This window comes from Drosophila willistoni, unplaced genomic scaffold (genome assembly GCF_018902025.1).
Source record: "Drosophila willistoni isolate 14030-0811.24 unplaced genomic scaffold, UCI_dwil_1.1 Seg192, whole genome shotgun sequence".
Lineage (NCBI taxonomy): Eukaryota > Metazoa > Arthropoda > Insecta > Diptera > Drosophilidae > Drosophila > Drosophila willistoni.
Window position 1 is genome coordinate 109,281 of NW_025814156.1, and position 58,938 is coordinate 168,218.

Sequence of the window (58,938 nt, forward strand, 5' to 3'; positions counted from 1 at the left end):
CCGTACAAGGTAGTATCAGTCCAGAAACACGGAAGATATAAGGTTGAAAGGATAGGAGATACGGAAGGGCCCACTACAACATCCACTGTGGCCGAGTTCATGAAACCTTGGGGATCTTCATTCGAGTCGAATGAAACGTCAGGAGGGCCGAATGTAGGAACCGGTGATGAGGTACCGATAGACAACAAAAGAACCAGAAGCGGTCATCGTTTCTGAAGCCAGTTCGTGGGGCTAGGCCGGCATAACCTAATAATAAATGACGGTCACACTGGACTTGGAAGTTTGCAACGAAAGCGAGCACACGCTTCGGGACAGACCTGGAGCCAATTTCTTTTCTTTTTTATATCAAAGCCATAATATTCAATTGTCAAACTAACCGCCAATAAAAACCCGTAAAATAAATACCACACAAAGATATGGGCCACGCCCATTAATTATAGCATAAACACACTCAAACCCAAACAGAATCTTGGGCAAAAAACTTAATTGCATTTGACTTAACCAATAAATATTGTAAATTTGTTCTTAAAGAATTGGTTTTTTTTATCATTCAACATCTGTCAAAGCAACACAAATGACATTAAAATTAAAATGAAAAAGTTAAAAAAAAAATTGTTGAGAATGAAACGTTTAATGATTTATGATTATATGATTTATTTAACTATTTGCAACCAAAATATATTTAAAATGTAAATTTGTTGTACTAGAAATAACTCTCCTCTTTTCTATATAAAAGTCCGCAGAAAAAGCTTTAGTAGTCATTTTAAGCAGTCTAAAAACAATTAATTTTCAGAAAAATCTTCTAAAGTTGAAGGCAGGGAATTTAGTTTTTAAGTATTCAAATAAACAAGTAAAGGAAAAACATGGATTAAAATAACAGTTGTAGATATTTTACATAATTTAAAAGCTTACACACAGATATTTGATTAAACTTTTATAATTAATAATAAATAAATATAAATATTTCTCTTTTAAAGATCATTTTTAGTATTATCTGCCTTCTATGGTATTGCTTCACATATAGCCCCGGATCAGGTTTCGATCTTGAGTTTAACTTTTTAAATTTCGATTATATTTTTATTAAGTTACTTTGAAAATTTAATGTAATTAAATGTTTAAAATTTTAAACAATGTGGTCAAAAGTACAGTTTTCAAATTAAAGAAATATAGAAAAAAAATAGAAAAAAATTTAAAAGCGAAACCCTTGCTATGGGCAAACGAGTTAAAATTCATATGGAAGAACTCTCAGTTGCATAACCAATTGGCACAAGTTATCTAAAACTGTTCTCTTTAGCTTTTCGTAATGGATTTTACATTTAGATTTCTCGTTTCTTTACTCATCATTGGGAAATGGTTTTGTTTTTCAAATGTTTGTAAATAAACATTTATTTATACACATTTTTATTACGTTGATTGTGATGGATAAAGTTTATGGGAGTGTAATTAGTTAACAAGTTGCATAAGCACTTCAAACTTGAGCGATTTAAGTATCCATAGAACCAGATCCACTGAAGTAAAGACTCATAAGACAGCCATAGTATTCTCTGGTCCTTCTATTCTCATTTTCGTACTTGTGCACTGAGGCCACTCAGTCGGCTTTAACCACGTGTAGTTGTTTGTTGTTCTTGTTGTGTATGTGTGCAGCTAATGATGTATTCATTTACCAACAAGCCAACCACTCCACGGAAAGAAAAAAATCATTCAAGCTTTCTTGACTTAGCTGGAATTGGAGCTAAAAATCAAAGTTACACATGCTGTTAATACCCTTTTGGTCTTTTAGATGCCAAAGGATCATAACTTAAAAGTTATTGTACATAATTTTGTTTGCCAAGGAGTAAAAGAGCAGGATATATTATATATTTTATCTTTCCACTTTGATTCTATCACTCAATCAAGTTTCATTGTTCTTTCAAGAATATTCGCACGAAAATTCGCCGATTTATATTCACGCTGCACCAATTCTCGCCCCATCGGTAAACAAAGGACTGAAGGGATCTTGAGGGATCAAGAAAAGATAAAAACCCGGAAATAGAAGATAATGCGGCAACCGTGAAATTTATGCTTTATACCGCATAAATTGACTGAGACACTTGTGACGGGCGTTGTTTTTTGGGGTTTCTTGGAATGTAGGGCGTTAAGCGAGACGAAGGCCAAGAGGAGACTTCCTTTTTATTTCGCTTGGCCTGTGCTTGCTATCCCTTGCTGCTGCTTCTGCTTTGTGGGCCGTCGATTTTGTTTGAGAAATTAAAATGCCTCAACTAGACCGCCCATATTAATTACAAATTGTTGGCTTCGTTTGCTTCCGTTTTTTTTCTTTTAAACCAAACACCTAATAAATCAAAGAGGACTCCTGAGAGAGCCCCTAGAGTATGCTTGTTAAATGCTCGTAATAAATTAGCTTCCGCCCCCTGGTCAAAAAACTCTACTGCCTGGCTTCTTCTTCGCCCTTCCAATTGACTTGATTATTGGCTTAGCTCTTGGTCTGGCCATTTTACAATAGCCAAACGAATCGAACTCAATCGAAGGCTGTTGGGATGTAGAACAAGACCAGACTCATTCATTTTGCCAAGTCTGTGAATTTGCTTGCACTTTTCTCTTTCTCTACCCCCTCTGACAACTATATAGAATATAAACGTGGCTCATTTAATAAAAATAGGTGATTAATTGTTTGCTTAAATCTTGACTATGCATCATCTGTTCCAGAGTGCTAATAAGCATTTTCATTAGCAATTATTTCAGTTCGTTAAAATCATTAAAAGATGTTAAGTAAAAGGAATCAAACTTTTTTTCTTTCCTTTTTTCCTTTCGATGATAATGATAATTGTAGACAGTAACTGAAACTGTTGCAATAGTAGGCAGCGAAAATATTGATCCTCTATGGTTCTATCGATTATTTGATTAGAATTAAATAAATTATATTGGAACATACAAATTTGTTCTTCTTTAAAAAATCTGTTTAACCTGAACAAGCTGATTAGAGGAACAAACAACTGAAGAATCAGCTGCTATACAGTGCACTTCAAATCTGAATCATCAGTGGTCAAATCTGAATTATTCACATAATGATTCAATTTTTGGGGGATATATTTAAAATTTTATTGATTTGCTTTGCTCATAAATTGTATTCCACTTTAAGATTTTGTTGGGCTGCAAATACTGCAAAAACTCGTCAAATATAGAGACAGAAATTTTTATGAGTTACGCGCGTAAATGTTGCATAATTGTTTTATGTACACTCTCGCGTTGTGCTCATACTCCGCCATATCTTTGCTCACTTTATTATTATTTTTTAAGCATCTTTGACACTTTGGAGCTAAAAACTTCTTACCATCTAGCAGTGAAAAGTGCAAAGTCAACGCCTTAAACATTTATGTGCAAGTGTGTGTGTGTTATGTGCGGGTGTAGTTGGTTGAAAGGATATATTTTATTTTAATTCCTTTATTTATAACATAAAAACAATAACATAAGAATATACAATGTTTTCTATCGGACTGCAGGCATAATACGAAACAATTTTTGCGGGACGTCCCAGGGGGAATTGCTTCGCAAAAACGTGTTGCTAGCATACTTATCCGTTTCTTGCGCGTCCTCTTGTCTGAGGACTTGACAGACCACACCCGCAAAGCCGCATACTGCGTCCCAGATCGCCGATTTGGCCAGCATAGCTGTGACCAAGTTGTCAGGTGTAAGGGCAGTGTTGATCAGGTCTGCCACCCTTTGTCGCTCGTTGTTGAACCTGACGCATTCAAACAAGATATGTCTTGCGTCTTCGACTGTGCTGCTGCCGCAGACCAAGCAAAAGGGTACATGCTCATTCCCAAACCGGTGCAGATATGATCTGCAGCATCCGTGACCTGAAAGCAGTTGTGTGAGTTGGAAGGAAACTTGCCCATGTTTTCTCTCCGTCCACTCCGTTACGTTTGGGATGAGGAGATGCGTCCACCTTCCCTTGCTAGAGGCATCCCAGCGTCTTTGCCAAGTCACAAGACTCCGATTACTCGCCTCAGAGCTGGCTTCTTTTTTGGGTGTGCCGCGGCTGACAGCTACGGCGATCGCCTTGGCTTTATCGGCAAGTAGGACGATTGGGATCATACCCGCAATTACCAACGCAGCGTCCTCCGAAACGGTCCTGAAAGCGCTGCACACTCGAAGTGCGCATAGACGATATGTGGCTTTAATGCCTTTGCTGTATGACGGGACGTGAATAGCTTGCGACCATACTTGCGCTGAATACAATATCACTGACTTTAGCACACTCGCTAGCAGCAGCCTGCGCTCCTGTTTCGGGCCTCTGGTATTTAACATGATTCGGGGCAAGGCCTGCCCAGTACTCGCCGCCTTGGTATGTACGTGTTTCAGATGTTCCCGAAAGCATAGACGAGTGTCTATCCATACGCCCAGGTAACGTAAAACCCGCTTTGAGGCAATCGCAGATCTTTCTTCTAGTATCCTAGCAACTTCCACTGTCTTCCTACTACTAATAAGCACCGCCTCCGTTTTTAACACTGCCAGTGAGAGACCGACTGAGTGAAGCCAGTTCGTAATTTTTTCAATCGCGCAGGATGCAAACGCTTCAGTCGTCGCAAGATCCTTGGCTACGATCACTAACGCCACGTCATCTGCGTATCCGATGGTTTCGCATCGTTGTGGTAGAGGGATCCTCAGAATGCCGTCGTACATTATGTTCCACAGTAGCGGGCCCAATACGGACCCTTGTGGAACTCCGGCAGAAATGTGGTGACTGTCGCAGCCCTCATCTGTGATGAATCGCAGCACTCTCCCATCAAAATAACTCCGTATGATGGCTTGCAGGTATACCGGCGCTTCCAGCCTACACACCGACCCCAGGATGCAGCCCCAGTCCGCTGTGTTGAAGGCGTTCTTAACGTCTATTGTGACGACCAGGCAGTATTTTTTAGAGCCGCCCTTCCACCGGGAGCCCTCGATTGCATTTGCAACAATATTAACTACTTTGCTGATTGCATCTATCGTCGACCTTGCCTTCCGAAAGCCGAATTGGTTTTCCGAGAGGCCATTGCTCCTGCTGATTAGATCGTTTAACCTAGTGTTGATTAGTCCTTCCAGGACTTTGCCGACTGTGTCTATTAGACAAATCGGCCTGTAGGAGGATGCTATGTCAGGTGGCTGCCCCGGATTTGGCAGCAATACCAGTTTTTGAACTTTCCACTGCGATGAAAAAACTCCCTCCAATAAGCATTTTTTAAAGGTTTCAACAAATGCTTCTGGGCGTAGCGTCATAGCCAGTTTGACTGCACGATTCGGGAATAAATCCGGGCATCTGTGGCCAGTTTACGTCCAGCCGCTTCCTTGCCCTTTGGTAACGCCTTCTTGCGGTTAGGCAAGCCCTTCGTAGATCTCCAATTTCATCATTCCACCAGAAGACTGGTTGGTGATGTTTATTGAATGGTCTGGAGCGGGCCATACTCGCATCGCAGGCTGATGCCAGCATGCCACATAGCTGGTCTGCCATGCCTTGAGCAGATCCCGCAGCCAGCGTCGCATCGTAAATTGCAGCTGTAAATGCCTGGGTGTTAAGCGTGTCAGCTTTATATGGTAATTCTACTGCCTGGGTATGCGTCTGTTGTGGTCGAGCTGCCTGTCCAAGGGAAAAAATGATGGCCTCATGGTCGCTGGCTGTGTAGTTGTCATCCAGCCGCCATGCAGCAATTCTCGCCAAGCTGTTGAACGTGTTGCGAGAGCCGCAGTTTAGAAGTGCGACGTCTAATGAGGCTAGCGACTCTAGAACGGCGCGCCCGCGAGCATTTGTTATGCTGCTGCCCCATTCTTGGGCCCACGCATTGAAGTCTCCAGCTATTACGAACGGGCTGTGCGCTCTCGCGTCCGCCGCTAGTTCGTCCAGCGATTCGCAGAAGTCCAGATAGTCTAGACTAGGCGGGAAATAGCAGCAGTAGATCCACTTGCCGTTTATTAAGGCTCTGACAAAATACCCGCCTGCTAGCCTCGAACGCAGTTGTACATTAGGACTGCCACATGCCCAAAGCACGGCCTTGCCGGAATTACTGCATATCCAATTCTCAGCAGACATCCTACGAAAAAGCTCACTTCTGATTGCCACGTCAGACCTCGTTTCGCGCACATGGTTGAGCCTAACTCTGCATACTGAGTAGCCGATCTTTAGCTGCCCCGCTTTCAAAATTGTTTCTGCCACGTTTGCCGGAAGGCATAAAATTGCCTTTTGTGATCCGCCATAGGAAGGACGCAAGCTTTTTATATCATCTTCTGTCACCTATAGACTTAGCTGCATCAATACTGCATGGCATATTTCTGCGTTGGTGGCCTCTTTATCCATTTCCAACACGTCCAATCTGACAAGATTTGCCAACGATTTAGCCTCGACTTGGCCTTCAAGAGTGTAACGTACAAAGCCTTAACGTAGCCGATGGGCATTTTTCATTTCTTAGAATCTAATGTTTCATTCTGTATTCTGAGAACAAAGTTAACTCACATTAAAAAAAAACCCAAAACCATTCCATAATATATATATAAGAAAATTTGCAATTTCATAAATGATCAACAAATTAATTCGTAATTACTAAAAAAAATATATAGCTCGAAACTTTAACGCATATCGATTTATATTCAAAGATAATTAAATCAATATCAAAAAAAATATTCTAAATACTCGGCATAGTTTCATGAACATTAACTTCTCTTTTTTTTTTTTTAAACTTCGACCCACTGTGCAAAAGCAACACGCAACGCTTACATATGCAGCGTATAAAAATTAACCGTTCAAATTTTTTTTCAACTCTTCACATACAAAATGTTTCAATAAAACAATTATGCATATTTATTCACTCTTGCCTTTTTTTCTTTTGATACTTTTCACTTTTCAGTTCATTCTCTTTTTTTCTTTTCTTTACGCATGATTTTATTTGAAACACATTAGAAGTATATAAAAATATATAGAGGGGCAAACGGAGTGTTGTTTTCGCTTTTGTCTTTGCATTGAATACTCTTGCTTAACGTCTCCGACTTCGCTTTATATTTTGGTAACAAAAAAATGTAGTAGAAAAAACTCACCCTTGTAGCGTCCGACGAAGGCCTTCGAGGAATTGCTGTAGAGGCTATAGATTTAATTTAATTTTTTTTGTATTAATTATGTTCACATTTTTTGTTTCGTTACCAAGTAAAGCAATTGCTCATGCTTTTTTTTTTAAATTTTTTTTTCTTTTATATTTTCAATTTCTTCTTCCTCTGTTATAGATTTTTTTTTTGACCTTTCAATTTTGCATTAGATTTCATTTTTCCATTTTTTTGTTTTTGCTCCTTTTTTTTCATTTTTAGTGTATGTTACCTCGCGACTTAAAAAAAATTTTGGTTTTGCACAATGTGGCTCGAAATGTTGCTATGCGTTTTTTTCTTTGTATACTTTTTTTTTTTCACTTGCTTCACTCCTTTTGCTTTTTTTTTTTTTTTTTCTTATTACCAATTATTACTTGTACACTAACTTATTCTAGCTTTCGATTATAATATATTACCTAGGTTTAAACAAAAGAAGAAGTTAAAAATTTTCGTTTTCACTATGGCTTTCTGGCTTAAACCCTTTTTTACTTGATTTTCACTTTTTAACTCGGATACAATTTATTCTTTGGGCTGCGTGTTTTCGCTGTTTTCACTTTTTACCGCTTGCCGCGTGTCGTATCGAAATTTGACTGATCAGATGGTCGCCAATGTAATTGTTTCGTCTCTTTGGTGAATAACTTCTTCGCTGCTTGCACTATCCAACATAAATGTCTTGGACTTCTGGCTTTGGAAATCATTGACACCAAAATTTGGGCTTTACGTTTGTCTAACAAAAAAATTATATACATATACATGATAAAATGTGAATGTCGTTAATGCGTTTTTTTTTCTTTTCTTTAGAGCTGTATAATTACGTTCTGCTTAATCAAAGCAATACATTTTAATTTCCTTTTTTCTTTTCCATCATGAACAAACATACCGAGACTTTGAAATTCTGCGTGCAAAATTTTATTTGCAAAAATGACCAAATTTTAATGATTCAAAGAAAAATTAGCACTTACTCAAGAAGTATATCTTGAAATAGAGAACACCAACATCAATGGTTTCTTTTTTATTTCCGATTCAAGCCCATGAAGGATGGCTTGTATTTATTCGGATTAAAAATTTACTTGGGTTATTTTAACCACAAAAGAAAAATGACATATTAATTTTTTTCTCACTTCCTGCAAAGGACTGTTCCGCTCGGTTGCCAATTTGAAAAGAATTTATCAAGATAGTTCGCCTATGCTCTATGCCTAGCTTTGATCTTCGTTTAGACCCGAAGTCAATTGTCAAAGTGACATTATCCGCTATTGGCATAATGGGAAAAAGAAATGTACCACTGTGGTGAACTTTTATTCTGCAATCAAGCAGTGCATTCGCGGGTCTTTTAAATGCTGCCTTCCTTTCTTTTTTTACTTTTTTTTTTTTTTCTTTTGAGCTGCAAGTTTTACTCAAGGCACCTCCACAACCACAGACGAATTCCAGAGTTTTCTCGGGGAATTAGTCTGAAAACCTCATTGTTTAATATCCTTGGCATGATATGTTCCTTGTAATTTTCCTTGCACGTCTTCTAAAACATAATAACAATTCCCTAAACATTCCCTGACTCTAGATTTCACCCATTGAGGATTGAATTTCGCATTCGTATTTTTCTGAAAATTTCTCTGGCTGAAGTTTCTTCTGAATACTTCTTGCCCTATCCTAAAATGAATTTGCCGAGTGCGCAAGTTATACTGCTTGGCGTTTTTATCTGCTGCTGATGCAATTTGCTGTTTTATTTCTTTTCTCAACAACTGCAATTGATCGTCTTTCCTAAGGGGATTAAGTGATTCATCTAATAAATTGAACTTACTTAGTAGACTATAATGAGACCCATGTGTAATCATATCAAAGCCAAAAACTGCAAGATATGGAGAACAATTAATGCTCACATGATGACCATTCCGCAGAGCACAACTAATAGCTGGAATATGTTCATCCCACTCTCTATGATCATCGTTAAGATAAGCTCTAATCGCTGCTATGATTGATCGATTCACCCGTTCTGAGGCGTTGGCTTGAGGTGAATACAACGCTGTATATACATGCTTAATACCAAGCTTCGTTAGCCACGCGTTAAATTCGACCGCTTTGAATTGGGCTCCGTTATCGGTCACTAGGATTTCCGGAATACCAAACATAAAGAAAATATGATCCTGAAGAAACTCCTGTATTAAACGAGATGTCAACTTCTTCAACGGACAAAGCCAATGAAATTTGGAAAAGTGATCCAAAACTATTACCAACCCAAAATGCCCTCGCTTACTGCGTGGATATGGACCGAGCAGGTCTATGTATAACCTTTGAAAAGGACGCATTGAAACTGCTGGCTTTCCCAACGGCGGTTTTAAAATGTAATTCGGGGCTTTGGTAGACTTGCAAATATCACAGTTACGTACATAATCTCTCACTTGTGACACCATGCCTGGCCAATAAAAAAATCTCCTTATTAATTCTAGGGTCTTAGCCATTCCTCCATGTGCTGATATAACACTATTATGAGCACTGCCTATGACTTCAGTCGTCAAACCAGATGGAATCCACAGTTTCCATCTCGATTCTTGATTTTCTAAATTTCTATCATCATGTTCAGTTCGTATATAGACTAAACCATCTTCTACTCGTATATCTGGATACTCTCCCAGACTTGTAACTTTGCAATTTCATGGCCCATCTAGCCAACCGTCCCTTCAAATTAGGTTGCTTCATCAGCCACAAAAGGCTCGCATGATCCGTAATCAATTCAAACTGCTGCATCTCAATATAGCATCTAAACCTGTCGATTGCTTATAATGCTTGTGAGGAACATTATATACACAAGAATAATGTCCCACACAACAAACAAGCTACAACAAACAAGATACAAAGCCACAATACATAAGATACAACAAACAGCCATATACAAACGCAGCAATCGGATGTAAATGATCAAATAAACAAGGCCAGCCGAACATTGCCGATCGAACCCCACGCAACCGCTGGCGATTTTCGTACAAGCGGGAAGATGCGTGGGAGACATAATGCGATAAGTTCGGTCATATAAGAGCCAATGAAAGAGGCCGGTCGAACATGGCCGATCGAACCCCACGCAACCGCTGGCGATTTCGTACAAGCGGGAAGATGCGTGGGAAACATAATGAGTATTAGTGGCTGTATAAGAGTAAATGAAACCGGGCTTGAGGGCATAATTGCTTCAAAAATAGGGCATTGGCCTCATTAGATAAATTAAGAGCATGGAGAGGCAAATGTAAATGCATGCATTAGCGTACATACACGCACGTCACACGTACACTATGCGTGAGTGACGGCATGGGAGAATACCGGTGGCCAATGGGCCGCGCGATGCCTACGTCACGCTCATGAGAGCGAAAGCAGTTAGAATGCGAGCGCCAAAAGAATTTCGGGAGCGAGAGAAAACAAAAGTGATGGCCAAGCAAGCCCGAAAGACGGGTGCGGGGGGCGCTTGGTACCGAAACGAAACCAAGTGAGGGCTAAGCTTGTGAAGCTTGGGAGTAGGGGGGAAAGCAAAGATGCGAGAAGCAATGATGGTTTATGGATGTGTGGGGGGAATATGCAAGCCGAAGGGGGAGGGATGAGGCCATGTGGAAGCCCTCTATCTGATGGATGCAAGATGCATATGAAAGTGTATTTGCATGGGGATTTAAATAATACAATATATTAAATTAATCAGGCTATTTATGTTCAAATGATAATTTTAGTTAATACAATTATTATATATATATGTAAATATCAATATTGAGCAAATATGGGTGAAATTGGGTATGACGAGTGGATCAAAGAGAGCGACGGGCGACGGCAGCGCTGGCAGAGAAAGCAGAGAGAGTCAACGGGATATGAAGGGCGGCCAATAGAAAGGCGACGCCAATGCGTGAAAGTGATGGAAGCACGTAGATACAAGGGAGCTAGACAAGGACAAGGAAATAAATGGGCGCTCAGCCACAAAGAAAGTGGACACATGCGCAAAGGATTTACGGGACTTTCACCACGCATAGCAACAAGTGAATGCGTGGGTGAAATCAGAGGGCTGATGGAAATGTACCAGCTGTATAGCGGTACTACACCAAGATATTCCTGAGGCCGTGGGAATTGCCTATATAAAGGCAACGCCCATCAAGCAGCATCATCAAGTCATCAAGACGTGATCAAGCAACAAGTAATTAAGGCCTTACGAGTAACCTTAAGAAACTTAGCAAGGAAACACAAGGAGCAAAAAACTAAGAACTATACAGGCCTTACGAGTAACCTGTACAGTTCCACTTGATAGCAACAAGTCCTTAAGTAAGGATAATAAACACCGTACCCAAGCTAGAGTAAATTTGAGAAAAGCCAAGCAATCTCCAGGAGTACCCAAGGTCAGTGGAAGGCACGAGGATATATCCTACTGCCGAAATTCCAGGATCTATATATCCTGACGAGTACCAATTTCTGAGTAACATCCTGCTTCGTTATAACAGCTACGGGATTCATCCCAGAGCTTTAAAGCAAAAGCATACTCAACGAACTCAGCGAAAAGGGTGCAGAGGTGTGTAGCTCAAATCAAGTACACTATACGGATCGAGACAGTAACCAGCAACGGCTATAGGAGCAAGAGGAAGACGAGAAGGGTCGACGAGGGATTCGAAGTGACCAACGCTGCCCAAGCCCAGAACTACCATCGAGAAACCGTCATATCCAACCGAGCCCACCAACGATTTGAATAAACATACAATTAAGCATTAACAACTGAAATCAAACGTGTTTTAATTTCACCGGGGCACAAAATAAATTTGTTTTGCCGAACCTAGCCCAAGAGATATCGTAAATATCCCGAAGGACAAAAAAGGATCGTTACAACTGGCGCCCAATGTGCTATACTGGTGAAATTTTAACAAAACAAAAGTTTGAAAATTGTAAAGAAAACATCAAAATGGGGAAAGGATGGATTTACCACATGAAGAAAAAGGATCTGTTACAGACAGGCCAAAGGATTGGGATCGAGATGACCGGCACAGTGGAGGAAATGAGGAAACAGCTAGGCGAGTGGGTAGAAAGGAATGAAACGGACCCAGACTGGAAGGAGGAAATAAATAGATTGGAGACAAAATACTCGAAAAATCTGAAAATGAAAACAATAGCAAGCACATCAAAAACATGCGAAAATGGCGTAGACAAGGAGGCCGATGAATTCCAGAAAATAAACATCGCCACACTAGCAATTCCTCCATATTTACCACCAAGATGGGGAAGCGAAGGAGCCCTAGACAGCGCAGAAACAAAGAGGGACATAAGGAGACAAACAATAGACCCCAAGAAAACGGCAACACATACAACAAACAGGACCACCGAATACGCCAAAGTGGCAAAACAAGTGAGAGAGTGGACATTCAGATTCGATGGCAATTCCAGACCGCTAGAGTTTATAGAACAGATCGAGTGGTCAGCAGACATGTATGGCATCGAGCTGGACATGATCCCGAGAGCAATGCCAGAACTCTTGAAAGACAGAGCACTCAAATGGTACGTCGCAAACAATAAGCAGTGGCGAACATGGAAGGAATTCGTGGAGGGCTTCAAGAAATACTTCCTGCCAAGAGGATTCTTCAACAAATTGGCGGATCAAGTGAAAAATCGCAAACAAAACAGAAACGAGTATTTTAAGGACTATATGATCGACATGCAAACAATGATGAGACCCCTCAAAATACCAGAGTACGAACAATTGGAGGTTATATTAGAAAATTGCACTCCAGATTTGAAGATATTCGTTCGGCCGCACAGAGTCAGAAACCTAGATGAGCTGATGCAATTGGCGGAAGAACATGAGATGCTTGAACAAGAACGATCAGATTTCCATCGCCCAAACAATGCTCAAAGAACACACAACAACCAATCAAGCAACAGAGGAGAAAATAATTACGGGCCACCAGTCACACAGTGCCGAAGATGCCAAGACAACAGCATGGAGAACAATTCAAGACCAAGCTAAGAAATAAAAACATCCAAGATGGAAAAGTCTTGAACCCAAACCAGGCATGCCGCAGATGCGGAGCAGCCGGACACTGGGCAAGGGAGTGCAACAATCAGAGACTCATTTTCTGTTGGCAGTGTGGAAGGATTGGGAAGAGAACAAAAGAATGTTGTTGGAGTTCGGGAAACGAAAGGCGGTTCCAGCCTATCAGGGGCGAGCAGGGACCCAGCCAACAAGCTCCTCACCACTAATAGGCCAACTAATAGAGGAAGAGGATCAATTGTCGGCAATCATCGAAGTAGCAGGAGTCCAGATGAAAGCGACAATTGACTCCGGAGCCACGAGTAGTTTCATCAGCAAGCAGATGTTGGAAACAGTGAGGAATAAGGGAAAATGGGAGAACACACACAAACAGGTATACATGGCAGACGGAAAGGTGCGAGACATTGAAGAGCAATGGACAGGATACAAGAGATTTGGGGACAAGGAAATCCACATGCCATTCCTGGTCATGCCAGAAGGAATAGATGCGCTGATACTAGGGTGGAATTTCCAGCGGATTATGAACACAGAGATATCGTGTGGAGGCCACAAAGTGCTAATACCGACAGTCAAGCGAATAGAGGGCAGGCTGGTAGAAAGAATATCCATCATGGTCACTCAGAATAGTGATCAACAAGAAATACAAAATTTCCTAAATCAGGAGTTGAAGGAATTAGGGAAAGTTGAGGGACTGTCAAAGGTGGGGATACATCGCATAACAATGAAGGATGATATCCCAATAAAACAAAGGTACTACCCGAAAAATCCAAAAATACAGGGAGAAATCAACACAAAGGTCGATGAACTGGATGCATCGAACCATCACAAAGCCCGTATAGCTCTCCCATAGTGATGGTGAGAAAGAAACAGACGGGCAAATGGAGATTATGCGTAGATTTTAAACAGATTAACGCAAAATCTATAAAAGATGCATATCCAATGCCACGCATCGATTACATCTTAAACCAACTACGTGAAGCGAAATTTATAAGCAGCCTAGACCTGAAGGACGGCTATTGGCAAATTCCACTCGAAGAAAACAGCAGGCCAATGACAGCATTCACAGTCCCAGGGAAAGGTTTATTCCAATGGAAAGTGATGCCATTCGGGTTACACTCTGCATCAGCAACGTTCCAACGGGCACTGGACCAAGTCATCGGCCCAGAAATGATACCAAACGCGTTCGCCTATCAAGACGACATAGTGGTAGTAAGCAAAACAATCTCAGAACACATGGTCCACTTGCAAGAAGTGTTCAGTAGATTGAAAGAAGCAAACCTCAGAATAAATGCCGAAAAATGCCAATTTTTCAGAAAAGAGCTAAAGTTTCTAGGACACTTGGTAACAGAAAACGGTATTGCAACGGACCCAGACAAGGTGGCAGCAATAGCTCAACTGAAGCCGCCCACGTGCACAAAAGAATTACGGCAATATCTAGGGGTGGCCTCGTGGTACAGACGATTCGTACCAAATTTTGCTATGATAACACATCCGTTAAACGCGCTGCTCAAGAAAAAAACCAAATGGCATTGGAGCGAAGAGCATCAAGCAGCATTCGAATCAGTAAAAGGAAAACTCACGAGTGACCCAGTATTGGCATGCCCAGACTTCACAAAAACGTTCGTACTCCAGACAGATGCAAGCAACACAGGATTAGGGGCCATACTAGTACAAAACACCGAGGAGGGGGAAAGAGTGGTTTCATATCTGTCAAGAGAATTAAATCAAGCAGAGAAGAACTATTCGGCAACAGAAAAGGAATGCCTAGCAATAGTGTGGGCAGTACGCAAGCTGAGGCCATATCTCGAGGGATACCGATTTAAGGTGGTGACAGACCACATGGCGTTGAAGTGGTTAAATAGCATAGAGAGTCCCACGGGCCGCATAGCTCGATGGGCGCTGGAATTACAACAATATGATTTCGAAATAGCATATCGAAAGGGCAAACTAAACATTGTCGCGGATGCACTATCAAGACAACCGATGGAAGGGTGCAGAAGAATAGTAGACAATGGCGCCCGATTACGACAAGCAAACAAAGAATGTGAGTGGATTCAAGAAGTAATAAATAAAGTACAACAACAACCACAGAAATATCCAGATTACATAGTAGAAAACAGCCAGGTGTACAGGAATATTCCACATAGAGCAGGTCAAGAAGAAGTAATATCATGGAAATTGTGTGTGCCCAAGACGCTACGAAACCAAGTGATGGAAGAAAACCACACTTCCATAACGGCAGGGCATACAGGAAGCAGGCGAACGATTTCCAGAACTGCGGCAAGATATTATTGGCCAGGAATGCAACGAGATATCAGGAAATTCGTGGGAAAATGCACAACGTGTCAGCAATACAAACCCAACCAACAGCAAGCAGCAGGGAAAATGCTGACGCAAATACCTGATGAACCATGGGCCACTGTTTGTGCTGATTTCGTCGGACCACTACCACGGTCGAAACATGGAAACTCAATGTTACTGGTAATCATTGACCGATTTTCAAAATGGACAGAACTAATACCCTTGCGAAAGGCAACCGCGGAGAATCTAATCAAGGCCTTTAGGGAAAGAATTCTGTCGAGATTTGGAGTTCCTAAAGTGGTAATAACTGACAATGGGGTACAATTTACTAGCAGAACATTTAAGAAAATGCTAGAGGAATGGGGATGCCAACACCAATTTACAGCACCATACACACCACAAGAAAACCCAACCGAAAGGGCAAACAGAACAGTGAAAACGATGATTGCTCAGTTTACCGGGGAAAATCAACGGAATTGGGATGAGAGCTGGCCGGAAATAACACTGGCCGTAAATACCAGTCAATCAGAGTCAACTGGATTTACGCCAGCATATGTGATACAAGGACGCGAACCTAGAATGCCAGGCGCAATATACGATAGTGTCACGACAGGCACAGGAAAACAAAGCGTACCACCAGAGGCAAAGGCAAAACAAGTGCAAGAGCTTTTCGAGCTGATAAGACGTAATCTGGAGACGGCGGCACAGGATCAGGCACGTCACTATAACCTAAGGAGGAGAGAGTGGAGACCAACAATTGGAACCACAGTATGGGCAAAAGAACACCATCTTTCGAATGCGGCCGAAGGATTTGCAGCAAAATTGGCACCAAGATTTGGAGGCCCTTATGAAGTAACAGGATTTTTGTCTCCAGTTATATGTAAATTACGGCACAAAGAAACAGGAAAAACCAGGCAAGCACATATCAGCCAGATGAAAGAGCAAATAAGTGAACAGACAGATGTCAATAAAATAGATGAACAATGAGTATGGACGACTCTGATGACATGGCAGCGAGAAATCTGCACAGACCGGCCGGCTGGGCAGAAATCTCAAAAACATGACACAGAGCCAAAAATCTCAAAGTGCATCAAAATCGTACAAAATCACGTAACAAAAAAAAAAACGTAAAACAAAAGAATCACAAAGTGCATAAATAAGAACAAGCAGAACAGCAAAGTCACAAACCGCATACCGGAACAAGATAAATATATGCGGACATCATATACATACAGTCAGGCAAATATGCATGAGCAAATAGAAAATAGCAAAAAAAAAACAAGGATAAACAAAAAAAAACGATCACACAATCAAAGAGAGCCAAAACCTACACATGCGCACGATAGTACACATGTAATAGTATGAGTGCACAAAGAGAAAACAAAAGGAAAGAGAGGGGAACACACATACACATGCGCATAAGAGTGAGCATGTAATCGTGCAGCATCGGGACATACACACACATGCGCGCGTTAATACATTAATATTAGTGGAGCATTGCAGGGGCATTAGAATATTCGGCATCGATAGTTAAAATAGAGAATCCAAAGTTTTGAATAACGGTAAAAATTTGACAAATATCAAAGATGCGAGGTTTCCTGCATGCAGAAATCCTAAGCAAGAGTCACTCAAAGTTTAACACTCAGCGAGTAAAGCCAACAAAAAAAAAAAAAAACCCAATTAGAATGAATGCGTTTAACGTAAATTTTGACCGCGGGCCAATATGGAACGCGGTGACTGGCACCGGTCCGATGAGGAGTCCGACGACGATGAGCCGGATATGATAGATCCGGCAATCGCCGCCTCATCGGACGAGGAGAACGATGAGGACGTAGATGACAGCGGCTACGGATCTGAGGAGAGCGAAGCCGAGTCGGCGATAAACCAGGGCCACCAGGAGGAGGAGGCTGATGAGGAAATATGGAGGGAGCTAGACGAGGCGATACGCATGATGGACGACGAAGAGGCGAGAGATGCGAGCAGCGGCCGGAGTAGCCCAGAAGAGTATGCGCCGTGGGAGCAAAATGAGATCTATGAGCAACAGCAACAGCAGCAACAAATGCAACAGCAACAGCAACAGCAGCAACAATTGCAGCAACAGCAGCAACAATTGCAGCAACAGCAACAGCAACAGCAGCAACAAATGCAACTGCAACAACAACAGCAGCCACAATGGCAGCAACAGCAACAGCAGCTGCAGCTCGAATACCGAGAGTGCCCGTGGGTGTGGCCAAGACCTGCATTGAGTAGACAAATGTCTGCACCCACGGGGCACAATGACAGTGCTCGGCCCATATTGGCCAGGCAAAACTCATGACCAGTGCCATACGGGCATGAGAGATATGAGGCGGTGGAAGAGAGAGATTGGCCGGAGATGGTGGCGGATATCGTGGGCCAAATGGTGCGACAGGAAGGGCCGAGGAGAGTTAGAATAGTATGGGCGGGACAAAATAGGTATAGGATTAGAATAGCTCAGGGGGTAGTTCGAGTATATAGAGAAAGGAGAACATAATAAGTAGAATAAGTAGGCGTAATGAGAATATAATAAGTAGGATATTTAAATGTAAGTTAGGTATAAGAAAAGATGCGGAACGGGCCAAAAATAAAAAAAAACAACAATGAAAAGATGCCCTAATCCGCCAGCATTTAACGAAAAGATACTCAGTAATCGCCAACATTAGAAGATGCCAAATGGCCAATAAAAGATGCGAGCTGAGTCCAAAAGAAAAAAAACCCCAAAAACAAGCAAAATACATGCAAAATAAAAAAAAAAACTACAAAGGCAAAGCATAAAAATGCACAGAAAACAAACACAACAAACACATGCAGAAAACAAACAAGGTACAAGGGACAGGGGAGGGCAAATCCCTCCCGAAGAAGGGGGGGAGTGTGAGGAACATTATATACACAAGAATAATGTCCCACACAACAAACAAGCTACAACAAACAAGATACAAAGCCACAATACATAAGATACAACAAACAGCCATATACAAACGCAGCCAAGACACAAACTAAAATATAAGAGTGAAATCGGATGTAAATGATCAAATAAACAAGGCCAGCCGAACATTGCCGATCAAACCCCACGCAACCGCTGGCGATTTTCGTACAAGCGGGAAGATGCGTGGGAGACATAATGCGATAAGTTCGGTCGTATAAGAGCTAATGAAAGAGGCCGGTCGAACATGGCCGATCGAACCCCACGCAACCGCTGGCGATTTCGTACAAGCGGGAAGATGCGTGGGAAACATAATGAGTATTAGTGGCTGTATAAGAGTAAATGAAACCGGGCTTGAGGGCATAATTGCTTCAAAAATAGGGCATTGGCCTCATTAGATAAATTAAGAGCATGGAGAGGCAAATGTAAATGCATGCATTAGCGTACATACACGCACGTCACACGTACACTATGCGTGAGTGACGGCATGGGAGAATACCGGTGGCCAATGGGCCGCGCGATGCCTACGTCACGCTCATGAGAGCGAAAGCAGTTAGAATGCGAGCGCCAAAAGAATTTCGGGAGCGAGAGAAAACAAAAGTGAGGGCCAAGCAAGCCCGAAAGACGGGTGCGGGGGGCGCTTGGTACCGAAACGAAACCAAGTGAGGGCTATGCTTGTGAATCGGGGAGTAGGGGGGAAAGCAAAGATGCGAGAAGCAATGATGGTTTATGGATGTGTGGGGGGAATATGCAAGCCGAAGGGGAGGGATGAGGCCATGTGGAAGCCCTCTATCTGATGGATGCAAGATGCATATGAAAGTGTATTTGCATGGGGATTTAAATAATACAATATATTAAATTAATCAGGCTATTTATGTTCAAATGATAATTTTAGTTAATACAATTATTATATATATATGTAAATATCAATATTGAGCAAATATGGGTGAAATTGGGTATGACGAGTGGATCAAAGAGAGCGACGGGCGACGGCAGCGCTGGCAGAGAAAGCAGAGAGAGTCAACGGGATATGAAGGGCGGCCAATAGAAAGGCGACGCCAATGCGTGAAAGTGATGGAAGCACGTAGATACAAGGGAGCTAGACAAGGACAAGGAAATAAATGGGCGCTCAGCCACAAAAAAGTGGACACATGCGCAAAGGATTTACGGGACTTTCACCACGCATAGCAACAAGTGAATGCGTGGGTGAAAGCAGAGGGCTGATGGAAATGTACCAGCTGTATAGCGGTACTACACCAAGATATTCCTGAGGCCGTGGGAATTGCCTATATAAAGGCAACGCCCATCAAGCAGCATCATCAAGTCATCAAGACGTGATCAAGCAACAAGTAGTTAAGGCCTTACGAGTAACCTTAAGAAACTTAGCAAGGAAACACAAGGAGAAGCAGAAAACTAAGAACTATACAGGCCTTACGAGTAACCTGTACAGTTCCACTTGATAGCAACAAGTCCTTAAGTAAGGATAATAAACACCGTACCCAAGCTAGAGTAAATTTGAGAGAAGCCAAGCAATCTCCAGGAGTACCCAAGGTCAGTGGAAGGCACGAGGATATATCCTACTGCCGAAATTCCAGGAACTATATATCCTGACGAGTACCAATTTCTGAGGAACATCCTGCTTCGTGATAACAGCTACGGGATTCATCCCAGAGCTTTAAAGCAAAAGCATACTCAACGAACTCAGCGAAAAGGGTGCAGAGGTGTGTAGCTCAAATCAAGTACACTATACGGATCGAGACAGTAACCAGCAACGGCTATAGGAGCAAGAGGAAGACGAGAAGGGTCGACGAGGGATTCGAAGTGACTCACCAACGCTGCCCAAGCCCAGAACTACCATCGAGAAACCGTCATATCCAACCGAGCCCACCAACGATTTGAATAAACATACAATTAAGCATTAACAACTGAAATTAAACGTGTTTTAATTTCACCGGGGCACAAAATAAATTTGTTGTGCCGAACCTAGCCCAAGAGATATCGTAAATATCCCGAAGGACAAAAAAGGATCGTTACATGCTGCTAAACATTCCCGCTCCGTTACACTGTAGTTTCGTTGAGCTGAACTCAGTTTCTTGGACATAAATACAATTGGTTTTTCTTCTCCTTCATCAGACATTTGAACTAACGTAGCGCCTATGCCGACATCGCTCGCATCGCAATGCACATAGAACTTCCGTTCAAAGTTCGGGTTCTGCAAAACTGGAGCTGCAGTCAACGCAGACTTAAGCTTTTCAAAGGATTTCTGAGCTTGCTCGTTCCAGACAAATTTCTTTTTCGACGACAGAAGCTCGGTGACTGAAAAACTAATATCTGAAAAGTTAGGTATAAATCGTCTATACCATACGACTACTCCCATTAACGCTCTTACTTGTTTAACTGTTTTCGGAATTGGCCATGACTGAATCGCGTCTGTTTTTGATGTGTCAGTTGAAAGTCCTCCATTGCCTACTATATATCCTAAAAATGCAACTTTTGTGACACAAAATTTGCTCTTTGTTACATTTAAAGTCACATTCGCCATTTGAAATTGCTCAGCTAGCTTGGCTAACACAATAAGATGTTCGTCAAAGCTTTCTGATACTACACATAAATCGTCTAAGTATCCAAAAGTACAATATTTTAATTCAGGGGGTATTATTTCATCCATTAGTCTACACATTGTTTACGCGGCATTACACAAACCAAATGGCATAACCACAAAATGATACAATAGACGACCAGGTACTGTAAATGCTGTGATTGCTTTTGATTCCTCACTCAAACCTATTTGCCAAAAAGCATCCTTCAAATCTATCTTGGAGATGATGTTAGCTTTTGGTAGTCCTGCGAAAATTCCATTGATGCTGGGCAGTGGGTATGCGTCTTTCTTCGTAACCTCGTTAATACGTCGTGCATCTAAGCATAAACGAACTTTTCCAGAGTTAATCACCAAACGCATGGGCGAACTCCAAGGACTATTTGACTTCTCAATAACTCCTAGCTCTAACATTCTATCGATCTCCTGAAACATAACTTTTTCAACCGCCGGTGAAACTGGGTAAAATCGCTGTTTAATCGGGGTGGCATTGCCTACCTCTATATGATGTTGCAGAAGCTTTGTTCTTCCGAGGTAAGGCCTTTCAAAGTCTGGAAATAGAGTAATGATTCCGCCTAAACGTTTTTCTTCTTCTGCTGTCAGCGGAAACTTTTCCTCACCGTCTTTCTCTGGTAATCTAGGCACGTTGCTATTTGAAGTTTCAATCGAGGAAATTACACCCGGGGCCAATTTGAAAGCTTTCCAAAAATCTGTTCCTAATACTACCCTATGCTTAATCGAAGGGATTATAAAGAAATTAATGTCCTTCATCTGCTCCCTATATTTTACGTTCAGTTGTATGGATCCAATAACTGTTTGTGGCTGTCCATCAGCCGTTTTTACTGACGAATTAATTTTGCGAAATTTTGAATTGTGCGACCAGTCTATTTTAGCCAGGTCTGCTCCAATGCAACTAATATTTGCCCCTGTGTCTAATAAGCCTAATTCTAAAAATTGTAAAAATGAAATTGAAGCATAAAATCGGCCATCTACGGCTTCATTAATTACTGAACAAATTAACCTTCTTTTGGTATTTCGTACAGCTTTCCAAAAGTTACGCATACGCAAGGTTGAGCGCTTTGGTGCTCTCTTGACGCATGCGACATTACTATCATCAGAAAATATTCTTTCGCGGACTCTTGCATATTCTTTTATCCAGGGGTAGGCACAAAGAGAGCCAGCTCAAACTGTCAATGTATGCGTGCGCTTGCTTGTGTACGTAAGCTGCTTTACACTGCGCGAATCGTATGTGAAGAAACGAATAAAAAATTAAACTGCAAGTGAAAAAGAATAATTCCGACCTAATTGTTGTTCAGAAACTCAACTATTTCCTTTACTTCTATATTGTTTGGATAACTTTTTATACGAAGGAGATCTTCTAAATAGCTATCAGTAAGACTATTTCGAATTGAATCTTTAATTAATTTCATTGTCGAAAATGTGGATTCGCTTATATTGTAATATACTTTTTACCCTATTGGGACAAAATATAAATAATGGCAAAATATTTTTAAAGTTGCAAGGGTATACAAACTTTGACGCGGTCGAAGTTTGCCCCATCCCTCTGGTTTATAGATGAATTTAATTCGAAACGTAATATTTTAGATCGTGCAATATTGATTATTGGGAAGTTTTGTTTATCCCTGTTTACGTATTCCCGTTCCAGCCTTAACCAAGTCAAAAGAGTGCCGATACAAAGTAGATATTAAACAAGGACATGGATACTTTTGGCATAATAAACTTTGATGACAAAATTCACCAATCAACGTTTCGTTAGTAAAGCAACAATATTTTTCTATTACGACAAACTATCGTTGCCAGTCAGAATAATCGGCAGACAAATGAGACTGCCGCAATTGTAACCTTTTTTTTAACATTTCAAAATATATATTGCATAAAATAAAAATATAAAAGCGTGTTCTAATCGCAAAACTCAAATTTGATAATCCAAAAACAAAATTTGAGGCTGTTGCATCTTTCCTTGATGATGTCCACACTCTCTGCATCCATCCAGATCTCAAGCTGTTCATTTGGACAAATATCTGTCACTATGGGGGCTGCATCTTTGCGGCTCACCACGGCCCACTTCTCCGTCGTAATATCAGCATTCTGCTGTTCCAGAAGCTCGAAAATTGCTTGGAAACACTTCTCGACCTTTGGCCATGTAACTCTGGCCGGTGTCAGGTGTAGGAAGTCTATGAGACTGGTGGCCTGATATGTCTCCATGGAGCATACGTTGCCCGCCACCCAGTCCATCGTATCCTCATTGGCCGCTGCAATGTACAGCCGCCCATTGTACTCAGTGTCTGGAGTCACCTCATTGAAATCCAAACAGCGAACATTTCTGAAATCCTTAAAAATTCCAAAGAACTCTTCCAACAGGTCGCAAAAGTTTTTCTCACATTTTGAGGAAGATATAACCACGACAAACGGCCTGTTCTCTGGGAGAATGTTAACGTACGGGGGCCGCTGACCATTTATAACATCAGGTTCCATTTCGATTACATGTTTAACCGGGCGTGGTCGGGACTTTATTCCGCAGCCTCCCATATCGCATGCCTCCTGCATATCTCCATACGAGTAGTTTTCTAGACTCTCCTCACTGGATTCGAGAACATATTTGATCCTATTTTCAAAAGACGGAATATTCAGTCACTGAATTTTGATTTTCTATTCCTAATACTTACCGTTTAGTCTCTATGGTTATTTCATGTCCTTGGGCTTTTCGTTTAATACCTCGCTTGCAATCAATAGTGGATGGCTAGACGGATCCGCCACTAGATGCCGAGGATAGCTCAATGACGGAAGATTCACTATCTTCGATACTTGAGTCTGACACCGAATTATCGACTAATGGATCGGCGAAATCCTCGCCCCAAGGGAAAATAGTATCAAGCCCACAAAATTGTTGCCTTCATAGCAAGACACAACCGGCTTAATTTGTTTGTTTTTGCCTAGACCAGCAACTTCTATTAAAAGATCTGAATCGGCACACGTTACATCAGATGCAGAAATCTCCAATGTTTCCGGCTCAATATTGAGAAGGCTCTGAAGCTCAGCCTTTAGCTCGTATACGGTAGCTGAGATTGGGAGCTTCGTAACCAATGGCTGGAAAAGAACACTTGGTCACGATTATGAAAAGTTATATCCTCACGTTTACTAACCTTTCCGGATTGCATGATCAATTGAACAGTCAACATGTTTTCACTTTTGTTTTTCTCTTTTTTGATTTTCAGAAGTAAACTTTTTGTTTTATTTTTGATGTTGACTGTATGAGTTCACGAATTAGAATGATTCAAGTACTGTACCCCTTGACCAGGTCGAATTTTACAAACATCCCAGGCCTTCTTGGATCTCAAAAATGTGTGAATTGCTTCCGTCCAGCTGAGAGTACTAGATATTTTCGAAAATAAACTTAGCAGTATGAAATTGCCAAATCTTTCTGTCTCTTTTTAATCAGTGAATTATTAGCAATTTTCGTTAAAATAGTTGAAAAACTAAGAGATTATTGAATAGAACCCAAGTAAATTCGTTACTTTCTACGCAAATGTCATAAAAATTTGTTATTTCTCAGTTTAATATAACCATTAATGACTGTGCCGAATCAAACTAAGATCGGGCGACTATATCATATAGCTCCCATAGGAACAATCGGTGGTAAACAGTGACTTTGATCAATATCTTCGTTATTTCCTATGCTAAGATTTTAGGCCGTTCTTTCGCAAACTTTACCCTTTTTAGATAAAACGTTTTTCCATTTTGATGGCTATAGGTAAGGAAAGAGTTACCAAAAAAGTTGCAAGGGTATACAAACTTTGACGCGGTCGAAGTTTGCCCCATCCCTCTGGTTTATAGATGAATTTAATTCGAAACGTAATATTTTAGATCGTGCAATATTGATTATTGGGAAGTTTTGTTTATCCCTGTTTACGTATTCCTGTTCCAGCCTTAACCAAGTCAAAAGAGTGCCGATACAAAGTAGATGTGAAACAAGGACATGGATACTTTTGGCATAATAAACTTTGATGACAAAATTCACCAATCAACGTTTCGTTAGTAAAGCAACAATATTTTTCTATTACGACAAACTATCGTTGCCAGTCAGAATAATCGGCAGACAAATGAGACTGCCGCAATTGTAACCTTTTTTTTAACATTTCAAAATATATATTGCATAAAATAAAAATATAAAAGCGTGTTCTAATCGCAAAACTCAAATTTGATAATCCAAAAACAAAATTTGAGGCTGTTGCATCTTTCCTTGATGATGTCCACACTCTCTGCATCCATCCAGATCTCAAGCTGTTCATTTGGACAAATATCTGTCACTATGGGGGCTGCATCTTTGCGGCTCACCACGGCCCACTTCTCCGTCGTAATATCAGCATTCTGCTGTTCCAGAAGCTCGAAAATTGCTTGGAAACACTTCTCGACCTTTGGCCATGTAACTCTGGCCGGTGTCAGGTGTAGGAAGTCTATGAGACTGGTGGCCTGATATGTCTCCATGGAGCATACGTTGCCCGCCACCCAGTCCATCGTATCCTCATTGGCCGCTGCAATGTACAGCCGCCCATTGTACTCAGTGTCTGGAGTCACCTCATTGAAATCCAAACAGCGAACATTTCTGAAATCCTTAAAAATTCCAAAGAACTCTTTCAACAGGTCGCAAAAGTTTTTCTCACATTCTGAGGAAGATATAACCACGACAAACGGCCTGTTCTCTGGGAGAATGTTAACGTACGGGGGCCGCTGACCATTTATAACATCAGGTTCCATTTCGATTTCATGTTTAACCGGGCGTGGTCGGGACTTTATTCCGCAGCCTCCCATATCGCATGCCTCCTGCATATCTCCATACGAGTGGTTTTCTAGACTCTCCTCACTGGATTCGAGAACATATTTGATCCTATTTTCAAAAGACGGAATATTCAGCCACTGAATTTTGATTTTCTATTCCTAATACTTACCGTTTAGTCTCTATGGTTATTTCATGTCCTTGGGCTTTTCGTTTAATACCTCGCTTGCAATCAATAGTGGATGGCTGGACGGATCCGCCACTACATCCCGAGGATAGCTCAATGACGGAAGATTCACTATCTTCGATACTTGAGTCTGACACCGAATTATCGACTAATGGATCGGCGAAATCCTCGCCCCCAAGGGAAAATAGTATCAAGCCCACAAAATTGTTGCCTTCATAGCAAGACACAACCGGCTTAATTTGTTTGTTTTTGCCTAGACCAGCAACTTCTATTAAAAGATCTGAATCGGCACACGTTACATCAGATGCAGAAATCTCCAATGTTTCCGGCTCAATATTGAGAAGGCTCTGAAGCTCAGCCTTTAGCTCGTATATGGTAGCTGAGATTGGGAGGTTCGTAACCAATGGCTGGAAAAGAACACTTGGTCACGATTATGATTTCCGGATTGCATGATCAATTGAACAGTCAACATGTTTTCACTTTTGTTTTTCTCTTTTTGATTTTCAGAAGTAAACTTTTTGTTTTATTTTTGATGTTGACTGTATGAGTTCACGAATTAGAATGATTCAAGTACTGTACCCCCTTGACCAGGTCGAATTTTACAAACATCCCAGGCCTTCTTGGATCTCAAAAATGTGTGAATTGCTTCCGTCCAGCTGAGAGTACTAGATATTTTCGAAAATAAACTTAGCAGTATGAAATTGCCAAATCTTTCTGTCTCTTTTTAATCAGTGAATTATTAGCAATTTTCGTTAAAATAGTTGAAAAACTAAGAGATTATTGAATAGAACCCAAGTAAATTCGTTACTTTCTACGCAAATGTCATAAAAATTTGTTATTTCTCAGTTTAATATAACCATTAATGACTGTGCCGAATCAAACTAAGATCGGGCGACTATATCATATAGCTCCCATAGGAACAATCGGTGGTAAACAGTGACTTTGATCAATATCTTCGTTATTTCCTATGCTAAGATTTTAGGCCGTTCTTTCGCAAACTTTACCCTTTTTAGATAAAACGTTTTTCCATTTTGATGGCTATAGGTAAGGAAAGAGTTACCAAAAAAGTTGCAAGGGTATACAAACTTTGACGCGGTCGAAGTTTGCCCCATCCTCTGGTTTATAGATGAATTTAATTCGAAACGTAATATTTTAGATCGTGCAATATTGATTATTGGGAAGTTTTGTTTATCCCTGTTTACGTATTCCTGTTCCAGCCTTAACCAAGTCAAAAGAGTGCCGATACAAAGTAGATGTGAAACAAGGACATGGATACTTTTGGCATAATAAACTTTGATGACAAAATTCACCAATCAACGTTTCGTTAGTATAGCAACAATATTTTTCTATTACGACAAACTATCGTTGCCAGTCAGAATAATCGGCAGACAAATGAGACTGCCGCAATTGTAACCTTTTTTTTAACATTTCAAAATATATATTGCATAAAATAAAAATATAAAAGCGTGTTCTAATCGCAAAACTCAAATTTGATAATCCAAAAACAAAATTTGAGGCTGTTGCATCTTTCCTTGATGATGTCCACACTCTCTGCATCCATCCAGATCTCAAGCTGTTCATTTGGACAAATATCTGTCACTATGGGGGCTGCATCTTTGCGGCTCACCACGGCCCACTTCTCCGTCGTAATATCAGCATTCTGCTGTTCCAGAAGCTCGAAAATTGCTTGGAAACACTTCTCGACCTTTGGCCATGTAACTCTGGCCGGTGTCAGGTGTAGGAAGTCTATGAGACTGGTGGCCTAATATGTCTCCATGGAGCATACGTTGCCCGCCACCCAGTCCATCGTATCCTCATTGGCCGCTGCAATGTACAGCCGCCCATTGTACAGTGTCTGGAGTCACCTCATTGAAATCCAAACAGCGAACATTTCTGAAATCCTTAAAAATTCCAAAGAACTCTTCCAACAGGTCGCAAAAGTTTTTCTCACATTCTGAGGAAGATATAACCACGACAAACGGCCTGTTCTCTGGGAGAATGTTAACGTACGGGGGCCGCTGACCATTTATAACATCAGGTTCCATTTCGATTTCATGTTTAACCGGGCGTGGTCGGCACTTTATTCCGCAGCCTCCCATATCGCATGCCTCCTGCATATCTCCATACGAGTGGTTTTTAGACTCTCCTCACTGGATTCGAGAACATATTTGATCCTATTTTCAAAAGACGGAATATTCAGTCACTGAATTTTGATTTTCTATTCCTAATACTTACCGTTTAGTCTCTATGGTTATTTCATGTCCTTGGTCTTTTCGTTTAATACCTCGCTTGCAATCAATAGTGGATGGCTGGACGGATCCGCCACTAGATCCCGAGGATAGCTCAATGACGGAAGATTCACTATCTTCGATACTTGAGTCTGACACCGAATTATCGACTAATGGATCGGCGAAATCCTCGCCCCCAAGGGAAAATAGTATCAAGCCCACAAAATTGTTGCCTTCATAGCAAGACACAACCGGCTTAATTTGTTTGTTTTTGCCTAGACCAGCAACTTCTATTAAAAGATCTGAATCGGCACACGTTACATCAGATGCAGAAATCTCCAATGTTTCCGGCTCAATATTGAGAAGGCTCTGAAGCTCAGCCTTTAGCTCGTATACGGTAGCTGAGATTGGGAGCTTCGTAACCAATGGCTGGAAAAGAACACTTGGTCACGATTATGAAAAGTTATATCCTCACGTTTACTAACCTTTCCGGATTGCATGATCAATTGAACAGTCAACATGTTTTCACTTTTGTTTTTCTTTTTTTGATTTTCAGAAGTTAACTTTTTGTTTTATTTTTGATGTTGACTGTATGAGTTCACGAATTAGAATGATTCAAGTACTGTACCCCCTTGACCAGATCGAATTTTACAAACATCCCAGGCCTTCTTGGATCTCAAAAATGTGTGAATTGCTTCCGTCCAGCTGAGAGTACTAGATATTTTCGAAAATAAACTTAGCAGTATGAAATTGCCAAATCTTTCTGTCTCTTTTTAATCAGTGAATTATTAGCAATTTTCGTTAAAATAGTTGAAAAACTAAGAGATTATTGAATAGAACCCAAGTAAATTCGTTACTTTCTACGCAAATGTCATAAAAATTTGTTATTTCTCAGTTTAATATAACCATTAATGACTGTGCCGAATCAAACAAAGATCGGGCGACTATATCATATAGCTCCCATAGGAACAATCGGTGGTAAACAGTGACTTTGATCAATATCTTCGTTATTTCCTATGCTAAGATTTTAGGCCGTTCTTTCGCAAACTTTAGCTTTTTAGATAAAAAGTTTTTCCATTTTGATGGCTATAGGTAAGGAAAGAGTTACCAAAAAAGTTGCAAGGGTATACAAACTTTGACGCGGTCGAAGTTTGCCCCATCCCTCTGGTTTATAGATGAATTTAATTCGAAACGTAATATTTTAGATCGTGCAATATTGATTATTGGGAAGTTTTGTTTATCCCTGTTTACGTATTCCTTTTCCAGCCTTAACCAAGTCAAAAGAGTGCCGATACAAAGTAGATATGAAACAAGGACATGGATACTTTTGGCATAATAAACTTTGATGACAAAATTCACCAATCAACGTTTCGTTAGTAAAGCAACAATATTTTTCTATTACGACAAACTATCGTTGCCAGTCAGATTAATCGGCAGACAAATGAGACTGCCGCAATTGTAACCTTTTTTTTAACATTTCAAAATATATATTGCATAAAATAAAAATATAAAAGCGTGTTCTAATCGCAAAACTCAAATTTGATAATCCAAAAACAAAATTTGAGGCTGTTGCATCTTTCCTTGATGATGTCCACACTCTCTGCATCCATCCAGATCTCAAGCTGTTCATTTGGACAAATATCTGTCACTATGGGGGCTGCATCTTTGCGGCTCACCACGGCCCACTTCTCCGTCGTAATATCAGCATTCTGCTGTTCCAGAAGCTCGAAAATTGCTTGGAAACACTTCTCGACCTTTGGCCATGTAACTCTGGCCGGTGTCAGGTGTAGGAAGTCTATGAGACTGGTGGCCTGATATGTCTCCATGGAGCATACGTTGCCCGCCACCCAGTCCATCGTATCCTCATTGGCCGCTGCAATGTACAGCCGCCCATTGTACTCAGTGTCTGGAGTCACCTCATTGAAATCCAAACAGCGAACATTTCTGAAATCCTTAAAAATTCCAAAGAACTCTTCCAACAGGTCGCAAAAGTTTTTCTCACATTTGAGGAAGATATAACCACGACAAACGGCCTGTTCTCTGGGAGAATGTTAACGTACGGGGGCCGCTGACCATTTATAACATCAGGTTCCATTTCGATTACATGTTTAACCGGGCGTGGTCGGGACTTTATTCCGCAGCCTCCCATATCGCATGCCTCCTGCATATCTCCATACGAGTAGTTTTCTAGACTCTCCTCACTGGATTCGAGAACATATTTGATCCTATTTTCAAAAGACGGAATATTCAGTCACTGAATTTTGATTTTCTATTCCTAATACTTACCGTTTAGTCTCTATGGTTATTTCATGTCCTTGGGCTTTTCGTTTAATACCTCGCTTGCAATCAATAGTGGATGGCTGGACGGATCCGCCACTAGATCCCGAGGATAGCTCAATGACGGAAGATTCACTATCTTCGATACTTGAGTCTGACACCGAATTATCGACTAATGGATCGGCGAAATCCTCGCCCCCAAGGGAAAATAGTATCAAGCCCACAAAATTGTTGCCTTCATAGCAAGACACAACCGGCTTAATTTGTTTGTTTTTGCCTAGACCAACAACTTCTATTAAAAGATCTGAATCGGCACACGTTACATCAGATGCAGAAATCTCCAATGTTTCCGGCTCAATATTGAGAAGGCTCTGAAGCTCAGCCTTTAGCTCGTATACGGTAGCTGAGATTGGGAGCTTCGTAACCAATGGCTGGAAAAGAACACTTGGTCACGATTATGAAAAGTTATATCCTCACGTTTACTAACCTTTCCGGATTGCATGATCAATTGAACAGTCAACATGTTTTCACTTTTGTTTTTCTCTTTTTTGATTTTCAGAAGTAAACTTTTTGTTTTATTTTTGATGTTGACTGTATGAGTTCACGAATTAGAATGATTCAAGTACTGTACCCCCTTGACCAGGTCGAATTTTACAAACATCCCAGGCCTTCTTGGATCTCAAAAATGTGTGAATTGCTTCCGTCCAGCTGAGAGTACTAGATATTTTCGAAAATAAACTTAGCAGTATGAAATTGCCAAATCTTTCTGTCTCTTTTTAATCAGTGAATTATTAGCAATTTTCGTTAAAATAGTTGAAAAACTAAGAGATTATTGAATAGAACCCAAGTAAATTCGTTACTTTCTACGCAAATGTCATAAAAATTTGTTATTTCTCAGTTTAATATAACCATTAATGACTGTGCCGAATCAAACTAAGATCGGGCGACTATATCATATAGCTCCCATAGGAACAATCGGTGGTAAACAGTGACTTTGATCAATATCTTCGTTATTTCCTATGCTAAGATTTCAGGCCGTTCTTTCGCAAACTTTAGCCTTTTTAGATAAAACGTTTTTCCATTCTGATGGCTATAGGTAAGGAAAGAGTTACCAAAAAAGTTGCAAGGGTATACAAACTTTGACGCGGTCGAAGTTTGCCCCATCCCTCTGGTTTATAGATGAATTTAATTCGAAACGTAATATTTTAGATCGTGCAATATTGATTATTGGGAAGTTTTCTTTATCCCTGTTTACGTATTCCTGTTCCAGCCTTAACCAAGTCAAAAGAGTGCCGATACAAAGTAGATGTGAAACAAGGACATGGATACTTTTGGCATAATAAACTTTGATGACAAAATTCACCAATCAACGTTTCGTTAGTAAAGCAACAATATTTTTCTATTACGACAAACTATCGTTGCCAGTCAGAATAATCGGCAGACAAATGAGACTGCCGCAATTGTAACCTTTTTTTTAACATTTCAAAATATATATTGCATAAAATAAAAATATAAAAGCGTGTTCTAATCGCAAAACTCAAATTTGATAATCCAAAAACAAAATTTGAGGCTGTTGCATCTTTCCTTGATGATGTCCACACTCTCTGCATCCGTCCAGATCTCAAGCTGTTCATTTGGACAAATATCTGTCACTATGGGTGCTGCATCTTTGCGGCTCACCACGGCCCACTTCTCCGTCGTAATATCAGCATTCTGCTGTTCCAGAAGCTCGAAAATTGCTTGGAAACACTTCTCGACCTTTGGCCATGTAACTCTGGCCGGTGTCAGGTGTAGGAAGTCTATGAGACTGGTGGCCTGATATGTCTCCATGGAGCATACGTTGCCCGCCACCCAGTCCATCGTATCCTCATTGGCCGCTGCAATGTACAGCCGCCCATTGTACTCAGTGTCTGGAGTCACCTCATTGAAATCCAAACAGCGAACATTTCTGAAATCCTTAAAAATTCCAAAGAACTCTTCCAACAGGTCGCAAAAGTTTTTCTCACATTCTGAGGAAGATATAACCACGACAAACGGCCTGTTCTCTGGGAGAATGTTAACGTACGGGGGCCGCTGACCATTTATAACATCAGGTTCCATTTCGATTTCATGTTTAACCGGGCGTGGTCGGGACTTTATTCCGCAGCCTCCCATATCGCATGCCTCCTGCATATCTCCATACGGATGGTTTTCTAGACTCTCCTCACTGGATTCGAGAACATATTTGATCCTATTTTCAAAAGACGGAATATTCAGTCACTGAATTTTGATTTTCTATTCCTAATACTTACCGTTTAGTCTCTATGGTTATTTCATGTCCTTGGGCTTTTCGTTTAATACCTCGCTTGCAATCAATAGTGGATGGCTGGACGGATCCGCCACTAGATCCCGAGGATAGCTCAATGACGGAAGATTCACTATCTTCGATACTTGAGTCTGACACCGAATTATCGACTAATGGATCGGCGAAATCCTCGCCCCCAAGGGAAAATAGTATCAAGCCCACAAAATTGTTGCCTTCATAGCAAGACACAACCGGCTTAATTTGTTTGTTTTTGCCTAGACCAGCAACTTCTATTAAAAGATCTGAATCGGCACACGTTACATCAGATGCAGAAATCTCCAATGTTTCCGGCTCAATATTGAGAAGGCTCTGAAGCTCAGCCTTTAGCTCGTATACGGTAGCTGAGATTGGGAGCTTCGTAACCAATGGCTGGAAAAGAACACTTGGTCACGATTATGAAAAGTTATATCCTCACGTTTACTAACCTTTCCGGATTGCATGATCAATTGAACAGTCAACATGTTTTCACTTTTGTTTTTCTCTTTTTTGATTTTCAGAAGTAAACTTTTTGTTTTATTTTTGATGTTGACTGTATGAGTTCACGAATTAGAATGAATCAAGTACTGTACCCCCTTGACCAGGTCGAATTTTACAAACATCCCAGGCCTTCTTGGATCTCAAAAATGTGTGAATTGCTTCCGTCCAGCTGAGAGTACTAGATATTTTCGAAAATAAACTTAGCAGTATGAAATTGCCAAATCTTTCTGTCTCTTTTTAATCAGTGAATTATTAGCAATTTTCGTTAAAATAGTTGAAAAACTAAGAGATTATTGAATAGAACCCAAGTAAATTCGTTACTTTCTACGCAAATGTCATAAAAATTTGTTATTTCTCAGTTTAATATAACCATTAATGACTGTGCCGAATCAAACTAAGATCGGGCGACTATATCATATAGCTCCCATAGGAACAATCGGTGGTAAACAGTGACTTTGATCAATATCTTCGTTATTTCCTATGCTAAGATTTTAGGCCGTTCTTTCGCAAACTTTACCCTTTTTAGATAAAACGTCTTTCCATTTTAATGGCTATAGGTAAGGAAAGAGTTACCAAAAAAGTTGCAAGGGTATACAAACTTTGACGCGGTCGAAGTTTGCCCCATCCCTCTGGTTTATAGATGAATTTAATTCGAAACGTAATATTTTAGATCGTGCAATATTGATTATTGGGAAGTTTTGTTTATCCCTGTTTACGTATTCCCGTTCCAGCCTTAACCAAGTCAAAAGAGTGCCGATACAAAGTAGATATTAAACAAGGACATGGATACTTTTGGCATAATAAACTTTGATGACAAAATTCACCAATCAACGTTTCGTTAGTAAAGCAACAATATTTTTCTATTACGACAAACTATCGTTGCCAGTCAGAATAATCGGCAGACAAATGAGACTGCCGCAATTGTAACCTTTTTTTTAACATTTCAAAATATATATTGCATAAAATAAAAATATAAAAGCGTGTTCTAATCGCAAAACTCAAATTTGATAATCCAAAAACAAAATTTGAGGCTGTTGCATCTTTCCTTGATGATGTCCACACTCTCTGCATCCATCCAGATCTCAAGCTGTTCATTTGGACAAATATCTGTCACTATGGGGGCTGCATCTTTGCGGCTCACCACGGCCCACTTCTCCGTCGTAATATCAGCATTCTGCTGTTCCAGAAGCTCGAAAATTGCTTGGAAACACTTCTCGACCTTTGGCCATGTAACTCTGGCCGGTGTCAGGTGTAGGAAGTCTATGAGACTGGTGGCCTGATATGTCTCCATGGAGCATACGTTGCCCGCCACCCAGTCCATCGTATCCTCATTGGCCGCTGCAATGTACAGCCGCCCATTGTACTCAGTGTCTGGAGTCACCTCATTGAAATCCAAACAGCGAACAATTCTGAAATCCTTAAAAATTCCAAAGAACTCTTCCAACAGGTCGCAAAAGTTTTTCTCACATTTTGAGGAAGATATAACCACGACAAACGGCCTGTTCTCTGGGAGAATGTTAACGTACGGGGGCCGCTGACCATTTATAACATCAGGTTCCATTTCGATTACATGTTTAACCGGGCGTGGTCGGGACTTTATTCCGCAGCCTCCCATATCGCATGCCTCCTGCATATCTCCATACGAGTAGTTTTCTAGACTCTCCTCACTGGATTCGAGAACATATTTGATCCTATTTTCAAAAGACGGAATATTCAGTCACTGAATTTTGATTTTCTATTCCCAATACTTACCGTTTAGTCTCTATGGTTATTTCATGTCCTTGGGCTTTTCGTTTAATACCTCGCTTGCAATCAATAGTGGATGGCTGGACGGATCCGCCACTAGATCCCGAGGATAGCTCAATGACGGAAGATTCACTATCTTCGATACTTGAGTCTGACACCGAATTATCGACTAATGGATCGGCGAAATCCTCGCCCCCAAGGGAAAATAGTATCAAGCCCACAAAATTGTTGCCTTCATAGCAAGACACAACCGGCTTAATTTGTTTGTTTTTGCCTAGACCAGCAACTTCTATTAAAAGATCTGAATCGGCACACGTTACATCAGATGCAGAAATCTCCAATGTTTCCGGCTCAATATTGAGAAGGCTCTGAAGCTCAGCCTTTAGCTCGTATACGGTAGCTGAGATTGGGAGCTTCGTAACCAATGGCTGGAAAAGAACACTTGGTCACGATTATGAAAAGTTATATCCTCACGTTTACTAACCTTTCCGGATTGCATGATCAATTGAACAGTCAACATGTTTTCACTTTTGTTTTTCTTTTTTTGATTTTCAGAAGTAAACTTTTTGTTTTATATTTGATGTTGACTGTATGAGTTCACGAATTAGAATGATTCAAGTACTGTACCCCCTTGACCAGGTCGAATTTTACAAACATCCCAGGCCTTCTTGGATCTCAAAAATGTGTGAATTGCTTCCGTCCAGCTGAGAGTACTAGATATTTTCGAAAATAAACTTAGCAGTATGAAATTGCCAAATCTTTCTGTCTCTTTTTAATCAGTGAATTATTAGCAATTTTCGTTAAAATAGTTGAAAAACTAAGAGATTATTGAATAGAACCCAAGTAAATTCGTTACTTTCTACGCAAATGTCATAAAAATTTGTTATTTCTCAGTTTAATATAACCATTAATGACTGTGCCGAATCAAACTAAGATCGGGCGACTATATCATATAGCTCCCATAGGAACAATCGGTGGTAAACAGTGACTTTGATCAATATCTTCGTTATTTCCTATGCTAAGATTTTAGGCCGCTATTTCGCAAACTTTAGCCTTTTTAGATAAAACGTTTTTCCATTCTGATGGCTATAGGTAAGGAAAGAGTTACCAAAAAAGTTGCAAGGGTATACAAACTTTGACGCGGTCGAAGTTTGCCCCATCCCTCTGGTTTATAGATGAATTTAATTCGAAACGTAATATTTTAGATCGTGCAATATTGATTATTGGGAAGTTTTGTTTATCCCTGTTTACGTATTCCTGTTCCAGCCTTAACCAAGTCAAAAGAGTGCCGATACAAAGTAGATGTGAAACAAGGACATGGATACTTTTGGCATAATAAACTTTGATGACAAAATTCACCAATCAACGTTTCGTTAGTAAAGCAACAATATTTTTCTATTACGACAAACTATCGTTGCCAGTCAGAATAATCGGCAGACAAAAGAGACTGCCGCAATTGTAACCTTTTTTTTAACATTTCAAAATATATATTGCATAAAATAAAAATATAAAAGCGTGTTCTAATCGCAAAACTCAAATTTGATAATCCAAAAACAAAATTTGAGGCTGTTGCATCTTTCCTTGATGATGTCTACACTCTCTGCATCCATCCAGATCTCAAGCTGTTCATTTGGACAAATATCTGTCACTATGGGGGCTGCATCTTTGCGGCTCACCACGGCCCACTTCTCCGTCGTAATATCAGCATTCTGCTGTTTGGCCATGTAACTCTGGCCGGTGTCAGGTGTAGGAAGTCTATGAGACTGGTGGCCTGATATGTCTCCATGGAGCATACGTTGCCCGCCACCCAGTCCATCGTATCCTCATTGGCCGCTGCAATGTACAGCCGCCCATTGTACTCAGTGTCTGGAGTCACCTCATTGAAATCCAAACAGCGAACATTTCTGAAATCCTTAAAAATTCCAAAGAACTCTTCCAACAGGTCGCAAAAGTTTTTCTCACATTCTGAGGAAGATATAACCACGACAAACGGCCTGTTCTCTGTGAGAATGTTAACGTACGGGGGCCGCTGACCATTTATAACATCAGGTTCCATTTCGATTTCATGTTTAACCGGGCGTGGTCGGGACTTTATTCCGCAGCCTCCCATATCGCATGCCTCCTGCATATCTCCATACGGATGGTTTTCTAGACTCTCCTCACTGGATTCGAGAACATATTTGATCCTATTTTCAAAAGACGGAATATTCAGTCACTGAATTTTGATTTTCTATTCCCAATACTTACCGTTTAGTCTCTATGGTTATTTCATGTCCTTGGGCTTTTCGTTTAATACCTCGCTTGCAATCAATAGTGGATGGCTGGACGGATCCGCCACTAGATCCCGAGGATAGCTCAATGACGGAAGATTCACTATCTTCGATACTTGAGTCTGACACCGAATTATCGACTAATGGATCGGCGAAATCCTCGCCCCCAAGGGAAAATAGTATCAAGCCCACAAAATTGTTGCCTTCATAGCAAGACACAACCGGCTTAATTTGTTTGTTTTTGCCTAGACCAGCAACTTCTATTAAAAGATCTGAATCGGCACACGTTACATCAGATGCAGAAATCTCCAATGTTTCCGGCTCAATATTGAGAAGGCTCTGAAGCTCAGCCTTTAGCTCGTATACGGTAGCTGAGATTGGGAGCTTCGTAACCAATGGCTGGAAAAGAACACTTGGTCACGATTATGAAAAGTTATATCCTCACGTTTACTAACCTTTCCGGATTGCATGATCAATTGAACAGTCAACATGTTTTCACTTTTGTTTTTCTCTTTTTTGATTTTCAGAAGTAAACTTTTTGTTTTATTTTTGATGTTGACTGTATGAGTTCACGAATTAGAATGATTCAAGTACTGTACCCCTTGACCAGGTCGAATTTTACAAACATCCCAGGCCTTCTTGGATCTCAAAAATGTGTGAATTGCTTCCGTCCAGCTGAGAGTACTAGATATTTTTGAAAATAAACTTAGCAGTATGAAATTGCCAAATCTTTCTGTCTCTTTTTAATCAGTGAATTATTAGCAATTTTCGTTAAAATAGTTGAAAACTAAGAGATTATTGAATAGAACCCAAGTAAATTCGTTACTTTCTACGCAAATGTCATAAAAATTTGTTATTTCTCAGTTTAATATAACCATTAATGACTGTGCCGAATCAAACTAAGATCGGGCGACTATATCATATAGCTCCCATAGGAACAATCGGTGGTAAACAGTGACTTTGATCAATATCTTCGTTATTTCCTATGCTAAGATTTTAGGCCGATCTTTCGCAAACTTTACCCTTTTTAGATAAAACGTCTTTCCATTTTGATGGCTATAGGTAAGGAAAGAGTTACCAAAAAAGTTGCAAGGGTATACAAACTTTGACGCGGTCGAAGTTTGCCCCATCCCTCTGGTTTATAGATGAATTTAATTCGAAACGTAATATTTTAGATCGTGCAATATTGATTATTGGGAAGTTTTGTTTATCCCTGTTTACGTATTCCTGTTCCAGCCTTAACCAAGTCAAAAGAGTGCCGATACAAAGTAGATGTGAAACAAGGACATGGATACTTTTGGCATAATAAACTTTGATGACAAAATTCACCAATCAACGTTTCGTTAGTAAAGCAACAATATTTTTCTATTACGACAAACTATCGTTGCCAGTCAGAATAATCGGCAGACAAATGAGACTGCTGCAATTGTAACCATTTTTTTAACATTTCAAAATATATATTGCATAAAATAAAAATATAAAAGCGTGTTCTAATCGCAAAACTCAAATTTGATAATCCAAAAACAAAATTTGAGGCTGTTGCATCTTTCCTTGATGATGTCCACACTCTCTGCATCCATCCAGATCTCAAGCTGTTCATTTGGACAAATATCTGCCACTATGGGGGCTGCATCTTTGCGGCTCACCACGGCCCATTTCTCCGTCGTAATATCAGCATTCTGCTGTTCCAGAAGCTCGAAAATTGCTTGGAAACACTTCTCGACCTTTGGCCATGTAACTCTGGCCGGTGTCAGGTGTAGGAAGTTTATGAGACTGGTGGCCTGATATGTCTCCATGGAGCATACGTTGCCCGCCACCCAGTCCATCGTATCCTCATTGGCCGCTGCAATGTACAGCCGCCCATTGTACTCAGTGTCTGGAGTCACCTCATTGAAATCCAAACAGCGAACATTTCTGAAATCCTTAAAAATTCCAAAGAACTCTTCCAACAGGTCGCAAAAGTTTTTCTCACATTCTGAGGAAGATATAACCACGACAAACGGCCTGTTCTCTGGGAGAATGTTAACGTACGGGGGCCGCTGACCATTTATAACATCAGGTTCCATTTCGATTTCATGTTTAACCGGGCGTGGTCGGGACTTTATTCTGCAGCCTCCCATATCGCATGCCTCCTGCATATCTCCATACGAGTGGTTTTCTAGACTCTCCTCACTGGATTCGAGAACATATTTGATCCTATTTTCAAAAGACGGAATATTCAGTCACTGAATTTTGATTTTCTATTCCTAATACTTACCGTTTAGTCTCTATGGTTATTTCATGTCCTTGGGCTTTTCGTTTAATACCTCGCTTGCAATCAATAGTGGATGGCTGGACGGATCCGCCACTAGATCCCGAGGATAGCTCAATGACGGAAGATTCACTATCTTCGATACTTGAGTCTGACACCGAATTATCGACTAATGGATCGGCGAAATCCTCGCCCCCAAGGGAAAATAGTATCAAGCCCACAAAATTGTTGCCTTCATAGCAAGACACAACCGGCTTAATTTGTTTGTTTTTGCCTAGACCAGCAACTTCTTTTAAAAGATCTGAATCGGCACACGTTACATCAGATGCAGAAATCTCCAATGTTTCCGGCTCAATATTGAGAAGGCTCTGAAGCTCAGCTTTTAGCTCGTATACGGTAGCTGAGATTGGGAGCTTCGTAACCAATGGCTGGAAAAGAACACTTGGTCACGATTATGAAAAGTTATATCCTCACGTTTACTAACCCTTCCGGATTGCATGATCAATTGAACAGTCAACATGTTTTCACTTTTGTTTTTCTCTTTTTTGATTTTCAGAAGTAAACTTTTTGTTTTATTTTTGATGTTGACTGTATGAGCTCACGAATTAGAATGATTCAAGTACTGTACCCCCTTGACCAGGTCGAATTTTACAAACAGGCCTTCTTGGATCTCAAAAATGTGTGAATTGCTTCCGTCCAGCTGAGAGTACTAGATATTTTCGAAAATAAACTTAGCAGTATGAAATTGCCAAATCTTTCTGTCTCTTTTTAATCAGTGAATTATTAGCAATTTTCGTTAAAATAGTTGAAAAACTAAGAGATTATTGAATAGAACCCAAGTAAATTCGTTACTTTCTACGCAAATGTCATAAAAATTTGTTATTTCTCAGTTTAATATAACCATTAATGACTGTGCCGAATCAAACTAAGATCGGGCGACTATATCATATAGCTCCCATAGGAACAATCGGTGGTAAACAGTGACTTTGATCAATATCTTCGTTATTTCCTATGCTAAGATTTTAGGCCGATCTTTCGCAAACTTTAGCCTTTTTAGATAAAAAGTTTTTCCATTTTGATGGCTATAGGTAAGGAAAGAGTTACCAAAAAAGTTGCAAGGGTATACAAACTTTGACGCGGTCGAAGTTTGCCCCATCCCTCTGGTTTATAGATGAATTTAATTCGAAACGTAATATTTTAGATCGTGCAATATTGATTATTGGGAAGTTTTGTTTATCCCTGTTTACGTATTCCTGTTCCAGCCTTAACCAAGTCAAAAGAGTGCCGATACAAAGTAGATGTGAAACAAGGACATGGATACTTTTGGCATAATAAACTTCAATTCACCAATCAACGTTTCGTTAGTAAAGCAACAATATTTTTCTATTACGACAAACTATCGTTGCCAGTCAGAATAATCGGCAGACAAATGAGACTGCCGCAATTGTAACCTTTTTTTTTAACATTTCAAAATATATATTGCATAAAATAAAAATATAAAAGCGTGTTCTAATCGCAAAACTCAAATTTGATAATCCAAAAACAAAATTTGAGGCTGTTGCATCTTTCCTTGATGATGTCCACACTCTCTGCATCCATCCAGATCTCAAGCTGTTCATTTGGACAAATATCTGTCACTATGGGGGCTGCATCTTTGCGGCTCACCACGGCCCACTTCTCCGTCGTAATGTCAGCATTCTGCTGTTCCAGAAGCTCGAAAATTGCTTGGAAACACTTCTCGACCTTTGGCCATATAACTCTGGCCGGTGTCAGGTGTAGGAAGTCTATGAGACTGGTGGCCTGATATGTCTCCATGGAGCATACGTTGCCCGCCACCCAGTCCATCGTATCCTCATTGGCCGCTGCAATGTACAGCCGCCCATTGTACTCAGTGTCTGGAGTCACCTCATTGAAATCCAAACAGCGAACATTTCTGAAATCCTTAAAATTCCAAAGAACTCTTCCAACAGGTCGCAAAAGTTTTTCTCACATTTTGAGGAAGATATAACCACGACAAACGGCCTATTCTCTGGGAGAATGTTAACGTACGGGGGCCGCTGACCATTTATAACATCAGGTTCCATTTCGATTACATGTTTAACCGGGCGTGGTCGGGACTTTATTCCGCAGCCTCCCATATCGCATGCCTCCTGCATATCTCCATACGAGTAGTTTTCTAGACTCTCCTCACTGGATTCGAGAACATATTTGATCCTATTTTTAAAAGACGGAATATTCAGTCACTGAATTTTGATTTTCTATTCCTAATACTTACCGTTTAGTCTCTATGGTTATTTCATGTCCTTGGGCTTTTCGTTTAATACCTCGCTTGCAATCAATAGTGGATGGCTGGACGGATCCGCCACTAGATCCCGAGGATAGCTCAATGACGGAAGATTCACTATCTTCGATACTTGAGTCTGACACCGAATTATCGACTAATGGATCGCCGAAATCCTCGCCCCCAAGGGAAAATAGTATCAAGCCCACAAAATTGTTGCCTTCATAGCAAGACACAACCGGCTTAAATTGTTTGTTTTTGCCTAGACCAGCAACTTCTTTTAAAAGATCTGAATCGGCACACGTTACATCAGATGCAGAAATCTACATTGTTTCCGGCTCAATATTGAGAAGGCTCTGAAGCTCAGCCTTTAGCTCGTATACGGTAGCTGAGATTGGGAGCTTCGTAACCAATGGCTGGAAAAGAACACTTGGTCACGATTATGAAAAGTTATATCCTCACGTTTACTAACCTTTCCGGATTGCATGATCAATTGAACAGTCAACATGTTTTCACTTTTGTTTTTCTCTTTTTTGATTTTCAGAAGTAAACTTTTTGTTTTATTTTTGATGTTGACTGTATGAGTTCACGAATTAGAATGATGCAAGTACTGTACCCCCTTGACCAGGTCGAATTTTACAAACATCCCAGACCTTCTTGGATCTCAACAATGTGTGAATTGCTTCCGTCAGCTGAGAGTACTAGATATTTTCGAAAATAAACTTAGCAGTATGAAATTGCTAAATCTTTCTGTCTCTTTTTAATCAGTGAATTATTAGCAATTTTTGTTAAAATAGTTGAAAAACTAAGAGATTATTGAATAGAACCCAAGTAAATTCGTTACTTTCTACGCAAATGTCATAAAAATTTGTTATTTCTCAGTTTAATATAACCATTAATGACTGTGCCGAATCAAACTAAGATCGGGCGACTATATCATATAGCTCCCATAGGAACAATCGGTGGTAAACAGTGACTTTGATCAATATCTTCGTTATTTCCTATGCTAAGATTTCAGGCCGTTCTTTCGCAAACTTTAGCCTTTTTAGATAAAACGTTTTTCCATTCTGATGGCTATAGGTAAGGAAAGAGTTACCAAAAAAGTTGCAAGGGTATACAAACTTTGACGCGGTCGAAGTTTGCCCCATCCCTCTGGTTTATAGATGAATTTAATTCGAAACGTAATATTTTAGATCGTGCAATATTGATTATTGGGAAGTTTTCTTTATCCCTGTTTACGTATTCCTGTTCCAGCCTTAACCAAGTCAAAAGAGTGCCGATACAAAGTAGATGTGAAACAAGGACATGGATACTTTTGGCATAATAAACTTTGATGACAAAATTCACCAATCAACGTTTCGTTAGTAAAGCAACAATATTTTTCTATTACGACAAACTATCGTTGCCAGTCAGAATATTGCATAAAATAAAAATATAAAAGCGTGTTCTAATCGCAAAACTCAAATTTGATAATCCAAAAACAAAATTTGAGGTTGTTGCATCTTTCCTTGATGATGTCCACACTCTCTGCATCCATCCAGATCTCAAGCTGTTCATTTGGACAAATATCTGTCACTATGGGGGCTGCATCTTTGCGGCTCACCACGGCCCACTTCTCCGTCGTAATATCAGCATTCTGCTGTTTGGCCATGTAACTCTGGCCGGTGTCAGGTGTAGGAAGTCTATGAGACTGGTGGCCTGATATGTCTCCATGGAGCATACGTTGCCCGCCACCCAGTCCATCGTATCCTCATTGGCCGCTGCAATGTACAGCCGCCCATTGTACTCAGTGTCTGGAGTCACCTCATTGAAATCCAAACAGCGAACATTCTGAAATCCTTAAAAATTCCAAAGAACTCTTCCAACAGGTCGCAAAAGTTTTTCTCACATTCTGAGGAAGATATAACCACGACAAACGGCCTGTTCTCTGGGAGAATGTTAACGTACGGGGGCCGCTGACCATTTATAACATCAGGTTCCATTTCGATTTCATGTTTAACCGGGCGTGGTCGGGACTTTATTCCGCAGCCTCCCATATCGCATGCCTCCTGCATATCTCCTTACGGATGGTTTCTAGACTCTCCTCACTGGATTCGAGAACATATTTGATCCTATTTTCAAAAGACGGAATATTCAGTCACTGAATTTTGATTTTCTATTCCTAATACTTACCGTTTTGTCTCTATGGTTATTTCATGTCCTTGGGCTTTTCGTTTAATACCTCGCTTGCAATCAATAGTGGAAGGAAAGAGTTACCAAAAAAGTTGCAAGGGTATACAAACTTTGACGCGGTCGAAGTTTGCCCCATCCCTCTGGTTTATAGATGAATTTAATTCGAAACGTAATATTTTAGATCGTGCAATATTGATTATTGGGAAGTTTTGTTTATCCCTGTTTACGTATTCCTGTTCCAGCCTTAACCAAGTCAAAAGAGTGCCGATACAAAGTAGATGTGAAACAAGGACATGGATACTTTTGGCATAATAAACTTTGATGACAAAATTCACCAATCAACGTTTCGTTAGTAAAGCAACAATATTTTTCTATTACGACAAACTATCGTTGCCAGTCAGATTAATCGGCAGACAAATGAGACTGCCGCAATTGTAACCTTTTTTTTAACATTTCAAAATATATATTGCATAAAATAAAAATATAAAAGCGTGTTCTAATCGCAAAACTCAAATTTGATAATCCAAAAACAAAATTTGAGGCTGTTGCATCTTTCCTTGATGATGTCCACACTCTCTGCATCCATCCAGATCTCAAGCTGTTCATTTGGACAAATATCTGTCACTATGGGGGCTGCATATTTGCGGCTCACCACGGCCCACTTCTCCGTCGTAATATCAGCATTCTGCTGTTCCAGAAGCTCGAAATTGCTTGGAAACACTTCTCGACCTTTGGCCATGTAACTCTGGCCGGTGTCAGGTGTAGGAAGTCTATGAGACTGGTGGCCTGATATGTCTCCATGGAGCATACGTTGCCCGCCACCCAGTCCATCGTATCCTCATTGGCCGCTGCAATGTACAGCCGCCCATTGTACTCAGTGTCTGGAGTCACCTCATTGAAATCCAAACAGCGAACATTTCTGAAATCCTTAAAAATTCCAAAGAACTCTTCCAACAGGTCGCAAAAGTTTTTCTCACATTCTGAGGAAGATATAACCACGACAAACGGCCTGTTCTCTGGGAGAATGTTAACGTACGGGGCCGCTGACCATTTATAACATCAGGTTCCATTTCGATTTCATGTTTAACCGGGCGTGGTCGGGACTTTATTCCGCATATCTCCATACGAGTGGTTTTGTAGACTGTCCTCACTGGATTCGAGAACATATTTGATCCTATTTTCAAAAGACGGGATATTCAGTCACTGAATTTTGATTTTCTATTCCTAATACTTACCGTTTAGTCTCTATGGTTATTTCATGTCCTTGGGCTTTTCGTTTAATACCTCGCTTGCAATCAATAGTGGATGGCTGGACGGATCCGCCACTAGATCCCGAGGATAGCTCAATGACGGAAGATTCACTATCTTCGATACTTGAGTCTGACACCGAATTATCGACTAATGGATCGGCGAAATCCTTGCCCCCAAGGGAAAATAGTATCAAGCCCACAAAATTGTTGCCTTCATAGCAAGACAACCGGCTTAATTTGTTTGTTTTGCCTAGACCAACAACTTCTATTAAAAGATCTGAATCGGCACACGTTACATCAGATGCAGAAATCTCCAATGTTTCCGGCGCAATATTGAGAAGGCTCTGAAGCTCAGCCTTTAGCTCGTATACGGTAGCTGAGATTGGGAGCTTCGTAACCAATGGCTGGAAAAGAACACTTGGTCACGTAAGTAGAAGTAAACTTTTTGTTTTATTTTTGATGTTGACTGTATGAGTTCACGAATTAGAATGATTCAAGTACTGTACCCCCTTGACCAGGTCGAATTTTACAAACATCCCAGGCCTTCTTGGATCTCAAAAATGTGTGAATTGCTTCCGTCCAGCTGAGAGTACTAGATATTTTCGAAAATAAACTTAGCAGTATGAAATTGCCAAATCTTTCTGTCTCTTTTTAATCAGTGAATTATTAGCAATTTTCGTTAAAATAGTTGAAAAACTAAGAGATTATTGAATAGAACCCAAGTAAATTCGTTACTTTCTACGCAAATGTCATAAAAATTTGTTATTTCTCAGTTTAATATAACCATTAATGACTGTGCCGAATCAAACTAAGATCGGGCGACTATATCATATAGCTCCCATAGGAACAATCGGTGGTAAACAGTGACTCTGATCAATATCTTCGTTATTTCCTATGCTAAGATTTAGGCCGTTCTTTCGCAAACTTTAGCCTTTTTAGATAAAACGTCTTTCCATTTTGATGGCTATAGGTAAGGAAAGAGTTACCAAAAAAGTTGCAAGGGTATACAAACTTTGACGCGGTCGAAGTTTGCCCAATCCCTCTGGTTTATAGATGAATTTAATTCGAAACGTAATATTTTAGATCGTGCAATATTGATTATTGGGAAGTTTTGTTTATCCCTGTTTACGTATTCCTGTTCCAGCCTTAACCAAGTCAAAAGAGTGCCGATACAAAGTAGATGTGAAACAAGGACATGGATACTTTTGGCATAATAAACTTTGATGACAAAATTCACCAATCAACGTTTCGTTAGTAAAGCAACAATATTTTTCTATTACGACAAACTATCGTTGCCAGTCAGAATAATCGGCAGACAAATGAGACTGCTGCAATTGTAACCTTTTTTTTAACATTTCAAAATATATATTGCATAAAATAAAAATATAAAAGCGTGTTCTAATCGCAAAACTCAAATTTGATAATCCAAAAACAAAATTTTAGGCTGTTGCATCTTTCCTTGATGATGTCCACACTCTCTGCATCCATCCAGATCTCAAGCTGTTCATTTGGACAAATATCTGCCACTATGGGGCTGCATCTTTGCGGCTCACCACGGCCCACTTCTCCGTCGTAATATCAGCATTCTGCTGTTCCAGAAGCTCGAAAATTGCTTGGAAACACTTCTCGACCTTTGGCCATGTAACTCTGGCCGGTGTCAGGTGTAGGAAGTCTATGAGACTGGTGGCCTGATATGTCTCCATGGAGCATACGTTGCCCGCCACCCAGTCCATCGTATCCTCATTGGCCGCTGCAATGTACAGCCGCCCATTGTACTCAGTGTCTGGAGTCACCTCATTGAAATCCAAACAGCGAACATTTCTGAAATCCTTAAAATTCCAAAGAACTCTTCCAACAGGTCGCAAAAGTTTTTCTCACATTCTGAGGAAGATAGGAAGTCCCTGATGCGTATGTGTGCGTGTGTGCGTGTGTGGGAGAATGCTTTTCGGCCAAACAGTTTGGACTACACTTCTCGCTGGCGGCATAGAGACACTATTATTTTTTTCGAACCAATTTCAATTGAAAATCTGTTAGCATAAACAAATGCAAACGTTTGTTAGCGAAAACAACCTTTTGGTTTATGCATTTTTGTCGGTTTTAAAATTCCAATTGCTAAAATAATAATAAAAACAAAAAGCAAAATATATGAACCACAATAACAAAAAAAACGAGTAAATATATGTATATATACATAAATGCGTTTAATGGAACTGGCTCGTTAGCGCTTTTAAAGTGAAAATGAAAAAGTTTCCGTGGTCTCCCGTGACCCAAAACTTTTTGCAACGCATAGATTTATCGTTTTTATGCGTTGAAAATCCCATTAGCTTCCGCCTCCTGCGATAAACCTAAGAAGCGCATAAAAATCCCATGTTCGATTTTCTTTTTTCCGTTTTACTTTTGTTCTTTGTGATAAAAGAGCATGAACACCAATGCAAAAGCACTTGAGACTGTTTACTCTCATAAGGGGTGTTCTGGTCGTACAGTACAGTAGTACAGAATATGAGTCTAGTATTAAAATCTTCTATTTATAATAAGCAGAGTATGCACTTTTAAATGTTTTTTTAGCCTTTCTCTTTTGATTATCAGCAGCCATATACCAGATACAAAAAAAAAAAAGGAAAACGATTAAGAAAACCATCAAAAGATTGAATATTTTTAGCTGTTTACAAATTTTAAAAATATTGTTCAGAAAGTATTATTACTCAATGTTTCCTTAAGCAGTAATATAGCATACGAAGTGTGTTATCTCTGTTGATCACAATAACACTATTCCATAATAGGTTTTGAAAAGGAATTAAAGCTCAACCAATATACTAAGATACAGCAAAAAATCTTTCTATCTCTTTTCATAACACCCTCTTTGGTTCTTTCTTTCTTCCTCGCCTCTGGCATCTTCAGTCTGTAGTTTATTGTATGTATACGACCCTAAGCACCCATTTTGGTGCCATTTTGGAACCCTTTTTAATTTGTCTAACGATGCAGACAGAGAAAATTCTTTGCGCTAAGTATTGAAAAAACAAATTTCCAACAAACAACTGGCAAAAAATTACAATGAACGAATCAAAGTAAAGAAAGAAAGAAAGAAACATTGCAGACAATTGAAAACGGCGACAAAAGAGAAACAGACGCTGGAGAGAAAACGTGAAGAAGTACAGGAAAAAAAAACCCGAAAAAGCAATCCAAAATAATAAATCACACCTTTGTCACTCAATGCTTTTCGTGTTCGTGTTTTCATTTTATTCCCTTTCCCCTCAAAAAAAGTATATTCACTTGTTGGGTAAGGCCTGACTAAATTCATCCCTAGACTTACATCCTTGTGATCTTCAGTTCACATAAGCTATCCAAATGCTTTAGTTTGTTTTTTAGTTTAGTTTTTCACATAGACTGATCGTAACAGATTATATTTCAATAATACAGAGACTTGGCAAGGGTAGACAAACATTACCAAAAACGCGCATTCAATTCAACCTTATCATTTTTTTTTTCCAATTAAATCCTTTTTGAAATTGGTTGGGCTTTGGCCTTTCGTCGGCCATCGACTGCGACATGTAATTAGTTGACAAAGGTGTTACTGCTGGGTCTTAATTAAATTTTTATCTCTGCTCCTTCTCTCACGCCTTTTCAAGTGGCTTCCATCTGGCCAACAAAAACAAGAAACGAAAAAAAAAAATACAAATAAAAAGGATTCAATTGTGAGCTCTGCCTTCAAAATGCCAAGTTAACAACAGCAGTAGACATTGGGGATTTTAAATATCTGTTGGGCTTACTTAAAGTTTATCGGAATACGTAATTAAATAAAATTTAGTCACGCAAAGTGAGAAAATTAAGGCCACATCAGAAACAGAAAGATACCTCAATCTAAGAATATTAATAGCCAAAATGTTGGGTATTTAAAAATATTTTGATTAATTTTTTGTAAACTATGATGGGCTATGATTATATGCCCTTGCTAGTTCTACGAAATCTTAAGAAGACTAAGCAATTTTACTATTTGGAAAGTTCATTCAAATTTTTCTAACTAAGATTTCAATCTTATCAACCGACAAAATTTAGTTATGCATCTTTCAAGTAAAAAGTTAATTATATTTTTCATGTCGAGGAGAAGAAGTGGCCTAGAAAAAGGTAAACATTGAAAGAAACTTCCCGACAGAGACGAGATGGGAAATGAATTTGTTAAACAATTGGTCCATTGGCTTACTTCGCCAGCTCTTGCTTTGGCTTTTAAGAAAATTTTAATATGGCTTTAGCATACAATTTAATAAAAAATTCAGTCTACGACAAGTCCTGATGTCGAGCGGAAATGCTTTTGGATTGCTGCAAAATTCATCAAAGTGTTCGATTCAATGTTGATTTCCACTTTTGCAGAATTAAAAAAAAAAGCACAGCATTCTGTCTCTCTCCCTCTCTGTCTTCTCTTTCCTCTTTTTGAGTGTTATACTTTTTTGTTGTGTTAATTACATTTAGCAAGATTTATGCAATTTACGCGCACAGGAAAAGCATTAATTAATTTTAGATGCATAATGATTAAAACTGGCTAAGCAAAAGGGAAGTTGGAAAATGGCTAACTGATCGGTATACAAAGTTTTGTATTAATGAGAAAATTACTCATCGCTTGTCTTCCATTTAAACTTTTTCTTATTTAAGTGAACTGAAGTGTTGCATAAACTTTCGTCATCAAAACAATTAACTTTAGCCGAGTGAGAAATGACAGATGCAAACGAAATCGCACTTTTGAGGTTTGCCATTCCATTATAAGTAAACAATTTATAGTTTTCGATAAAATCACATCAACTCAGTTTCACTTTGCCACCGTCTATTAAGAAAGTAAAGTGAAAAATTAATTTTCCATAAATTTCAAATGCGATTATTTTCAAGCAAAATTTATGCCGCAATTTGCTTGTCAACAAGCTGCTCAGGAGACTGTTTTGCATACGCCCATTAATTATAGCATAAACACACTCAAACCCAAACAGAATCTTGGGCAAAAAGCTTAATTGCATTTGACTTAACCAATAAATATTGTAAATTTGTTCTTAAAGAATTGGTTTTTTTTATCATTCAACATCTGTCAAAGCAACACAAATGACATTAAAATTAAAATGAAAAAGTTAAAAAAAAAATTGTTGAGAATGAAACGTTTAATGATTTATGATTATATGATTTATTTAACTATTTGCAACCAAAATATATTTAAAATGTAAATTTGTTGTACTAGAAATAACTCTCCTCTTTTCTATATAAAAGTCTGCAGAAAAAGCTTTAGTAGTCATTTTAAGCAGTCTAAAAACAATTAATTTTCAGAAAAATCTTCTAAAGTTGAAGGCAGGGAATTTAGTTTTTAAGTATTCAAATAAACAAGTAAAGGAAAAACATGGATTAAAAGAACAGTTGTAGATATTTTACATAATTTAAAAGCTTACACACAGATATTTGATTAAACTTTTATAATTAATAATAAATAAATATAAATATTTCTCTTTTAAAGATCATTTTTAGTATTATCTGCCTTCTATGGTATTGCTTCACATATAGCCCGGATCAGGTTTCGATCTTGAGTTTAACTTTTTAAATTTCGATTATATTTTTATAAAGTTACTTTGAAAATTTAATGTAATTAAATGTTTAAAATTTTAAACAATGTGGTCAAAAGTAAAAAGTTTTCAAATTAAAGAAATATAGAAAAAAAAATAGAAAAAATCTAAAAAGCGAAACCCTTGCTATGGGCAAACGAGTTAAAATTCATATGGAAGAACTCTCAGTTGCATAACCAATTGGCACAAGTTATCTAAAACTGTTCTCTTTAGCTTTTCGTAATGGATTTTACATTTAGATTTCTTATTTCTTTACTCAGCATTGGGAAATGGTTTTGTTCAAATGGTTTCAAATGTTTGTAAATAAACATTTATTTATATACATTTTTATTACGTTGATTGTGATGGATAAAGTTTATGGGAGTGTGTACACGTAATTAGTTAACAAGTTGCATAAGCACTTCAAACTTGAGCGATTTAAGTATCCATAAAACCAGATCCACTGAAGTAAAGACTCATAAGACAGCCATAGTATTCTCTGGTCCTTCTATTCTCATTTTCGTACTTGTGCACTGAGGCCACTCAGTCGGCTTTAACCACGTGTAGTTGTTTGTTGTTCTTGTTGTGTATGTGTGTGTGTGTGTGGGTGCATGTATGTGTATTTGACAAGGACATTTCATGCAGCTAATGATGTATTCATTTACCAATAAGCCAACCACTCCACGGAAAGAAAAAAATCATTCAAGCTTTCTTGACTTAGCTGGAATTGGAGCTAAAAATCAAAGTTACACATGCTGTTAATACCCTTTTGGTCTTTTAGATGCCAAAGGATCATAAGTTAAAAGTTATTGTACATAATTTCGTTTGCCAAGGAGTAAAAGAGCAGGATATATTATATATTTTATCTTTCCACTTTGATTCTATCACTCAATCAAGTTTCATTGTTCTTTCAAGAATATTCTCACGAAAATTCGCCGATTTATATTCACGCTGCACCAATTCTCGCCCCATCGGTAAACAAAGGACTGAAGGGATCTTGAGGGATCAAGAAAAGATAAAAAACCGGAAATAGAAGATAATGCGGCAACCGTGAAATTTATGCTTTATACCGCATAAATTGACTGAGACACTTGTGACGGGCGTTGTTTTTTGGGGTTTCTTGGAATGTAGGGCGTTAAGCGAGACGAAGGCCAAGAGGAGACTTCCTTTTTATTTCGCTTGGCCTGTGCTTGCTATCCCTTGCTGCTGCTTCTGCTTTGTGGGCCGTCGATTTTGTTTGAGAAATTAAAATGCCTCAACTAGACCGCCCACATTAATTACAAATTGTTGGCTTCGTTTGCTTCCGTTTTTTTTCTTTTAAACCAAACACCTAATAAATCAAAGAGGACTCCTGAGAGAGCCCCCTAGAGTATGCTTGTTAAGTGCTCGCAATAAATTAGCTTCCGCCCCCTGGTCAAAAAACTCTACTGGCTGGCTTCTTCTTCGCCCTTCCAATTGACTTGATTATTGGCTTAGCTCTTGGTCTGGCCATTTTACAATAGCCAAACGAATCGAACTCAATCGAAGGCTGTTGGGATGTAGAACAAGACCAGACTCATTCATTTTGCCAAGTCTGTGAATTTGCTTGCACTTTTCTTTTTCTCTTCCCCCTCTGACAACTATATAGAATATAAACGTGGCTCATTTAATAAAAATAGGTGATTAATTGTTTGCTTAAATCTTGACTATGCATCATCTGTTCCAGAGTGCTAAGCATTTTCATTAGCAATTATTTCAGTTCGTTAAAATCATTAAAAGATGTTAAGTAAAAGGAATCAAACTTTTTTTCTTTCCTTTTTTCCTTTCGATGATAATGATAATTGTAGACAGTAACTGAAACTGTTGCAATAGTAGGCAGCGAAAATATTGATCCTCTATGGTTCTATCGATTATTTGATTAGAATTAAATAAATTATATTGGAACATACAAATTTGTTCTTCTTTAAAAAATCTGTTTAACCTGAACAAGCTGATTAGAGGAACAAACAACTGAAGAATCAGCTGCTATACAGTGCACTTCAAATCTGAATCATCAGTGGTCAAATCTGAATTATTCACATAATGATTCAATTTTTGGGGGATATATTTAAAATTTTATTGATTTGCTTTGCTCATAAATTGTATTCCACTTTAAGATTTTGTTGGGCTGCAAATACTGCAAAAACTCGTCAAATATAGAGACAGAAATTTTTATGAGTTACGCGCGTAAATGTTGCATAATTGTTTTAGGTACACTCTCGCGTTGTGCTCATACTCCGCCATATCTTTGCTCACTTTATTATTATTTTTTAAGCATCTTTGACACTTTGGAGCTAAAAACTTCTTACCATCTAGCAGTGAAAAGTGCAAAGTCAACGCCTTAAACATTTATGTGCAAGTGTGTGTGTGTTATGTGCGGGTGTAGTTGGTTGAAAGGATATATTTTATTTTAATTCCTTTATTTATAACATAAAAACAATAACATAAGAATATACAATGTTTTCAATCGGACTGCAGGCATAATACGAAACAATTTTTGCGGGACGTCCCAGGGGAAATTGCTTCGCAAAAACGTGTTGCTAGCATACTTATCCGTTTCTTGCGCGTTCCTCTTGTCTGAGGACTTGACAGACCACACCCGCAAAGCCGCATACTGCGTCCCAGATCGCCGATTTGGCCAGCATAGCTGTGACCAAGTTGTCAGGTGTAAGGGCAGTGTTGATCAGGTCTGCGACCCTTTGTCGCTCGTTGTTGAACCTGACGCATTCAAACAAGATATGTCTTGCGTCTTCGACTGTGCTGCTGCCGCAGACCAAGCAAAAGGGTACATGCTCATTCCCAAACCGGTGCAGATATGATCTGCAGCATCCGTGACCTGAAAGCAGTTGTGTGAGTTGGAAGGAAACTTGCCCATGTTTTCTCTCCGTCCACTCCGTTACGTTTGGGATGAGGAGATGCGTCCACCTTCCCTTGCTAGAGGCATCCCAGCGTCTTTGCCAACGGCGATCGCCTTGGCTTTATCGGCAAGTAGGTCGATTGGGATCATACCCGCAATTACCAACGCAGCGTCCTCCGAAACGGTCCTGAAAGCGCTGCACACTCGAAGTGCGCATAGACGATATGTGGCTTTAATGCCTTTGCTGTATGACTGGACGTGAATAGCTTGCGACCATACTTGCGCTGAATACAATATCACTGACTTTAGCACACTCGCTAGCAGCAGCCTGCGCTCCTGTTTCGGGCCTCTGGTATTTAACATGATTCGGGGCAAGGCCTGCCCAGTACTCGCCGCCTTGGTATGTACGTGATTCAGATGTTCCCGAAAGCATAGACGAGTGTCTATCCATACGCCCAGGTAACGTAAAGCCCGCTTTGAGGCAATCGCAGATCTTTCTTCTAGTATCCTAGCAACTTCCACTGTTTTCCTACTACTAATAAGCACCGCCTCCGTTTTTAACACTGCCAGTGAGAGACCGACTGAGTGAAGCCAGTTCGTAATTTTTTCAATCGCGCAGGATGCAAACGCTTCAGTCGTCGCAAGATCCTTGGCTACGATCACTAACGCTACGTCATCTGCGTATCCGATGGTTTCGCATCGTTGTGGTAGAGGGATCCTCAGAATGCCGTCGTACATTATGTTCCACAGTAGCGGGCCCAATACGGACCCTTGTGGAACTCCGGCAGAAATGTGGTGACTGTCGCAGCCCTCATCTGTGTTGAATCGCAGCACTCTCCCATCAAAATAACTCCGTATGATGGCTTGCAGGTATACCGGCGCTTCCAGCCTACACACCGACCCCAGGATGCAGCCCCAGTCCGCTGTGTTGAAGGCGTTCTTAACGTCTATTGTGACGACCAGGCAGTATTTTTTAGAGCCGCCCTTCCACCGGGAGCCCTCGATTGCATTTGCAGCAATATTAACTACTTTGCTGATTGCATCTATCGTCGACCTTGCCTTCCGAAAGCCGAATTGGTTTTCCGAGAGGCCATTGCTCCTGCTGATTAGATCGTTTAACCTAGTGTTGATTAGTCCTTTTAGGACTTTGCCGACTGTGTCTATTAGACAAATCGGCCTGTAGGAGGATGCTATGTCAGGTGGCTGCCCCGGATTTGGCAGCAATACCAGTTTTTGAACTTTCCACTGCGATGAAAAAACTCCCTCCAATAAGCATTTTTTAAAGGTTTCAACAAATGCTTCTGGGCGTAGCGTCATAGCCAGTTTGACTGCACGATTCGGGAATAAATCCGGGCATCTGTGGCCAGTTTACGTCCAGCCGCTTCCTTGCCCTTTGGTAACGCCTTCTTGCGGTTAGGCAAGCCCTTCGTAGATCTCCAATTTCATCATTCCACCAGAAGACTGGTTGGTGATGTTTATTGAATGGTCTGGAGCGGGCCATACTCGCATCGCAGGCTGATGCCAGCATGCCACATAGCTGGTCTCCCATGCCTTGAGCAGATCCCGCAGCCAGCGTCGCATCGTAAATTGCAGCTGTAAATGCCTGGGTGTAAAGCGTGTCAGCTTTATATGGTAATTCCACTGCCTGGGTATGCGTCTGTTGTGGTCGAGCTGCCTGTTCAAGGGAAAAAATGATGGCCTCATGGTCGCTGGCTGTGTAGTTGTCATCCAGCCGCCATGCAGCAATTCTCGCCAAGCTGTTGAACGTGTTGCGAGAGCCGCAGTTTAGAAGTGCGACGTCTAATGAGGCTAGCGACTCTAGAACGGCGCGCCCGCGAGCATTTGTTATGCTGCTGCCCCATTCTTGGGCCCACGCACTGAAGTCTCCAGCTATTACGAACGGGCTGTGCGCTCTCGCGTCCGCCGCTAGTTCGTCCAGCGATTCGCAGAAGTCCAGATAGTCTAGACTAGGCGGGAATAGCAGCAGTAGATCCACTTGCCGTTTATTAAGGCTCTGACAAAATGCCCGCCTGCTAGCCTCGAACGCAGTTGTACATTAGGACTGCCACATGCCCAAAGCACGGCCTTGCCGGAATTACTGCATATCCAATTCTCAGCAGACATCCTACGAAAAAGCTCACTTCTGATTGCCACGTCAGACCTCGTTTCGCGCACCTGCTGCTTTAGCAGCTCGTGAGCCGCTTCGCAGTGATTCAAGTTTAATTGGATAAAATTAAACATAGCGTTTTCGTGGGGCCGGCTTCTCTTGGCCGCTTGCTTTTGCGGATGGACCTAAGGCTGCCAGCTATATGTGCCCGCTCGGTGACACCTCTGGCTGCGAATAGGCAACAGTTGGCATTATTTGCGCAGTCTCTTACTTTGTGGTCCTTGCTGCCACATTTCAAACACCAATTCGTCCTGTCGATCGGGTCTTGACATCGAGCCGCTACGTGCCCAAATGCCAGGCATCTGTAGCATCTGGTTGCGTTCTGGTTGAGCCTAACTCTGCATACTGAGTAGCCGATCTTTAGCTGCCCCGCTTTCAAAATTGTTTCTGCCACGTTTGCCGGAAGGCATAAAATTGCCTTTTGGGATCCGCCATAGGAAGGACGCAAGCTTTTTATATCATCTTCTGTCACCTACAGACTTAGCTGCATCAATACTGCATGGCATATTTCTGCTTTGGTGGCCTCTTCATCCATTTCCAACACGTCCAATCTGACAAGATTTGCCAACGATTTAGCCTCGACTTGGCCTTCAAGAGTGTAACGTACAAAGCCTTAACGTAGCCGATGGGCAGCAAAAATTATTGTATCTAATTAGAATGTGCCCCATGGTTGGGCGGCAAAAATTTCTGTAACTAAATATCTATAACCACGACACCACAAAGGCTTACCAACCATTGCAGTCGGAAACTATACGTTATTGTGTGAGGCCTATCTTGGTGTTAACACGATTCATCTGCGGGACTCTTAATGCGGCTAGCAAGACAATCGGCTGGGGTGGTTCTTTGATGAATGTGTTTCACCCACTCACACGTCAGCAACTTTAAATAAAGTCCCTGTGCTGAAACTCGAAATAGAATAGAGAGAAAAGAATAGAATAAAATAGTCCTAGTGTTGGCTGTATAGGTGTATCTACAGCCGCGCTCTCTACCCACCCTACCATGATTTTCCTTTCAGCGCTAGGGGAAAATCCCAGAACAAACATCCCTATTCACATTAGATTGCCCAAAAAGAAAGTTCATAAAATTACCTCATTATAAAAATCATTATTATTCACTTAAATTAATGTATTCTCACAATCATTCATTTCTTAGAATCTAATGTTTCATTCTGTATTCTGAGAACAAAGTTAACTCACATTAAAACCAGAGGGCCGGGGCTAACTTCGACCGCGTCAAAGTTTGTATACCCTTGCAACATTTTTGGTAACTCTTTCCTTACCTATAGCCATCAAAAGTGGAAAAACGTTTAAGCTAAAAAGGCTAATGTTTGCGAAAGAACGGCCTACATAGGCAATAACGGAGTTATTGATCAAAGTCACTGTTTTCCACCGATCGTTCCTATGGGAGCTATATGATATAGTTACCCGATCCTTATCAAATTTGGCACAATCATTAACAGATATATTAAACTAACAAATGTTTAATTTGAAAGCAATCGCGTCAAAAGTAACGAAGTTATTCACCAAAGTCACTGTTTTCGAAAGATCGTTCCTATTGGAGCTATATGATATAGTCACCCGATCTTGATCAAATTTGGCATAGTCGTTTATATGTGTAATTAACTCACCAGTATTAAAATTTACGACAATCGCTCAGAAAATAACGAAGTTATTAAGAAAAGTCACTGTCCGTGACTTTGCCATTTGTATGGGAGCTATATGATATAGTGATCCGATCCGGCTGAATCCGAGATATACAATGCCTGCAGTATATACAAGCCTACATGCAAAATTTCAGCTCTGTAGCTCTTACGGTCTAGGGGGAGTTTACGTTGATCCAGACGGACGGACGGACGGACGGACGGATGGACGGACATGGCTATTTGAACTCGTCTCGTCGTGCTGATCAAGAATATATATACTTTATATGGTCGGAGATGCTTCCTTCTATGCGTTGCACACTTTTGACCAAAATTAAAATACCCTTTTTGCAAGGGTATAAAAAAACCCAAAACCATTCCATAATATATATATAAGAAAATTTGCAATTTCATAAATGATCAACAAATTAATTTGTAATTACTAAAAAAATATATAGCTCGAAACTTTAACGCATATCGATTTATATTCAAAGATAATTAAATCAATATCAAAAAAAATATTCTAAATACTCGGCATAGTTTCATGAACATTAACTTCTCTTTTTTTTTTTTTAAACTTCGACCCACTGTGCAAAAGCAACACGCAACGCTTACATATGCAGCGTATAAAAATTAACCGTTCAAATTTTTTTTCAACTCTTCACATACAAAATGTTTCAATAAAACAATTATGCATATTTATTCACTCTTGCCTTTTTTTCTTTTGATACTTTTCACTTTTCAGTTCATTCTCTTTTTTTCTCTTCTTTACGCATGATTTTATTTGAAACACATTAGAAGTATATAAAAATATATTTTTATATAGAGGGGCAAACGGAGTGGAGATAAGCAACGACAATTGTTTTCGCTTTTGTCTTTGCATTGAATACTCTTGCTTAACGTCTCCGACTTCGCTTTATATTTTGGTAACAAAAAAATGTAGTAGAAAAAACTCACCCTTGTAGCGTCCGACGAAGGCCTTCGAGGAATTGCTGTAGAGGCTATAGATTTAATTAAATTTTTTTTGTATTAATTATGTTCACATTTTTTGTTTCGTTACCAAGTAAAGCAATTGCTCATGCTTTTTTTTTTAAATTTTTTTTTCTTTTATATTTTCACTTTCTTCTTCCTCTGTTATAGATTTTTTTTTGACCTTTCAATTTTGCATTAGATTTCATTTTTCCATTTTTTTGTTTTTGCTCCTTTTTTTTCATTTTTAGTGTATGTTACCTCGCGACTTAAAAAAATTTTGGTTTTGCACAATGTGGCTCGAAATGTTGCTTTGCGTTTTCTTCTTTGTATACTTTTTTTTTTTCACTTGCTTCACTCCTTTTGCTTTTTTTTTTTTCTTATTACCAATTATTACTTGTACACTAACTTATTCTAGCTTTCGATTATAATATATTACCTAGGTTTAAACAAAAGAAGTTAAAAATTTTCGTTTTCACTATGGCTTTCTGGCTTAAACCCTT

General features: G+C 39.9%; 7 protein-coding genes across 8 annotated transcripts; all 7 read right to left on the bottom strand.

Moving 5' to 3' along the window:
- Window positions 1-22,856: 22,856 nt before the first annotated feature.
- Window positions 22,857-24,128, bottom strand: LOC124461059. The gene is made up of 3 exons (XM_047012650.1): window positions 24,102-24,128; window positions 23,625-24,045; window positions 22,857-23,563 (listed from the first exon to the last, which is right to left on the bottom strand). Exon 3 carries the CDS (start codon window positions 23,503-23,505, stop codon window positions 22,858-22,860), a length of 648 nt encoding a protein of 215 aa, XP_046868606.1. The 5' UTR covers window positions 23,506-23,563; window positions 23,625-24,045; window positions 24,102-24,128; the 3' UTR covers window position 22,857.
- Window positions 24,129-25,136: 1,008 nt separating this feature from the next.
- Window positions 25,137-27,726, bottom strand: LOC124461050. The gene is made up of 4 exons (XM_047012640.1): window positions 27,706-27,726; window positions 27,466-27,624; window positions 25,905-26,326; window positions 25,137-25,843 (listed from the first exon to the last, which is right to left on the bottom strand). The coding sequence occupies exons 1-4, from the start codon at window positions 27,724-27,726 to the stop codon at window positions 25,138-25,140; spliced, it is 1,308 nt and encodes a 435-aa protein (XP_046868596.1). The 3' UTR covers window position 25,137.
- On the bottom strand, window positions 27,691-28,658 carry LOC124461058. The gene is made up of 3 exons (XM_047012649.1): window positions 28,633-28,658; window positions 28,155-28,576; window positions 27,691-28,093 (listed from the first exon to the last, which is right to left on the bottom strand). Exons 1-3 carry the CDS (start codon window positions 28,645-28,647, stop codon window positions 28,000-28,002), a joined length of 531 nt encoding a protein of 176 aa, XP_046868605.1. The 5' UTR covers window positions 28,648-28,658; the 3' UTR covers window positions 27,691-27,999.
- An 887-nt stretch (window positions 28,659-29,545) lies between these two features.
- Window positions 29,546-30,937, bottom strand: LOC124461051. Its single transcript, XM_047012641.1, has 5 exons — window positions 30,912-30,937; window positions 30,434-30,855; window positions 30,150-30,372; window positions 29,703-30,063; window positions 29,546-29,610 (listed from the first exon to the last, which is right to left on the bottom strand). The coding sequence occupies exons 1-5, from the start codon at window positions 30,924-30,926 to the stop codon at window positions 29,546-29,548; spliced, it is 1,086 nt and encodes a 361-aa protein (XP_046868597.1). The 5' UTR covers window positions 30,927-30,937.
- Window positions 30,938-31,947: 1,010 nt separating this feature from the next.
- LOC124461057 lies at window positions 31,948-33,219 on the bottom strand. The gene is made up of 3 exons (XM_047012648.1): window positions 33,194-33,219; window positions 32,716-33,137; window positions 31,948-32,654 (listed from the first exon to the last, which is right to left on the bottom strand). The coding sequence occupies exons 1-3, from the start codon at window positions 33,206-33,208 to the stop codon at window positions 31,949-31,951; spliced, it is 1,143 nt and encodes a 380-aa protein (XP_046868604.1). The 5' UTR covers window positions 33,209-33,219; the 3' UTR covers window position 31,948.
- Window positions 33,220-34,229: 1,010 nt separating this feature from the next.
- LOC124461053 lies at window positions 34,230-37,742 on the bottom strand. Of its 2 annotated transcripts, XM_047012644.1 has the most exons (4): window positions 37,717-37,742; window positions 37,239-37,660; window positions 36,716-37,177; window positions 34,230-34,474 (listed from the first exon to the last, which is right to left on the bottom strand). In XM_047012644.1, the coding sequence occupies exons 1-4, from the start codon at window positions 37,729-37,731 to the stop codon at window positions 34,231-34,233; spliced, it is 1,143 nt and encodes a 380-aa protein (XP_046868600.1). In that variant the 5' UTR covers window positions 37,732-37,742; the 3' UTR covers window position 34,230. The 2 variants fall into 2 exon arrangements, with proteins under 2 accessions (XP_046868600.1, XP_046868599.1); XM_047012643.1 differs by lacking the exons at window positions 36,716-37,177; window positions 37,239-37,660; window positions 37,717-37,742 and adding exons at window positions 34,998-35,419; window positions 35,476-35,501 and having other exon boundaries at window positions 34,230-34,936.
- Window positions 37,743-38,750: 1,008 nt separating this feature from the next.
- On the bottom strand, window positions 38,751-40,076 carry LOC124461063. Its single transcript, XM_047012657.1, has 3 exons — window positions 39,997-40,076; window positions 39,519-39,940; window positions 38,751-39,457 (listed from the first exon to the last, which is right to left on the bottom strand). Exons 1-3 carry the CDS (start codon window positions 40,030-40,032, stop codon window positions 38,752-38,754), a joined length of 1,164 nt encoding a protein of 387 aa, XP_046868613.1. The 5' UTR covers window positions 40,033-40,076; the 3' UTR covers window position 38,751.
- Window positions 40,077-58,938: the final 18,862 nt, after the last annotated feature.

Coding starts and splice junctions, on each gene's coding strand:
- LOC124461059 (XM_047012650.1), bottom strand. CDS start 23,505: ATGCAGGAGGCATGCGATATGGGAGGCTGCGGAATAAAGTCCCGACCA.
- LOC124461050 (XM_047012640.1), bottom strand. CDS start 27,726: ATGGACTGGGTGGCGGGCAAC. Junction 27,625..27,705: donor TGGACTGGGTGGCGGGCAAC/GTATGCTCCATG, acceptor ACATGGCCAAAG/GTCGAGAAGTGTTTCCAAGC. Junction 25,844..25,904: donor ATAACCATAGAGACTAAACG/GTAAGTATTAGG, acceptor TTTTGAAAATAG/GATCAAATATGTTCTCGAAT.
- LOC124461058 (XM_047012649.1), bottom strand. Junction 28,094..28,154: donor ATAACCATAGAGACTAAACG/GTAAGTATTAGG, acceptor TTTTGAAAATAG/GATCAAATATGTTCTCGAAT.
- LOC124461051 (XM_047012641.1), bottom strand. Junction 30,373..30,433: donor ATAACCATAGAGACTAAACG/GTAAGTATTAGG, acceptor TTTTGAAAATAG/GATCAAATATGTTCTCGAAT. Junction 30,064..30,149: donor TGGTTATATCTTCCTCAAAT/GTGAGAAAAACT, acceptor GATTTCAATGAG/GTGACTCCAGACACTGAGTA.
- LOC124461057 (XM_047012648.1), bottom strand. Junction 32,655..32,715: donor ATAACCATAGAGACTAAACG/GTAAGTATTAGG, acceptor TTTTGAAAATAG/GATCAAATATGTTCTCGAAT.
- LOC124461053 (XM_047012644.1), bottom strand. Junction 37,178..37,238: donor ATAACCATAGAGACTAAACG/GTAAGTATTGGG, acceptor TTTTGAAAATAG/GATCAAATATGTTCTCGAAT. Junction 34,475..36,715: donor CTGACACCGGCCAGAGTTAC/ATGGCCAAACAG, acceptor GGCCAGAGTTAC/ATGGCCAAAGGTCGAGAAGT.
- LOC124461063 (XM_047012657.1), bottom strand. CDS start 40,032: ATGTTGACTGTTCAATTGATCATGCAATCCGGAAGG. Junction 39,941..39,996: donor TGATCATGCAATCCGGAAGG/GTTAGTAAACGT, acceptor GTTCTTTTCCAG/CCATTGGTTACGAAGCTCCC. Junction 39,458..39,518: donor ATAACCATAGAGACTAAACG/GTAAGTATTAGG, acceptor TTTTGAAAATAG/GATCAAATATGTTCTCGAAT.